Source organism: Carassius auratus, unplaced genomic scaffold (genome assembly GCF_003368295.1).
Source record: "Carassius auratus strain Wakin unplaced genomic scaffold, ASM336829v1 scaf_tig00018938, whole genome shotgun sequence".
NCBI lineage: Eukaryota > Metazoa > Chordata > Actinopteri > Cypriniformes > Cyprinidae > Carassius > Carassius auratus.
In genome coordinates, this window is record NW_020524914.1 from 1 (window position 1) to 70,361 (window position 70,361).

General features: G+C 38.1%; 1 protein-coding gene and 3 long non-coding RNA genes across 4 annotated transcripts; 1 reads left to right on the top strand and 3 right to left on the bottom strand.

Moving 5' to 3' along the window:
* Nucleotides 1-16,114: 16,114 nt before the first annotated feature.
* LOC113076119 (uncharacterized) lies at nucleotides 16,115-16,664 on the bottom strand. Its single transcript, XR_003281112.1, has 3 exons — nucleotides 16,563-16,664; nucleotides 16,325-16,405; nucleotides 16,115-16,131 (listed from the first exon to the last, which is right to left on the bottom strand). It is a non-coding gene; the product is annotated as an uncharacterized LOC113076119 (long non-coding RNA).
* A 43-nt stretch (nucleotides 16,665-16,707) lies between these two features.
* LOC113076122 (Fc receptor-like protein 5) lies at nucleotides 16,708-18,629 on the bottom strand. The gene is made up of 5 exons (XM_026248797.1): nucleotides 18,335-18,629; nucleotides 17,954-18,226; nucleotides 17,599-17,877; nucleotides 17,192-17,455; nucleotides 16,708-17,009 (listed from the first exon to the last, which is right to left on the bottom strand). The coding sequence occupies exons 1-5, from the start codon at nucleotides 18,627-18,629 to the stop codon at nucleotides 16,708-16,710; spliced, it is 1,413 nt and encodes a 470-aa protein (XP_026104582.1).
* Nucleotides 18,630-46,372: 27,743 nt separating this feature from the next.
* Nucleotides 46,373-47,916, top strand: LOC113076117 (uncharacterized). The gene is made up of 3 exons (XR_003281110.1): nucleotides 46,373-46,435; nucleotides 47,472-47,741; nucleotides 47,824-47,916. It is a non-coding gene; the product is annotated as an uncharacterized LOC113076117 (long non-coding RNA).
* A 19,518-nt stretch (nucleotides 47,917-67,434) lies between these two features.
* LOC113076120 (uncharacterized) lies at nucleotides 67,435-67,788 on the bottom strand. The gene is made up of 3 exons (XR_003281113.1): nucleotides 67,733-67,788; nucleotides 67,591-67,653; nucleotides 67,435-67,498 (listed from the first exon to the last, which is right to left on the bottom strand). It is a non-coding gene; the product is annotated as an uncharacterized LOC113076120 (long non-coding RNA).
* Nucleotides 67,789-70,361: the final 2,573 nt, after the last annotated feature.

Below are 70,361 nucleotides of genomic sequence, written 5' to 3' on the forward strand. Positions count from 1 at the left end.
GTTGAAGTAAGTATTAATTCAAGTGTTAGTACATTTATTATTCATGTATCTTTATTGTAGTGTTACCTAAAGAGAGTTCAGGAGGACAATAATATTCAAGCTCACCCTTCACAGAGAGATAAACAGCGTTTGATCGTGATGAGACTGATCCTCCATCTCTCCGTCCCTAACATGAGTAATAATCCTGATCAGACTCAGTATAGCTCCTCTATAGTGAGAGTGTCTCCGTTTACAGGTGTAACGATCAGACATTTTTAATTTACACTGTCTTTATACCACTCATATCTCGAACTCATGTCTCTGTCAGTCTTCCATCTCACACTTTCAGAGTGACTGTCTCTCCAGTGAATACTGTTCGTCTGGAGTCACAGTCAGTGAAGATCTGGAGGAATCTTGGGAACAGAAAGAAAACAAACTCTGAACTGAAAATCTGACATAATGTAGCTGATAGTGATGCCATTTGACTAAAAATAGATATGTTATAATAAAAGTTGAAATAAATGTAAAATGTTTTATTCATTTCTTGTGAAATGAGAAAGTTATTAAAACATTATTGAACAGTTCTTGTTCTGGCCGTAGGTGAGACTGTTTTCAGTCAGAGGTTTCAATAAAGCATGCATTTACATTTAATTATTTAACAGATGTTTTTGTCCAAAGCCAAGTACAAATTATATACAGTTGCATCTCAATAAATTAGAATGTCATGGAAAAAAGTTTAATTCAGTAATTGTGAAACTCATTTATTAAATAAATTCAGTTCACACAGACTGAAGTAGTTTAAGTCTTTTGATGATTTTGACTCACATTTAACAAAAATGCATCAATTCATTATCTCAACAAATGAGAATATTGATGACATGCCAATCAGCTAATTAACTCAAAACAAAGAAAAAAAAAGTTTTTGAGTTATTGACTAAACTTTCCTGAGTCTCCAAACACCAACCCTGGTCACTACCTTCCTTCCTTACTTTTTTATTTTTAGCAGCAGCAGCATGAGGAACATTGGAGAAGGTGAGTGACAAAATATAGACAGAAATCATCAGCAAAGAGACAAATGTAGGATCCTCATATGATTCATGAAGACAAATAATCTACTACAACACAATTCACATTAGTTTAATAAATCAGATGTAGTGCAGTACAGCACAGTACCTTGAGTGAGTCCAGCGTGGATGAAGGACATCAGCACTAAAAACAGAAGAAACACAGATATGAGCTTTCATTCAACACAATGCAGATCACTGAAACATGTCTAGAGTTTGAACTGAAAGTTTTTTTGTTTTTGAAGCTCATCATGAGAACTGATGCTGGAGATTCTCCATCATTTAACATCAACACACACAATGACGTCACAGGACTCATGAACCGATACGAGAGTCGATTCACTGATGATTCACTGCTGCCAGAGAAGCACTTTCAACCTCTGAGATTCACAACATACAACACATGAGCGTATTCTCATCCACCAGTGTGACGTCACAGAGTTCAAGCTCTAGAGAGAAACGACTGACCAGTAACAATGACTGTAAAGCAGTTTACAGAAGTGCTCGCCAAGTGTGCCAGCTCTCTGGACAAAAACTAGTCGCTCTAAAGTGTCTTCAGACCAGGTTGAGGATGTGTAGGGGATGTGTTAATTTTTTCCAAATTTTTTTTTTCCGTTAAAATTTTCCTGGATTCCATTTTTTTTTTCTGTTTCAATTTTTCTCAACTCCTTTTTAATAGTTACATTTAATTGTATTAATCAAAAAGCATGTCTAATTAATTAAAATCATAACATATGCATTTTAACAACAATCTATTACAAGTTTAACAAAAATGACATGTTTAGGGCCCTAAGAAATGTTTTATTTTTTTCTTCACCATGTTTTATTGTTACCAAGTTCTTTTTCAGCATGTCTAATTATTAAAATTCATAAAAACAACTTAATTTATTCTTAAAACATTTTAGTAGTAATAGTAGTAGGCTATGTAAATTCTGCTGAACAATATTAATACATTTCTGGCAAATTCTTATCTTTGAATTAAAGACTTTTATTTTGACGGCTTACCGTGAATACCTTTACAGTTCCATGTATTTGATGTGACGCTAGTTTTACTCGAATCAAAATAGTTCTGGAGATGTTGTTCATGTGTTTATGTCCTCATTTAGTGAGACAGCAGACGCTGAAATCACCGCGAGTGTCACGCGCTTCAGTGTGTGTAATAAACGACGACGCACTTCTGCTCCATTCATTAACAGAGACAGAACATGCAGGATCATATTTAAAATAGACTTTTCAGAATTAATATTTACAGATATTAGTCCATATCATGATTAGATGTAAGTGCAATGAACCCACTTTGATTAATTCATTAAAAACTTGGACAAATTCTGAAACATTCTGTGTTAAACTGTAAATTAATTTTAAAGAAAGCTCATCATACCCACTTGCTACTCGCTGGAACTCAACTCATGACGCCTTGTCTCTCATCACAGAAATCCCAATCAGAGATTTAAACACCATTTTTCTAGATGGAGTGTAAAGAGCATCACAGAGTGACAGTATCAGTTCCGAAGGAATATTGTGCCAGTGTTAAGTCCTCTTGCTGCTGCATTAGATATACTACATGGAGAAGATGATTGCTACTACGGCACCCCCCCTGCCAACCTTCGAGATTCTCATGTCAAAGTTGCTTGTGTTGATGGATGCTTGCCTTTCCCAGATGACAGCTGACATGCCTGGTGCTATTGTACAGGTAAACACAGGCCCACATGAAGAAAACATGAAGGAAAAAGTAAACTCTACTTAACTAAGTTAAATGAAAGTAACAAAGAAAATAAATAATTTTATCTTGGCTAGGAAAAGGCTTAATATCTATTTAGTTGAAGTTTTCTTTTCAAACGATTTCACTCAAACAAAATAACATTGAATGAAGAATTTACTAAAAGTATTTTTTGTATTCTTGCCTGATGAACTTTTTCATGTAAATTACTTTTTTTTTTTTTTCTCTCTGTAGTATTTACTTCCCCACAGAATAATTTTTATCAGTGCCGCCTTAAATAATAGCTTGCAGTGTAGGCTATAGTTCTGCAGTTTAATATAGCTGATGTTCTGTAACCCAAATTTATGAGGCTGTAAAAGCTGTTAAATGAACTATATATATATATATATGTTTGTCTAATGTAGCATACTATTTAATATCACAGGCAATCAAAGACAGTCTTGGACACTAAGGATGCTCTGATGGCTGCTGCCACAATGCCCAAATTAAAGGTCTGCTGGCTCAAAGATGAGAAGAGAAGAGATGCTGTTAAAACCATGCTAATTTCTGAGTGTCATGCCCTGATTCCTGAAGAGCCACTGATGAGACCAGCAGTTCAGATCCTGCAGAGACTGAAGTCATGGAGGACTTAAAAATGCCTGGATCTGATGGACTAGGATTAAGGAAATTGCAAAGCAGTAAAAAAAACACTCCAACACCGTCAAGTGCACCGGTCGAAAGGCTTTTCAGCCTGGACAGTATTGTTCTGACCCCAAGGAGGACTGGGCTGTCAGATAAAAGATTTGAAAGACTTTTGCTTATGTGATACAATCGTTTTTTCAAAGAATATAGAGAAAAATGAGTTGAAAATGATAAAGTTTAAAGTTTATGAGATATACTTTTTGTTGCACTTTCTGTTTTCACTGTAGCACTTTTGTTGCACTTTCATTTTGTGCATTGTGATAATTGCAGCAAACAATAATTCTGTAATAAGTTGAAGAGTTTGTGACTTGGTATGTTACCGCCTCTGGAAGCCACATCTCCAGGAGGCAGAGGAGAGTGAGCTAAGGGGAAAAACGGGGTCAGGGTTTTTGGGATGACGTGAATTTTCTGTTTAATTAATTTACTTTTCTATTTCCTTTATATGGGCTTCTTTTTTGTTGTTGCCATGAATCTAATAAAAAGCTGGTTTTGTTCTCAGGAGAAGAGTTTTGTTCTCATGTTTCCCAAAGCCTGTGTTTTGAGACGTGTGTTGACACCATTTTAAAATGAGCCCACCATAGCCTTCTTTATCCTGTTTTTTGAGGCATATTTCTTTGTGCAGATGGGGATATCGTTCTTTCATATGGTTCAATATTTATACAATAAACTCTATGCAGAAAGGTTAACTGACGATACGGCTATAATGTTTGTCCATCTATCTACACGTATCTAAAATGTATCTAAAGTAACAAGTAGTGAAGTTACTTTTCAAATGCAGTAACTAGTAAAGTAATCTCATTACAATTAACAGAAGTAACTAATTACATATTTTGAGTAACTACCCCAACACTGCTATTAGTACAGGCCTGAGATTTTTACAGGAAATGCAAGTCAGTCATATGATTGCACTGTGCATAAAAAAGCACTTTATGAATTACACAGACAGGAGCACGGCACAATAAAAATAACTCATGATGCCATACAAACTCTGTAAGCTCCACTTATGATTATGAGCTCGAATAATACCAACTTTCATATGCAGTTTTAACTCCCACATTACTATTTACAATCATTCTTGGAGTACGTGAAGGCAGCATCAGTTAAAACAGACAAACAATGGTAGCTTTAGCAACATTAGCCTTACAGAGTCTCAAGAAGCTCTTTCAGAAAGGCAATGGAGAAACTTTTGTGCAAAACCTGCTTCATACTGACCCTCATTGACAAAAGCAGTCTGGTGTAAAATGATTGGCGCAGACATAAACTTATTTTTTGTGGAATTGAGGGAGCATTTCCTCTGAAAACAAAACTAATGCACCTTGTCCTCAGCGGCTCAGTTTTTGGAAGTAAGGAGAGAGCTATGAGGATTCATACATCCAGCTACAGAACAGCTAAAACTCTTGGGAGACATTCTCGTCAGTGCAGCAATGGTGGACATCTCACTGTATCTCACTGTAAATTTGCTCAGGGCAGCTCTGAGTTAAAACGACAGTGTCTGTTAAAATCCATGAGCGGAGTCTGTGGCTAATGTGACATCACCCCATGAGTGGGTGGATTTTTAGCAATAAGTCCTCAGTTCTCCTTCAGTGTTGTTGGTTCTTTCTATATGTATGTGTGTTCCTGCCCACCTCCATGTTCCATAATCTTTTGTGAAGATTTTTGTAATATTTGTAATCTTGTGTTTAGATCTTTTGTAAAATGACAGTTTACCCTTCATCTTCCTGTGTGAACTCTCACCACCGACCTATGACAATATGTATGTATATATGTATATTTATCTATGTATGTATACAGTCATGGTCAAAAGGTTTGGCAGTGACATACATTCTGTTTTTTGCAAAGTTTGCTGCTTAAGATGTTTTGGTGTTCATTCACACTGTTCCTAGATTATTGTGTAGATTGTTCAGATGCAGTTTAAATAATCACTAAAATAATCATTAAATTATCATCTACAGCGATATCATTGACTTGATTGCAAATTAAAACAGACACTATTTCAACTGAACAGAGATGACATAACTGAATTCAATGATGAACTGCCTTTAACTATCATTTTGCATTATTGAGACACTGTTTTCCAAATGAATGTTGTTCAGTGCTTTGGCGCAATGTATTTTGTTTAAAGCACTATATAAATAAAGGTGATTGATTGATTGATTGATAAAAGTATCATTGGCCAAAAAAATAACATTTAACAAAAAAAAAAAAAAAGAAAAAAAAGAAACCATCACTGAAAATGACTGGGAGCAAGTTCCAGCTCAAATCGCTGCACACCGTTCTGCTAGGTTTTCAGAGTTGAACAACATGTTTCCAGTGTACAATGGGATTTGAGATAGTTCTCTCTTGTTTGGTGGGTGTGTGTTAGAAATGTCAGTCCAATCAGCAGCAACATATAAACAACACGGTATTAAAGAGACCGCTCACACAATGTTATTAACATCAAAATAAATTCACAAAGAGCAGGTATATTGTTTGCACATGATTATTTAGATTAAAGGAAAAATAACTGAAATAATAAGAGCACAAGTATAGATCTGGAACTTCTTTTCATCTGTCTAAATGTCATTTAGTAATTGCAGTGTCTTCTGGTCCATATCATTTCCTTAGGAATGTGTGCTAAATACTGATTAATGTAACAAAAATGCTATAAATATTTATATATTTTGCTGTTGTATTGTGGAGTGACACTTTCATAAATGTCCCTATACTCCTCTGATTATATAATAGTGAATAGTACAATATCATGGCACAACAACATTGTTTAGCAGTAATGATAAGCCAATACTCACAATAAAATAATAAGGTCATATAGATCCTAACACAGTCTCGAAGGAAATAAGTGGATTATCCTTCACCAAAAATGTTGGATTACAAAAATGTCCACAATCCTTCTGTGACGAGTGGTGCGGGGCCGAGGGCCGTGGGAACGAGGAGCGAGGCCGGTGGAGTGATTCGAGATGAGCGACACCTGCTCGACCCACCGGTCTCGAGTCCCACGGAGGAGATGGAGGGATATACAACTGGAGCGACGACCGTGAAGGACGAGAGAGGACCAGGCCTGGGCTTTTAGTTGTGTTTGCTTTTTATTTGTATGATCAGTCGTCTGTGAGGGGCTGATGCGCTGTTTTGTGTTTATTTTGAATTATTAAAGTTTAATTTTGATTGTCCGCTGGTTCCCGCCTCCTTTTTCCCGATGATTATGGAGTTTTTATTATTACACCGTAACTTGATTGTTCTCTTTTATTCTGGAGGGCAAGGGCAGTGACCGTAACATTGAGTCTATTTTGCAGTGTTAAACACATATTTATTCTGATTTCATCAGGCTCTGAAATTCTTGAGAAAGAACATAAAGAACGGCCTTAGCCTCAGCTGCTATAGTTCTAACTCTTGTGTCATTAGAACAGGGTGTTCAACAAACCACTGTTTCCATTTAAAAAACCTTTTGCACCGTTCTGCATTTTATTACATCTAAGCTATAATATATATATAAGTTTAATATATATATAAGAAAAGTTTTTCCCTTTTCACACCATTCTTTGTAAACCCTAGAAATGGTTGTGTCTGAAAATCCCAGTAACTGAGCAGATTGTGAAATACTCAGACCGGCCCGTCTGGCACCAACAACCATTGAACAGGTGTTCCTAATAATCCTTTAGGTGAGTGTATATATATATATATATATATATATATATATATATATATATATATATATATATATATATTTAATTGAAAATAGTCTTTTATCTCCAACCTTTGGAATCGACTCTCGATTCCCAACACCTTGGACTTGAAGCTCGGCTACAGACATCGATCACAGAAAGTAGCCGCTTGCAGTCGGGGGCAGAGTTGAAAACGGAGCAGTCAAGTCAGACACTTTCTGCTCCCGCGCACACGGTGTTTGCATACTTTTATCACAGATGAAGTGATTTAAATGCAATATTTGTCATATGCACAGACGTTTCAGAAGTGTTTTCATGAGCAACAGAAACTGCTTAATGCAGCGCCATCTTTTCAAGAATAAAGTTCAACATAATCATATGTACTATTTAAATACTAATACAGTGGGGCATACATGCTTTTCTCAGTGTTGTATGATAAACGGGACTCGATACAAAAGTGTGACTACAGTAAAAAGAGCTTTTACCGTTCTAAAAACACAGATTTGTGGCCATTATTGGAACTGAAAAGGTTCGACTAACCCGAAACACATGTGATCGTTGTCATACGGTGAATCTGGCCAATTGTGAAACAGCTGTGACGTTATCAAACAAACGTTTGGAAGATTATCCTTAACAGAGGGCGTTCAAAGCAACAGTGCGCAGGTAACAATCCAGCGTCCCGATACCGAAACCAATATAAAAGCCACAGCAAAGCAGCAGCTGGCAACTTCTGTAAAACAACAAATAAACATTTTTTTCTTCTCACTTCTCGCTTTTCTCATTTAAATGACAAGACACTTTCATACTCATAAACAATGCCTGGACGCATCCAACTAATCTACAATTTCATAAAACAACAATCACATTAATCCAAATATGAGTTCATCCAAATTAAGTAAATTTCCCCAAAACTCCCACATTCTTAGTTTATAATTTAATTTTAAACTTTAAAAATGACAAATACTTTACTAGAGGAGTGAAGAAGATACATGACCCACACAAACAGGTCAAATCATTGTAATGCTATGAGGAAACTAATCTCTCAATTGTGTCTATAATTACGTGATTACCTGACGAAACAAACCACCACAAACTCAGTGCATTGTAAAGATGACATGAAGGACAACAGGATATGATGACAGTAAAGACTACTTCTTCTGCAACATGAACACAAGCACGTAGTCCGTCATCGGGTGCGTTCGACTTGAAGCATGGCTACATATGACGGTCCACGAGAATGGCTTTGTTCTACATGTATATAGCTAATTTTACCCTTCATGACAACTGTGAGGGGGGTGATTTTTTTTTTTTAACTCATCCATTTAAATTATATTAAGCCTTAAAGTTCTGCATAATTAAGGGCGTGGTCACTAGAGTGACAGGTGGATTGCCGCTGCCGACACGTCGTCGCGCTAGGTGGGTGTGGCTTCAGCAACTAACTGAACTTTTGAAAATAAACAGTGTAACTTTTATGTTTGGTGGACTGCATTTCAGTTTGATGATGGATTGCTGAAATGTCAGGTTACACTTGAACGAATGTTGTTTGTGTGTACATGAGGCGTCTGTGCGATCAGATGGATTAAATCAAATAAATCTAAAGTAAAGAATTAAAATGCATTAAGAGTGTCACAAAAACAAGCGTAGTCTATAATTGTTGCAAAGTGTGTTTTTTTTTTTGTGATGTGAGGATTGAATCTTGATGATCTGTGGTTTAAGCTGCTATTCGCCTCCTGTTAAAGCCCTGTCACAACATGAGGGTTAAGTCGATGTTGTGAGCGCCAGACAGGAAGTGAGGCTGTGTGTTTCTCAAACATATATTGTTATTCATAATTTATAGTCTGTTCTCTGTTTGTTTTTATTACCTTAAATTTTATATGTATGTCTGCACTATGTCTTTACTTTCTGTAGTGGAAGCTCCTGACACCAAGACAGATTCCTTGTGTGTGTAAACATACTTGGAAATAAAACTCTTTCTGATTCTAATATTAACATTTGTGATGATTTTTTTTTCACACCACAGATTCTTCACTTTAACAGAAGTAAAAACCACATTAGGTCAAAGTGTTCGAGAAACAACAGCCTCACTTCCTGTCTGACACTGACGACATCCACTTAACCCTCATGTTGTGTTCAGGTCATTTTGAACTGGAAAGAATTTTATTTTTTTCCTAAACATGCAAATTAATGTTATGCAATTGAACTAAAACTTACTGATTTTGCTCAGACAGGGTTTACCAAAAGCGATTCCCTTCACCATCCACATTTTGATTTCGACAGATCAGTTTGAGCGACTGCAAACCACATAATTGTTGATCAGGAGCACAAGCACAACATCCTAGGCAAGAAAATATATGCAGTCTATTAAAATTAAAATTAGACCCTGCAAGGCAGGAAAATTCGGACCACATGCTTGGTAAGATAAACAAATGATTTATGATATATATATATATATATATATATATATATATATTTTTTTTTTTTTTTTTTTTTTTTTAAATAGTAACTTCTAGCATTTATTGAAGCACAAATTCAAGCACCAAAAGCAGCCCACATTCTCTAAGTTCTCTTTAATTAAAATATTAATAGGCAGTTACAGGCGCTATTAAAGGTAGTGACTGTTGTTCTGTTTTATATAGTTTTATGGTTATGTGGTGAGCCTGAGTCTATTCTGTAACGTTAGTGATACGCAGAGTAAGGGTTTTTCGCACATTAATCTGTCCTTTTCTGGCGTCGTTAGTGCAGGCCATGAACAGAATTTGAACACAAAGAGTATTTTTTACATGAAATATATTTGAAATGAATCAACCCCAGTTCAGTTAAAGTGAGCCAGAAAGTGAATTTAGTGGCAAGTATGTATATTAAGTATATTAACAAATAATAAATAGGTTGTTCAAAATGAAAACAGAAAACAGAAGTTGCGGACAATTTATTTTCAAGAATAGGACCAGAAAGAATTTCAAGTTATATAGTAACTTGTGTTTGGTCACTGTTCTCAAACTCTGATGGAAAATCTATTACAAGATACAATATCATACAATATCAAACTCATAATAACACAAATACATCTGATTGAACTGAACCAAACAAAACCAAGAAAAAGCACAATCCACACAGCCTCCATCTTTCACAAGCAGCTCAGATAAATACATGTTCTCTGAAACTCTGTATCTGATCCACTATCAATACATCATCACATTAATCTGAACGATAAAGAATTCATAGAGCCTCCTACACACAATCATTGATTTATCTTCAGCTGAACACTGTTAATAACAGAAAAACTGAAGATAGAGTAGAATATAGTGAAATACTCACAGATGCTGAGAGGCAGTGCACTGGAGCCCATACTGACACATTAACAGACTGTTTTAACAGTGATGCGTCTCTAAATCAGACACTTCCTGCATTTCACAGTTCAAGAAGAGATGAGGGAGGAGACACAACTCTACACAGAAACACAAAACAGGAAGAAAAAGAGATTGATTGTAAGATATTTAGCTGCTCTTTCAGTGCAAGCAAGTTGTTAAATCTGTTTTTGTTCTTGAAAAGACTGTTTCACAGAGAATGTCTCCAGTAATTGTTCTCAAACTTCTTTATTTTGTTGTTCACACAGTAAGAGCTGCACAAATTACCACACAACCATCAGCTCAACCTTTATTAGGCCTCTATAAACTACTACAAGCAGCTTCCAAAGTTAGCAATGCGCAAATAGCGTCTTTTTTTTTTTTACTAACTACGGCCTCGGTAACTATGGTTAACTTTGACTGTCAACACTGAGGAATGTTTCCAGTTTTATTAGAGATCGGATGTTTGACACTGAGGCTCTGAAGCCTGTATTTCTCTATTACAACAGACAGGTTCGAAAGACAGTATCAAGGATTGTATAAATTTCTGTGATCACGTGACCAATGAGGTTTGAGTCTTCATGCGTCACAATGAAAGTGAAAGCGAAAGTGAAATACAGCCAGCTATAGTGACCCATACTCAGAATTCGTGCTCTGCATTTAACCCATCTAAAGTGCACACACACACACACACACACACACACACACACACGGCCGGAGCAGTAGGCATCATTTATGCTGCGGTGCCCGGGGAGCAGTAGTAATAATGATCTAGCTGAGTGTACATTGGAGACCATGTCATGACTATACCAAACTATTATCATAGACAGTAATGTTAATTGTTATTGTACATGCCAGGTTTGGATTGATGTCTTAAACTTCTATAAACAGTGATCAGACAAGATTTTGTACATTCGTTGCCAACCGACTTTCTGTTATCAGAGATTTAACAAATAAAGATCAATGACAGTACGTAAGTTCAGAGAACAATCCGGATGATAAACCATCGAGAGGCATGCATGTAGATGCATTCTTGAGATCAAAACTGTGGTTTAATGGTCCAGATTTCCTTTATACAGATAAAAGCCAGTGACCACACGTTACCAAAGGGTTTCTCTCCAAAAATCTGAATGGCCTGGAAGTCAAAAAGGTTACACAGGCAAATGTTGTAACAATAATGGAGAGTCCCATAAGTAAATTTATTGAACAATTCTCACAGTGGAATTACTTGGAAAAAGAGTAGTTGCATGACTATTAAAACTTAAAGATGTCCTAAAAACAAAGCTGAAGAGAAAAGAGGTCAAAATGGTGGCTAAAAGCATGTGAAAACTAACCATCTTTCTGTAAAAGATTTAGCTAGAGCAGAACAAGCACTTGTACATTAATACTCAGAATGTAGGTCATTTCAGTTACAGCATCAGAGAAGAACCAGAAAAACACTTTTGACATGCACTGAACTGTCCAAAATATGCTTGTTTATTTATTATTTTTTCATAACAAAAACAACAATCTAAGACTCAACATTCTTAACATTCAAAGCAGAAAGCCTGATGTGTTTAGTTCTGCTACTCTGATCTATGGTTAAAATGACTCTTAAAGTTAAGAAATGTGAAAAAGTCCAGCAAACAAAACAGAAAAGTTGGTTTTCATGTGTATATTTATTAAATCTAAATCTCACACTTCATTAACTGCAGCAAAAAAAAGAAAAAAAAAAGAAAAACGCATCATGAAATGTCTTAAAAAGTGAATAAATGTAAAAAGCAGTATATGAGAAAGTACATGAAATCAAGAAAAGTCTCATTGTCTTGACAAAATCATAGCACAATTTTATAACACACTGTATTTACATCGACTCTATTATTAATCAAACACTTTATTATTCTGTTGGTTCTGTTGGCAGCACAGTGATTATATAATAATATAATAATAACTTCAGATCAGTTTCTCCCAGAGTTGTGTTGAACATAAGAGATCATCTGTGAAGAATCTGAGGATCATCAAACTGTGTGTGTTTTGATTCGAGAAAGCAATCGTACATTTGTGTTGTGCTTTACTTTCTTTCTTTTATATAGTGATTTATCATTTAATAATTTTATCATTCAGTTTAATCATCTACTCATTTATAATAATCATTCTAGTCATTAAATACCCATTCCATTGATTTATTAATTGATAAGTCATGTATATTATATTTTTGTTTTATAATATTGTTCTTGTGGTGTTTATTCTCATGACTGTGTGGTTTTAAGGGCTGTTTGTCTTCATGAATCAGAGATCAGAGGGAAAGGAAACTCAAGGTTTGTGGGATGTTGTTGTGGATCAGTTTGGTGTAACAGAACTTGTTGAATTTGTTCTGGTCAGATGAAGTCTGAGAATTAAATCATATTCTTCAATAAACTCTGCTTCTTTATCATCACTTCATCTGCTGCTTCTGCTCTTCTCTGGGTTTTTCTTCAGTCACTTTCTTCTCTGATAGAAGACTGTTAATACCGTTTTGGGTATTTTGGGCACCAGACCAGACTTCTGTGAACAGGTTTTGTGTTTTAGACTTTACAAAACCAACTTTACTGAAGAGTTGTTCTGTTACGAGACAAACTGATATTTTCTGATGAGATCTAGCATCTGGGGCTGGATCTTAATAATCTGGGGATCTAACTAATGAATATACTAGAGAGACATTTGTTTAGCTTGTGTAATATGTGTAGAGATAACAGTGCATATGTATTTCTAAAGTAACTGAATCAAGCACGTGTGTAAGCAGTTCACTCATTATCATTTCTGAAGCGATGCAAGCGTCACTGTGTCTGCTGCTGTGAATCTCTTTTAGCCGTCTGTTGTCTTCACTGCACTCAGAGACCTTTAACAGATAAAACAGATACAAGATGATGCATTATGATCTGAATCATGAGCTCATTCTGTTGAAGATTTACAGTTTTAAGATCACAATAAACCTCTGATCATCACAAAAACTGAAAATTTCAGTTATTGTATAAATGATTGTACGATTGTAACATAATTCTTACGTGTTTTATTCTTCTTCCTCAAAGGTTAAACATATGTTTCATCACCAGCATCAGCACCTGAAGAACACAAATGATGATAAAACACATGATTGTCCTCCATGAGTCACGTGACTTCAGGAATCAGAGTGATGCGTGGCAGAAACATATTTCAGGTGTGTGGTTTGACTGTAATAGTGAAGCTGAAGCTTGTCTTGTGTTTCTCTCACCTCTGTCTGTGTTGTGCTTCAGTTCAGAGTACAAAGTGTCTCCAGACTCACTGCTCTTCCCTGAAACACATCAACAGACGTCTGAACAACACTAAAAACTGATCAGATGAGCACGCAGCGATGGACCAGACCTCAAAGAAACCACAGATTTATTGATTAATAAGTGTGAATATCATTTCCAGTAAACAGAATGACAATCAATCGTTATTATTTTAATAATTATTGAATTTTATTAGCAGGTTTTGAAAAACAAAAACAAATGTAGGCTATATTATTAGTTTAAACATTTTCACATGATCTGTAATCAGAATATTAGTAAGTCCAGCAGCTGTCATGAAAGAGGTTGGTTATCTGACTCTCTGACTATAAACCTATTTTATTTCTGATCTAAATTCAGGAAAGCAGAACCAGTGAAAACAGACAGATGTGAACGTTGCGTGCTTCTGTGTTTCTAAACAAGTGAATTGTTTCTCTCAGTCTTTATGATTGTAAAGGGTTTATTTTTCTGATAAAATGATTCTATAAGATTTAAATGTGATGAATCATTGTGTTCAGATGCAGTTTGTTGTGTGTCTACCTTTGACCTTGGTCTTCTTTTTGTCCTGTAAATCAATCTGAGCATAAACCAGATCACTGGGTCCTGCAGTATAAATATTAATATTAATACAGAACAGAGGATCAATTAAAGTGTTCAGAACATGCTGGAAATATTGTACTTTAGGAAAAAAAGCATTTCACCTTTACTTTTGGATTTCTTCACTTTGCTTCTGACTTCTGCGTATGTCACATCATTTAACCCTGTCCTGGTATCATCTAAAAAATATATATTAATATTAGAAAGAAATATGCATTTTTATTTAATTACAACCCCGATTCCAAAAAAAAGTTGGGACACTGTCCAAATTGTGAGCAAAAAAGGAATGGAATAATTTACAAATCTCATAAACTTATATTTTATTCACAATAGAATATAGATAACATAATAAATGTTGAAAGTGAGACATTTTGAAATGTCATCCCAAATATTGGCTCATTTTGGATTTCATGAGAGCTACACATTCCAAAAAAGTTGGGACAGGTAGCAATAAGAGGCCGGAAAAGGAACAGCTGGAGGACTGGAACAATCTCTGTGTGTAAGGGTCAAGGCAGGAAAACCATACTGGATGCCCGTGATCTTCAGCTCTTAGACAGCACTGCATCACATACAGGAATGATACTGTAATGGAGATCACAACACGGGCTCAGGAATACTTCCAGAAAACATTGTCATTGAACACAATCCACCGTGCCAGTCACTGTTGTCAGAGAAAACTCTATAGATCCAGAAGTGCAGGCGTTTTCTCTGGGCCAAGGCTCATTTAAAATGGACTGTGGCAAAGTGGAAAACTGTTCCGTGGTCAGACTAATCAAAATTTGAAGTTATTTTTGGAAAACTGGGGCTTTATGTGATCCGGACTAAAGAGGACAAGGACAACCCAAGTTGTTATCAGCGCTCAGTTCAGAAGCCTACATCTCTGATGGTTTGGGGTTGCATGAGTGTGTGTGGCATGGACAGCTTACACATCTGGAAAGGCACCATCAATGCTGAAAGATATATCCAAATTCTAGAACAACATATGCTCCCATCCAGACATCGTCTCTTTCAGGGAAGACCTTGCATTTTCCAGCAAGACAATGCCAGACAACATACTGCATCAATTACAAGATCATGGCTGTGTAGAAGAAGGATCTGGGTACTGAAATGGCCAGCCTGCAGTCCAGATCTTTCACCCGAAGAAAACATTTGGCAAAGAGGAAGATGCGACAAAGAAGACCTAAGACAGTTGAGCAACTAGAAGCCTGTATTAGACAAGAATGGGACAACATTCCTATTCCTAAACTTGAGCAACTTGTCTCCTCAGTCCCCAGACGTTTGCAGACTGTTATAAAAAGAAGAGAAGATGCCACACAGTGGTAAACATGGACTTGTTCCAACTTTTTTGAGATGTATCGATGCCATGAAATTTAAAATTAACTTATTTTCCCCTAAAAATTATACATTTTCTCAGTTTAAACATTTGATATGTCATCTATGTTGTATTCTGAATAAAATATTGAAATTTGAAACTTCCACATCATTGCATTCTGTTTTTATTCACAATTTGTACAGTGTCCCAACTTTTTTTGGAATCAGGTTTGTAATAAAAAAAAGTATTAATATTTCTGATGATGATCATATTGTTCAGGTGAAGTTAAGAGAATTTATTTTAACCTTTGTTCATCTTTTTCTTTTTTTTCTTGACTGTGATCTCTGAATATGTGACATCTGCCAATGGCTCTGGATCACCTTTAAAAAGTGTATATGATTTAATGAATGATATTTGTTGATTTTAAATGATATGTGTTTAATTAAGGTTTATGAATCAACCTTTGTCTCTCTCCTTCACTTCAGTCACAACATCACAAATCTGATCAGAATCTGCTGGACAGAAAACAACCATTTGAGGATAAAAAAAATGAAAAGTAAAATAGTAAAACAAAAAATAGTAAAAAAAAGTCTGAAGAATACTGTGTGCATACACATTATGGCCCCACTGACATTAATTATATGGAAAAATAAAGCAACTGAGACAATACTGAAAATATCCACATGATTAGTTCATGAGGCTGACCAGACTGTAGAGGAGAGTTTTCTGGTTGAGATTCTGCAGATTGATTTGGGACTGATGTCTGGTTAATGTTACGCTGCTGATCTAGAATAGAAACAAAGAGCATTATGGTCACTCAAGAGTATCTGCAGTGATTACACTGACTCTTTCTGCTGATATTTAGATCTTCTCATGAGCCTTTATTCATAAACGGTATCTTTCATGTGTTTCTGTTCAGTTGTATTAATCATGTCATGAACACCTTTGTTCTTCTTGTATCTCCACAGCAGCAGCAGAGAGATGAAGATCAGCAAGAAAACACTCGATCCCACAACCACAGCAGTGACCAGAAGAGAAGATGAAGAGTCTGAAACTGGAGAACATACACATTCAGATCTGATCGTAAGTCACATACTGTATGATATTATTATAAAGGTACATAAATCACTGATTATTCCCAGACCTCTGACTGAGATCCAGCTGTGGAGTGACTCTCCTCTCTCTGTTTTACAGTAGTAGAAACCCTCATCTGACTCTGAGACAGTCGTGATGCTCATCTCTCCTGTCGTCTGACTCTGGACGAGGGATCCGTCTTTATAGAAATCAGCTCTGAGGATCGAGGAGTTTGTAGATCGATGTAAACAGTGTAGAGTCAGAGTATCTCCCTCAATCACAGGATCAACAGAACTCTCCAGAATCACATCACCATCTACACAACACAACACATACATGCATGGAGGACGATGATGGTTATATAATATTCTACAGACATAAAAACAATACATCAGGAATTGTTGTTAATTGATTTGGGGTGTCAGACAAATCTCTGCAGACTGGGTTTTAGTAGTTTTAGAAAATTATGATGTAAAGACTTGATCTAACTGGACTCACCGTGTACAGTGATGTTGAGAGGATGACGTTTCTCTCCAGATTCAGACTGACACCAGTAAACTCCAGAGTCAGTTGTGCTGAGAGAGACGAGTCGACATGTAGATCCTGTTTGTTTTGAACAGTCTTCTGTGTTTCTGTCTGTGTATCTTCTCACTGTCCATCCAGCAGAGTTCATCTGATCCTCACAGCTCAGAGAGAGAGAGTCAGACGAGAAGTGTTGACTTCTGCTGGGACGGACCACCAGAGAGACCGGCGACCCCTGACCTAAGAAGAAAACCACTCAGAATCAACAGCATGTTGTGTATTTGATAGTGCTTTTGATCTGATCTAGACTGAGAAATAGAGGGAAGTGTTTGGTGAAGCACAAATACAGATGAACACAATCATAAATGCTGACACAGACTCACCAGTGATCCACAGTGTCTGTGTGTTACTGTAGTTTGTGTAATAGGCCGGTCGTCCTCTCTCTGCTCTGCACGTATAAACTCCTGTGTGCTGTAGAGCAGCAGGACTTAGAGTGTAAGAGCCTCCAGCTCCTCTGCTGCTGTCTGACAGACGATCATCATCTCTGAACCAGCTGAACGTCCAGCCTGTAGAGGAGCCTGTAACCTCACAGATCAGAGTCACTGAGTCTCCTTCAGTCAGCCACGGCTGTGGAGACACTCGCACTGCTGCCTGAGCTTCAGCTGAACAAAACATGAGATGAGTTATATAGAGAGAAGCTGTTCACACTGATGATAATGAACACACACACAAACTCACCTGATACAGTCAGTGTAACAGCATCACTGCGCTGAGAGTGTTGTGTTCCCATCTCTCCTCTACAGCTGTATTTACCGCTGTGAGAGTCTTTAACACTGCTGATGTTCAGCTCTTGTGTTGAGATTGAGTTATATTGGTAGCTTGTTCCCTCTGTTTCCCATCTGTACGTCCACTCAGTGTCTCCTCTCCACTTTATATCACATCTGAGAGCGACTGTTTCTCCTCTGAACACTTGTTCATCAGGTCGAACCGTCACCACAGCTTTAGGACTCACTGCACAAACACAGATTATTGAATTAGTTTTAGACTCAAAAGTTTAAGGCGTTCTGTAGATATTGTCTGTGATCTGTGTGTTGTGTCAGATACTATGTGCTCTCTCACCTGTAACATTTACCCACAGTGCATCACTGTATTGTGTGTAGTAGACTGGTTTTCCTCTTCCAGCTCTACACCAGTACTGGCCTCCAGCAGACACTGAATCAATCTTCACTCTGTAGGAGTTTGTTTGTGTCTTCGTCTCTGAGTGCAGTGTGTGTTTGTACCAGTAAAAGTCCCATCCAGTGGCTGGATTCATGTGACAGATCAAAGTCACTGTGTTTCCTGTCAGTGCAGCTCCTGCAGGATCTGATGTGAGTTCAGGCTTTGGCTTCAGATCTGCAGGAGAACAAGAACACATTCAGATCCTGAAGAGACGTGTATCGGTGAGTAGAGCACATGGTTACAGAGATGCTTTTTGGATCTTCTAGGTTCTGGATTCCTGGACTTTTAATGGAGGAACAGAAACCTCTCAGGTTTTATTTAGGTTTCTTAATTTGTGTTTCAAAGACTAACCAAAGTTTTCTGGGTTTGGAAGCATATGAGGCAGAGTAAATGATCAGTGTGTAATAATAACTGCATTCTGCTCTAAAACAATCCCTGATCACAGCATCTGTCCTGTAAAGAAACATCTGACACAGTTCTGCATCTGAACAGAATCACGAAAAAAAATGAGTTGAATGAATTGATTCAGTCCTCTTATAAAAACAGACAGATGTGACTCTTACAGAGGAGTGTGAGGAAAGATCTGAGCTATAAACATACACTGCTGTTCTAACGTTTGGGATCAGTAAGAATTATTTATTTTTTATTCTTTATTTTTACAGCTTATTGGTCCAATATCTGTTACAAACTCTTAACTAGATCATAATATAATCTGACTGTGAGCATGAAAGGAGAGTCAAACTATGATCAGATTTATCTGGTTATTGACTCAATCTGTTTTTGAGATGATGTAATGAGAAATGAACAGCCTCACCTGATACTGTCAGTGTAACTCCGTCACTCATCTGTGTGTGTGTTGGTGCTTGTGTCTGAGTTCCTCTACAGCTGTACACACCACTATGAGACGGATCCACAGATGGGATTTTATAGTTCTGGTCTCGTCCTGTGATATAATCTTGTTTGTTGTCTTTATACCAGCTGTACTGCCAGACTCCTGTCTGCTGTATGTCACATGTGAGAGTGACTGTCTCTCCTCTGAACACACGTCTATCAGGATCAACACCAACTACAGGTTTGGGTCTCACTGTGAAACGAGCAAAAAACACACTTCACACGTCTGAAAACATTTCAGATGATCTGTGATACCACAATTATTATTATTATTATTATTATTATATTTGACATATTATTTTATATTTTAGTTTAACTGACATTGCTAATATATGACAGTATTTATCATGTTTTATAATAAACACATCAAGTTGTCTTCCACAGAATAAGTAAGAGAGCACTGACCTGTTACTGTAATCGTAACTGTATTACTGTACTCGCTGTAGTAGTTTCCTCGTCGTGGTCTGCACCAGTAATTTCCTTCATCAGAGTCTCTCACAGACTTGATTGTTTTAGTTGCATCAGTCGTGGATTCAGGGTTTGAGTCTTTTCTCCAGTGAATTGTCCATCCAGTTAACTGTCCCACATCACAGCTCAGAGTAACTGTGTCTCCAGTGAACACTGAACTCTGGGGTTTTACAGTCAGAGTCGGCTTCGGCTTATCTGTGAGTGTACAGTGATGCAGTCTTGAGTTCACTTATAGGTGTTATAAGTTATAAAAAAAAAAATATTGGTCATATTATAGTCTTCTGTCTTCACCTCATGTATATATAATTTATATATATATATATATATATATATGTATATATATATATATATATATATATATGTATATATATATATATATATATATATATATATATATATATATATATATATATATATATATATATATATATATATTGTCATTGCTGGCTATAGATTGTCAGTTAATTGAAAAAAAAAAAAAAAAATATATATATATATATATATATATATATATATATATATATATATATAGGTCAAACCAGTCACATTTCAGTTTGAAGATGAATGCTAAAAATGATAATCAGATCAGATGCAAGCGGTAATCATTTTAAACGCTGAAGTACATGTGAGTTTCTTTCAGCCTTGAGAACCTTACATTCATTGTAAAACACTTCTGAAAATTATTACACATCAAGTCTGAAAGTATTAGTAAAAGAGTAAGCAGTTGTTCTGGAGCTTCAGCGTGATCATTAACAGGGCTGGGGATAAATGAAATACATGTAACATTGTTACTTATTTAAAATACAAAGATGACCAAATTAGATGACCAAAGTTATTACTTTTAATTTTAATATTTTTTCTTAATTTAATATTTAACCCTCTGGAGTCTAAGGGTATTTTGGGGGCCTGGAGAAGTTTTGTCATGCCCTGACATTTGTGCTTTTTTCAGTTTCTTATAAATATCTAAATGGGTAAAGTCTAATCTCACTGTAATCAGCACAAACTGGGCTATAAACAGTTCGGGGATTTTAACCAATAGGCTACGGAAAAATAATTATCCGTTGAAAATAATAAATAAACGAAAAAATTAGCAGTCTGTTCATTTGGAAACTCGTAGTAAGCGATTCATGCTCATCTTCACAACATTCTCCTAGAATTCACACTTTACCTTGAAATAAATGTTTATCAAGTCAAACGATAGCTTTATTTGCTTTACAGGTGAACTTGAAGTCATTATTTATTCAAAATGTTCAATAATAGATAATCTTTGGCTCGGTAATGCAAGTTGAACTGATTTGTGAACAGCTTATTATTTCGAGTTAATCTTTTAAAATAATAATTTCTTTTGTTTAATGAAACCAATGTGGAAACTAATGGTTCACAACAAACTGTACAGATCTGAGGTGCAAGGCTCGCATAATCACTATCCCGAGACCCAAGGCTATTGTGTTTTCCAGTCGGGCTCCAAAATATATCACCGCCTGCCCGACGGTTATCTTGAATAGTGATGTACAATTCCTAACTTAATTTGCATTGTTCACTCGCTTGTAGGGGTGAAACGGATCATAGTTGACTGTTTGCACTTGTTTCTAAATCTTTCAGACTCAAACATTTTAAACCATTTGCGTGTATTTGGAGCTGGCACACACTCATTCAAAGCAATCATTTCAGACAATGCGCTTACACTGAATTGATTCCTCTTTCACGTATCCTTGCTTCTGAATGTACACATACACACAAAATCATCTCAAAATAATTGTCTCTGTAAGTATTCTCATAAATACAGTCGGTTATGTCTTAAGTGAACGTATACAATGGAGAAAGAAATCCTCTGTGCATTATTATGTTGGATTTGTGCACTCGGTCTTAAAGGGGCAGCAGCCTTTAAATACCTGTTGTCCATTAGTGGCACCTGCTGTCAGACAGACGTTTGCGTCTCATTCACAAAGGTAAAATCGGACCATTGTGTTATACTTAATTTTTTTTTTTTTGTTTTTTTATTATTATACAATCCAAATAACATGTATTTAGCATTTGTTTTGTTTTTTGGATAGTAATTCAAAAGGTTTCCTCTGATTGAAAAAAGAGCACAAACAAAGTCACTCATGACTGCGGGTGACGCTGTTGGACAGTGTTTTCTCTGCTTACTGCTGGCCTTGCTGCTGCTGATCGTAGCTCCTTGTAGCTGTTTTTTTTCTTTATAATCTTTATCTTACTACTCACTCTCTGTTGTTTAAAGTGATCAAATATAACTTCATTCCCACTATATTTCTGATATTATCGATCAAACTTATCAGATTAATTTTGATCGTTCACTTTTATTTTAAATCCGTGAGTGCAGTGCACCTGCATTGCATTAGCACTCGTTAGCTTGTCATTAGCATTTTCATTCCTACCTATCACTGTTTTCTTTTCTCTCTCTCGCTCCAGTTTTTAACAAGTTCATCAAACAGCTGTGGTAAGAATATTTAATCAAGCACGGTGAGTATAGGCTTCTCCTGCTATTGTTATTTGCACCTCTTTCCACATGTACAGTTTATCTATCTCTGTTGCTGATGAGGGATTCACATGTAATCAATGCAGGGAAATAGTTAGGCTGACAGAGAAGATGTCAGAATAAGAGACATCCATCCAAACTTTAATTGAGGACAGTAAGAATGTGAGGGCTCTAGATACGGCTTTGGATGTGTCTAGCTCAGGGATTCCTGTACATTGTTCGGTTCCCACAATAGAGCTCTCACATCAGGGAAACTGGGTGACAGTGAGGCAGCGTAGTCGTGGGTCAAAACACAGATCTTCTGTTCCGATCAAAACATTAAACATGTTGTCCCCACTCAGTGATGCACCCACTGTGTCACGAATACTGACACACATGCATCCATTCATTCATTACACTGACGACACTACATTTCCCATCAGCCCCGTCCTTGGACTCTGATCACCGGCACAGGTGCATATCATTAAGACTGTGTATTTAAGCTGGACTTCCACCATAGTTCAAACGCGAAGTCTTGATTTGCTGTGTCTGTCATTTCTGAGCGTTATTACCCGTGTTTGATTTCCTGTTGACGATCCTGTTTGATATCTCTTACGTACCTTTGCTGCCTGCCTACGACCCCTTGCTTGTTACTGGATTTTGATTCTCTGTTCTTCCCACGCTGTTGATATTGCTGGTTCCGACCATTGCCTGTACGATTACGAGCCTTTACAATAAAGCCTGCATTATGGATCCCATGTCGAGTTCTGGATCATTACAGAAGACTTCGCCACAACGAGATCCAGCGGCTTTTGAAGGTCTTCATACCACCATGGCGGCCCAAGCCAGTCAGATTGCGGCCAATCAGTTCCAGCTGAATCGACTGACATCGATCACAGAAGAGCTCGTCAAGGCCGTTCAGAACAGTTCCGGGCAGTCTTCGATCATCCTAAGGAGGGGAAAGGAGCTGGAGATCGCTTATTGGAGTTGTCACAAGGCAGAATGTCGGCGGCGGATTATGCTCTACGATTTCGCACTCTGGCGGCACAAAGTAACTGGGTGAGCGACACATTAAAAGTGCTCTTCCGCAAGGGGCTAAATTATGATCTGCAAACGGAACTAGCATGCAGAGACGAGGGCAGCGATCTCAACAGCTTCATCGAACTGACCATATCCATTGATAATCTGCAACGCGCCCGGCAATCCAACTCCCGTCGCACTGAGCATTCAGCACCATGCCATCTCAGGAATCTACTGAACCCATGCAGGTCAACATGTACCACCTATCTACGGAGGAAAGAGATCCACGTATTTCCAATAGGTTATGCATGTACTGTGGACTATCTGGCCATCAACGCAACGACAGCCCCACTCGTACAGCTACCTTCTCCCAACGCTCGGTGAGTACTCCTCTCACTTCCATGTGTGATACCCAGAGTGTAAGCATTCCCGTTGAGTTTTGGATTAGCGACAGACAAGTTATCACCTCTGCCTTACTCGATTCCGGGGCTGCAGGCAATTTCATTTCTGAAGAGTTCGCTCGTAGGTGTAACATTCAACTTATTCCATGCTCTACCTCTCTCTCAGTGGAGACAATAGATGGTCGACCACTGGGTTCAGGATCCATCACTCACCTCACCCGCAAAGTCGTAATGGCGGCTGGATTATTGCACAAGGAGAGGATCCAATTCTACATCCTCCCCACATCTCACACACCCGTGATTCTTGGATTACCCTGGCTACGTCTGCATAACCCCCAGATCTCATGGAGAGAGGGTCAAGTGGTGAGGTGGAGCAATTACTGCCAACAGAACTGTCATTCTTTGGTCAAACCTATTCCTGTCTGTTCCGTTTCACTTACCTCCGTTCAAGAGTCCATTCCCGATCTGCCAGAGGAATACGCAGACCTTCTGGAAGCCTTCAGTTAGAGAAAAGGCAACACCTTACCTCCTCACCGCAAATATGACTGTGCCATCGATCTTCTGCCCGGGCATTCTCCTCCAAAGGGTCGCATCTTCCCGTTGTCTCAACCTGAGTCAGACGCCATGAAGGATTACATCAAGGAGGAGCTCCAAAAAGGGTTCATCAGACCATCCACATCCCCTGCTTCATCCGGGTTCTACTTCGTCAAAAAGAAGGATGGTGGCCTCTGTCCCTGCATCGATTATCGCGGACTAAATGAGATGACGGTAAAATTCCTTCGCACCGCCCAATACTACACAAAACTGGACCTGAGGTGCGCCTATAATCTCATTCGCATTAGGGAGGGAGATGAATGGAATGGCCTTCTCCACTACCACTGGACACCCGTGTTTGATTTCCTGTTGCCGATCCTGTTTGATATCTCTTACGTACCTTTGCTGCCTGCCTATCGACACCTTACTTGTTACTGGATTTTGATTAACTGTTCTTCCCACGCTGTTGATATTGCTGGTTCCGACTATTCCGATATTCTGGATCATTACACACTGAGAAACCTGATGAAAGTGCTCTAGTTATTGGCGATTCTATTGTACGGAACGTGAATATAGAGACACCAGCCACCATAGTCAAATGTTTACCGGAAGCCAGAGCGCAAATTGAAAAGTGTTGGCTAATGCTAAACGTAAATACAGTAAGATTGTTATTCATGTCGGCGCTAATGATGTTTGACTTCGCCAGTTGGATATAACTAAAAATAACATTAAAGAGGTGTGTGAACTTGAAAGCACGATGTCAGACACTGTAATATGCTCTGGTCCCCTCGCTGCTTACCGTGGTGACGAGATGCATAGCAGGTTGTCATCACTCAATGGCTGGATGTCTAAGTGGTACCTGCAGAATAACATAAGTTTCATAGACAATTGGACAAGCTTTTGGGGTAGACCTGACCTGTTGAAAAGAGATGGTCTTCATCCCTCCTGGGGTGGCGCCAATCTTCTCTCTAGAAATATTGCATATAGTCTTAGAGTTTATACTTGAGTAACTGGGGCCCAGGTCAGGAAGCAGACAAACTGGCTAAACCAACCGTCTGCTAGCTGTCTCATGTCACAGAGGTCAGTTAATTCTCAGCACATAGAGACTCTTTCACCTACATATCACACTATAGAGACTGTGTCTGTTCCCCCAACTAGAAAATACAAAAAAACGTCCAAACCAATTTAAGAGTAACAATTTAATTGAGGTTTAACAAATAAAAAACAGATGCAATATGGATAAACAAATGATAAAGCTTGACTTATTGAATAGCAGATCCCTTTCTATGAAAACACTTTTTGTAAACAATATGATTACTGGTCATAATCTAGATTTGCTCTGTTTGACAGAAACCTGGCTAAAACCTGATGATTACATTATTTTAAATGAGTCCACTCTGATTAGTGTTTATAAACAAGATTACTGTTATAAACAGATTACTGTTAGGGGGACGAGTTGCTTCAATTTATAACAATGTTTTCAGGATTTTTTCAGAGGGGCAGGCTTCAAGTATAAATCGTTTGAAGTAATGGTGCTTCATATAACATTATCTTGAGAAACAAATTTTAATAATTAATGCCCTGTGATGTTTGTACTGGTAACTGTATACAGTCCACCAGGGCACCATACAGACTTTATTAAAGAGTTTGGTGATTTTACATCCGAGTTAGTTCTGGCTGCAGATAAAGTTTGAATAGTTGGTGTTTTTAATTTCCATGTTGATGATGAAAAAGATGCATTGGGATCAGCATTTATATACATTCTGAACTCTATTGGGGTTAGATAACCCGTTTCAGGACCTACTCATTGTCGAAATCATACTCTAGATTTAATACTGTCACATGGAATTAATGTTGATGGTGTTGAAATTATGCAGCCAAGTGATGATATCTCAGATCATTATTAAGTTTTGTGCAAACTTCATATAGCCAAAATTGTAAATTCTACGTCTTGTTACAAGGATGTCAGAACCATCAATTCTAACACAAAAGACTGCTTTGTAAGTTATCTTCCTGATGTATCGGAATTCCTTAGCATATCCAAAACCTCAGAACAACTTGATGATGTAGCAAAAACTATGGACTCTCTCTTTTCTAGCATTTTAAATACAGTTGCTCCTTTACACTTAAGGACGGTTAAGGAAAATGTCCCAAGGTTACGTATGTTACAATAGTTCATCGAAGGAACAAGACACTGTGTTGAATCTTTTGGGGAATGCCTTTGGCAAGATTGACTCTGAATATAGTTTGCAATCTGTCCAATGGACGGACGTGACGTCACAGGCGGGGTGACGTAGCAACCAGAAAGCTATAAAAGCACGTGCCGCGCAGCTGGCTTCAGCTTCGAGTAGCAAGCGCCGGCAGGGTTCCCTGGAGTATGGTGATATGATGCAGCATCTCGTAACCTTAGGACGTTCCTCTTCTGGAACTCGAGCTGCGTCAAAATCTTTGGGGTACGATGTGCCCACACTGCCAGACTTCCAAATCCCTGCCTAGGGTGTATCCGAAGAGCACAGCTAAGGCGAGAGAACAGAAGAGCCAGGAGTGGCTCGCATATCTATATTGTAAAATCTGATGAAAGTGGAGGCGCGGACTATCCCGCAGCGTTGCAGATGTCCAAGATGGACACACCTGCTGAGAAGGCCTTAGAGGCTGACATACCCTGTGTAGAGCGAGCCTTGGCTCCCAATGGCGGGGGAAGACCAGAGGACCCATAGGTAACGTTGATAGCTTTAACTATGCAATGAATAAGGTTCTGCTTGGTTGCAGGAAATATCCCACTCTGGCGGGACCATGGCACACAGGCCGTCAGTCCGACTTTTTCCACAGGGCAGCTCTGTGGACATATGTGTCCAGCGCTCGAGCTGGATAGATACAATTAGCTTCTTCTGGACTCAAAGAAGGGAGGAGGAGAGCAAAAGGCCTGCAGTACTATTGATTGTGGTGTGACAGAGGGAACTTTTGTAACATAACCTGCTCAAGGATATAAGAGTGCTTTGGCCATGCCAGGCGCAAAGTCTAGGTAGGTAGGGGCCACCGAAGGGGCCTACAGTTTAAAGGATCAGATGTCTATCTGAAATATTTTGAAATGGCTCGAATGGAGCTTACACCTCTAAAACAACAATCAAGCCCCAGGGGGGAAACGGGACTGCACTGGAGGGCTCAGCCTCATTGCACCGTGAAGGAAACGTGTCACTATGGGGTATCTATCCACAGATTGATCACCGTAAGGGACATGGTAAGCTACAATGGCCACCACGTCGGCCTTTAAGGTGGAGTGGGTTAACCCTGCAGAGAGCCTGCCTTCTAGAAACTCCAGAACTGTACCAACTGGGCAGTTAACAGGGTCAAGCTGGCGATCTCTGCACCAAGAGGTGAAGAGTTTCCACATCAGGGCATACAGTTTCCTCATTGAGGGAGCTCTGGATTGGAGGAGGGACTTAATAACCTTGGTTGAGAGACTGGATGCTATGAGTTGTGCCCCCTCAGGGGCCACATCTGCAGTTTCCACAACACCGGGCGAGGGTGAATTATGTTTCCCTGCGCCTGAGAGAGTAGATCTGTCCTGATCGGAATCTCCCATGGAGACCAATCGAGGAGAGAGATCAGCTCTGAGAGCCATACTCGGCACGGCCAGAAAAGGGCTACTAATAGAAGACAGACCCCTTCCTGGCGTACTCTCGTCAGAACTCCCGGGAGCAGAGCAATAGGGGGAAAGGCGTACAGATGAAGCCTCAGCTTGGTCTGTACCATAGCGTCCAGTCCCAGAGGAGCTGGATGAACTAGAGAGAACCAGAGGGTACATTGCAATATCTCTTTAGTCGCAAAAAGGTCCAAAAACTCTTCATATCTACTTCACCACCTCAGGGTGGGGGGACAGTATGTCTGCTCCCACAGTCAATCTCCCATGAATATACATTGCTCCGAATGAGAGGAGTTTGTCCTGGGACCACAGAAGGATCTGGTGTGCCAGCTTGTACAAGGGGTGCGAACGCAGATCTCTCTGGTGACTGATATAAGAGACCGCCGATTTGTTGTTGGTGCGCACCAACACATGGTGACCTCTCAAATATTTCAATGCTCGATGCACAGCTACCATCTCTAGACAACTGGTATGCCATGTCAGATGGCGACCGCTCCACAGACTGCGGGCAGGGTGGCCAATCATGATGTACCTCAATCGTTGAGGGACGTGTCTGTCGCTAGCGCTACATGGCGACAAAGAGCTCCCATTACCGGGCCCTGATTCAAGAAACCAATATTTCTTGATAGTTCACGTGACATACCGCGTGACCTTGATAGTTCGAAGTGGGTTCCCCCCTCGGGGAAAAACCCTTGGTCTTGAGCCACCACTGTAGGGATCTCATGAACAGCAGGCCAAAAGGTATCACATTGGACGCAGCTGCCATCAGACCTAAAAATTGTTTGACAGTGAGTGACTGGACTTATTTGACTCTCTTAAACCGCCATGTGCTTTGATTGTGCTAGAATCAACCAATTGGCGATATAATTCAGAATGCAGATGCTCAGAGCGTTGCTTCAGCCTCTGGTCCCTACACAGGGAACACGGGCGGCAATGCTCTGTTTGTAAGCGGAGGGGGCTGCTCACAACCAGCAGTCCCTCCAGTACATTTAACTTCCCAAGTTAAATAAAATGTCATTATATTCCTCAGAATTTAACCCCTTTGCTTTCAATAATCGCCGACGGCCCCAGTTTATTATTGTTTCACTTTCACAGCAAGTTAAACATCACTCTCTTACTTGATCTTGACAAACAATGCATCAATTGAAATTTTTATGACTCTAGCTTCGATATTTGATCAATGGTTTGATAAAACATTGTTTCAGTGACAGTTATTTAGTAATTTATGTCAGGAGTGCAAAATAATAAATCCGTATTATGCCACATTTTTAATAGAAATTCCCCACTCATTCATATTCAGTCTCGTCAGCAGCGGTTTATTTGTGTTCACATAGACTCACTGAACAGCGTCAATAAGGATTTATAGACCAAAGATGCATATCTGTGGAGATATATGGATATATTTACTGATGTTTACTTCATATTTCTTCAGACAGAATAATCATTTATATTCATTTTTCACTGATTTACGCGATCTGATGATAAACAGCCTCTCCGAGCGATCTGTGTGTGTGTGTGTGTGTGTGTGTGTGCAGACCCGTGTGCTCATGGCTCTGATTGGTCCTTGTCGCCTTGTCAATCTTTAGAGTGTCATAACCAGACACCGCCACATCATGTCACATGCTTCTTGTACACTTCCTGGATGATATCTGCCCACAACGACACTGTTATACCTCTGTACACACGAAATATCAGAATAATAAACCAGCGATTACGATAGTAAAGGTTGGTATGAGATTTGTACATCTGTACATCTATGTACATCTATGAGAAATGTACATCTGAAATGCTAACTTGTGCAGCGATGAAATATGCTATAAATAGCATATTTTTAGAACAGTAAACGACCCAATTCCACCCGTGATCGTAAAAGGAACTTATTACAAACACTCAATCTGTGTTTAAAGTGAGTTTTGAGTAAAAGTGTACTATTAATTTCATAAATTGTCTGATGTAGCTTGATGCTAACGTGAGCTCTAATGCTACTAATGGCAGGTGAATTTCTTCTTCATAATGCATTTCTGTCACAATAATTCACGTAAGGTCGTAAGAAAATGTTTTGTTGTATTTTTATAGCAAGACTTTTGATAAATAAGGGCTAAATGCATAATGAGACTGAAGTGAGATAGCAGCTTAGTGGATTGTAAAGTCTGAAATACCACAATAAAGGCTAATAAAGGTGTAATAAAAACAAAAGAATAATGATAAAAGAATAATGCAGATAATGCATCACACCTGGTGGAGGTGTGAAAGACTCGTTTGGGTGAGAACAATAGAACCATGAATCGGGGAGTTTTGATTATGAAATTTGTAATGAAGTTTTGGAAGACTTGTGGCTTTAGCTACACTGTGTTTTTAAACTCATATCCTACATCAACAATTTTTTAAATACATTTAAAAAATATATTTTTAATATTTTTATTTTTATGTTTGAGCTTATATATCTCTATTATCATAATAGTCTGAGTAAGTCTGATTCCTGAACAGTAAACTTTGAAGTGTCAGCTTTGTAAACAAATGTTGAATATTCTATCTTCTATAAGAATCATGAGCAGAAACCTTTTTATTTTGGGTATGTAATTTCTGTCTCCATGCCAAAAAGGGGCGGGGGTGACTGGTAAGGGGTTAATGCAATCAAACAATCAGAAAAGTAAACATGGTTTGGATTGTGATACAATACACATTGAAGTGATATATTTAACTTCTCAAAGTTATATAACGGTCATTATATTCCTCAGAATCTAATGCAATCCAACAATCAGACAAGTAAACACGGTCTAGATTGTGATAAAGTACACATTGAAGTGATATATTAACGTCTCAAAGTTAGATAACTGTCATTATATTCCTCAGAATTTAATGTAATCAAACAATCAGACAAGTAAACACGGTCTGGCTTGTGATACAATTCACATCGAAGTGATATATCTAACTCCTCCTTAATAAATGGAGCTTAACCCTTTAGGCGCCAGAGGTTTTTTCCTAAAACGTTCGATTTTGACATCTTAATTTCAAAAGGCTATATCTTAAAATTTATAAAAGATAGAGACTTTCTGTCAATTATAAAAATATTAAGGATGACCCAATGTTTATGTAGGGATTTTATTTTCCCATCTAATTTGCATATTATGACGTCATATGTGGGTGGTCATCTTGAATTATAGAATTTTCATGAAAAGTCACATGTTTAAATAATAAAATGCAGCACTTCTTTCCCCCAAAAAATGTCCCTCACCTTCTGTGTGCTATATTGCACAATAGTGAATGCTCAGGTAAATAGTAAGTAGTAAACAAACAGTGTAAATCATTACTAATAAATGGTAGAAACAAACCGAATGCATGTAGCGGTTGGGATTTTCAATACAGCATGCACTCTGATTCCATGTATGGGGCACATATATATTATTCATATGACACACAAACACAAGTAGACAAGACCTGTTTAGTTCAAAAGCTATGCCCCGAGTCACATCGCCTCTGCTTCTGCTATGAGCAGTGCGGCCTGCCTCACGCACGCGCCGAGTGTCCACAGCTCAGACTACTGTCAGTGTCATTGCGACTCCTCACCTTGCCTCCTAACTTTCCTATGAATACTTCGACCTCGTCTAACATACCCAGTGGCATTAGACAAAGTCTCCACTACAATACTGTCGCCGCGATCGCAGAGAGGTGCGGTCAGAAGACAAATATACATGTCTAGCGCGGTAAAAATCTCCCGCCTCGTCCCGCAACAATAACACGCCTGCTAATTTCGCGATGAACACTCTGACCCCGGCAAACATTGTTCACACCTCTGACATTTGGCAAAGGACCATTTATATTGGGCTAAGGATTCACCGTTTGTGCTTGGTGTAGGGCTATACTTTCACTTTCAGTATCACCGTCATCTTCTGAATGCAGATATTCCCCTTCAGAATCAGTGTCCGCGAATAAAAGTCCCAACACCTCATTGCGGATTTATTGAAGCTTTATTGATGCCATAAGATAATAATAATAATGATAATAATAATAATCTAATGACAATACTCGCTGACGTTGACAATATTGCTCTGATAAAATGGCTCACTCTAACACTAGTTCCGTTTTTTTCCGCACTGATTCAATGCGCTCTAGCTCGAAGATTTTGTATAGGAGCATGACGTTTTTTTGAGTCAGAGATGAAGTATAATATGTCTGCTATCTGGTGCAGGGGAGGTCGCATGAAATTTGACACCCTATTTGACAAAATCGGCTGTTTTATTCAGTGCCGCATCTTGTCGAGTAAACTCGACCGTGGCGCCAAGAGGGTTAAACAACCAGTCAAGCGGTCAGGTGTGGAAAGATTCACATCAAAACTGAAAATGATGTAATACATGCGTTGCCTCAGCAGCGCGCGAATAGCTTAGTCACACAAACAATATTTATCCCCTCAGAGATTAAATAGCTGCCACAGCAAGTTCACAGTCAGAGGAGGAAGAACCTCAGGCTTCCGAGCCTCAAGAGTGAGCTCTAGATCTATGAAACATGGGTGGAGATAAGAAGAACCATCTCCAGCCCGTCCGCCAGAAATTGGGAGAAGCACATTCAACCCCCTTATTTTCTTAAGAGCCAACTGCACGAGCATACTGCTCATTAATGCTGCCCATATAATGTTTAGGCATTATATTGTTTGTTGTATACTGGTGCTTATGCAACTTTATGTTTGTGCAACTGCAAGCTTGTGGACGCCCTCCGTGTCAATCTCCTCGGAGAAAGAAAGGCAGAGCATCGAGCCCGATGCTCGGGGGAAGAACCGAAGCTCGGGCTTCTGAACCCAGGAATCGGGCAGATCTGATGGGTAAGGTAGGAGATAAGGATGTGCCCGTCTCCATTCCCTCCAGCAGATCTATCTGCGAACCCAACGAATGCCGGCGCCACTCCACTTAGGCGAAAGCAGGACCAGTACCATGAGGAATGCTGGCAAAGGCTCACTTTTTGAAGAGAGCCCTCCGGGATCGAAGCGTCCGCATGTGAAATCATACGCAGTGTGCTTTGATCCCAGGCAGACCACGCACAGACCGTGTGTATCCCCGCCTCTGATGTTTTGCTTTAAGAGCAGGGAGGAACACACAATCTGAAATGCGGTCTGGATTCACCCTTCAGATGCCTAGTCTTAGCTTTGCTCTTTGACATACTTAAAGAAGCTAATAATGACAAACGACAGTAAATAAGACTGACAAGACAGAATGACATGCACACACAGAGCACTTGCTGAAAGACAAGAAGCTGAAGCCAGCTGCGCGGCACGTGCTTTTATATCTTCCAGTTCGCTACGTCACCCCTTTCCATTGGAAAGATTCCACACGATATTCAGAGTCGGTCTGGCCAAAGGCGTTCCCCAAAGTGTTTGACACTGCTCGAGTTCCTGAAGAGGAACAGTCTGAGACCATGGTATAATGAGCATACTTGCACCCTAAAGAGAGCAACCCGAAAAATGGAGCGCAGCTGGAGGAAAACAAAACTAGAGGTATTTTCGTATTGCTTGGCGGGAAAGTAACCTATCCTACAGAAAAGCATTAAAAACTGCTAGATCTGATTACTTTTCTTCTCTTTTAGAAGACAACAAACATAACCCCAGGTATTTATTAATTAAGCCTCAACAAGTGTTGACATTTCCCAACATCACATCAGTAATGACTTCATGAACTACTTCTAAAATCGATACTAATAGAGATAAAATTGTAACAATTCAGCAGTCAACTACAGTATCACATCAGACAGTGCACTTAAGAAACCCCTCAGGAACAGTTCCACTCATTCTCTACTATAGGAGAGGAAGAATTGTATATTTGTTAAATCATCTAAACCAACAACATGTATGTTAGACCATATTCAATCTAAGCTCCTAAAAGAGGTGCTTCCAGAAGTCATAGATTCTCTTCTGACTATTATTAATTCCTCATTGTTATTAGGATATGTCCCCAAAACCTTTAAGCCTCTCATCAAAAATACACAACTTGACCCCAAAGAACTAGTTAATTATTTCCCTTTTCTGTCCAAGATACTAGAAAAGGTAGTATCCTGACAATTTTATTCCTTCTTAGAGAAAAATGGTATCTGTGAGGATTTCCAGTCAGGATTTAGACCTAATCATAGTACTGAGACTTCTCTCCTTATAGTTACAAATGACCTGCTCTTATTATCTTATGGTGGTTGTATCTCTCTATTAGTGCTATTGGATCTTAGTGCTGCGTTTGACACTATTGACCACAACATTCTTTTGCATAGACTTGAACACTTTGTTGGCATTAGTGGAAGTGCATTAGCATGATTTAAATTGTACTTAAATGACCGCCATCAATTTGTAGCAGTGAATGAAAAGGTATCATATCGATCACAAGTGCAGTATGGAGTACCTCAAGGCTCAGTACTAGGGCTGCTACTCTTCATGCTTTACATGTTACCCTTGGGATATATCATCAGGAAACATGGTGTTAGCTTTCCCTGTTATTCTGATGATATTCAGATATTCATATGGCATCTACGCTAATATTAGTTTGTTTCTCTCTTATTCCGAGGTCACCCGTAGCCACCAGATCACCAGATCGTCTGGTCAGAGGAGAACTTGGCCCCCCAACTGAGCCTGGTTTCTCCCAAGGTTTTTTCTCCATTCTGTCACCGATGGATTTTTGGTTCCTTGCCTATGTCGCCTCTGGCTTGCTTAGTTGGGGTCACTTCATTTACAGCGATATCGTTGACTTTGATTGCACATGATTGCACAGACACTATTTAAACTGAACAGAGATGACGTCAATTCAATGATGAACGGCCCTTAACTGTCATTTTGCATTATTGACACACTGTTTTCCTAATGAATGTTTTTCAGTTGCTTTGACGCAATGTATTTTGTTTAAAGCGCTATATAAATAAAGGTCACTTGACTTGACAAAGCCTTTTTTTATATGAAGAGATTTCTATTAGTTGTATATATATTTTTTTTTACTTGACTTAGGATTTGTTTTAAAATTTCAAGTTAATTTTATAATTTAACATTTCAATTTCACAAAGAAATATGCAGCATTTTGTCTGAGAAAAAATAAAATGACACATTTTCATTTATAATTTACCTTAAATCTCATTTTGTAAAAATAAATAAATAAATAAATGTATAAATAAATAGCAAGAAAATTGTATGGTGTAATCTGTAATGCAAATTTTATTGTTAGTGTGAGTTTATTGAATTGTTATGCTACCAATATGCTACTAGTTTTTGCTGATAAAGCTGATTTGTCCAAAGTAAAGTTCAGCTGAGGTTTATTATAATTATTATTATTATTATTATTAATTGTTTTGGCTACTTTTATTATGTGTTTGGTTTGTCTGGATTCGTTTTGAATCTTGGAATACAGCCTGAAACAGCACAAAATTCCATTCATTGAATTCAAATAGAATTTATATTGATCGTTTTTTTTATTTTTTAGTTGTAAAACGTAAAAACAAGACATCAAGATACAGTAATATGTTCCTGAGTGATACAAAGCTTAAGTATTTCAAAGTATTCTAAAGTATTTAGATTGAGTTACTTAACCTGAGTAATCTAACAAAATACATTACCGATTACTTTTTAAAGGGTTTAATTTTACAATCTGTAGTAAAAAACATTTTAAAAGTAACCTTCCCAGCCCTGATCATTAATGACAACAAAACATCTCTTTTCTATGTAGCACACATCTCATTTAATACTTAAACTAGATCACTTTTTATGTTTCTCTGTCTGCATGTTTGTAACACTGTAGTCTATTTGAAAAACATATTCTGCACATTTAGAGTCAATGTTGAGACTGAAGCTCTCACCTGATACTGTCAGTGTAACTCCGTCACTCATCTGTGTGTGTGTTGCTGCTTGTGTCTGAGTTCCTCTACAGCTGTACACACCACTATGAGACGGATCCACAGATGGGATTTTATAGTTCTGGTCTCGTCCTATGATATAATCTTGTTTGTTGTCTTTATACCAGCTGAACTGCCAGACTCCTGTCTGCTGTATGTCACATGTGAGAGTGACCGTCTCTCCTCTGAACACACGTCTATCAGGATCAACATCAACTACAGGTTTGGGTCTCACTGTGAAACGAGCAAAAAACACACTTCACACGTCTGAAAACATTTCAGATTATCTGTGATACCACAATTATTATTATTTTATTTGACATGTAGTTTAACTGAAAACACATTGTGAACATATGACAGTATTTATCATGTTTTATAATAAACTCATCAAGTTGCCTTCCACATAAAAAGTAAGCGAGCACTGACCTGTTACTGTAATCTTAACTGTATTACTGAACTCGCTGTAGTAGTTTCCTCGTCGTGCTCTGCACCTGTATTCTCCTTCATCAGAGTCTCTCACAGACTTGATTGTTTTAGTTGCATAAGCCGTGGATTCAGGGTTTGACTCTTTTGTCCAGTGAATTGTCCATCCAGTTAACTGTCCCACATCACAGCTCAGAGTAACTGTGTCTCCAGTGAACACTGAACTCTGGGGTTTTACAGTCAGAGTCGGCTTCGGTTTATCTGTGAGTGTACAGTAATGCTGTGTTGAGTTCATTTTATTGGTAAATCTATTTATGTATGTCCATTAAAAAAAAAAAAAAAAAAAGAACAGTCCACTTACACTGTAAGTTGCTTTAAACCACTTAAGCTTAAGTTTTAAACTAATATTCACATTAATATTTACATCTCATTATTACCGTGAACATTTTCCATTTTAGTTCACACAAATTATACTTAATATAAAATTCAAATAAATGCTGCTCAAATACTTTTTGTATCTGGAACTGAATTAATAGAAACTATATAAAAAAAGTTTCATTAAGTTGATTTGAGAAAGCCGTACCAGAAAGTTTATTTTTATTTTTTTTATAAATTAAAAGTTAAAGAAGTTTAAGTGTAAACTGTTTTTGTGGTGTGATCATTTTTCTGATTGAGTGTTTTATATTTAAATATATTTAAACGTTTGGTTAATCTATAAATGACACACGTTGTAGTTATCATGATTCTGTCATGATTTTAGTCTTTTGTTTAAGGACTTTTATGTTGAAGTATTTTTCTGTCCCCATTGTTTCTTTGTTCACTTCCTGTTTCTTTTGTTGCCTTGCCTACCTCATCTGTTTCCATAGTAACCCTCCTCTGTTACCATGGCTACTCATTGTCTACACCTGTCTCTTATTGTCTGTATGATCTCCAGTGTTTATCTTCTTTATTGTCTGCTCTTATACGGATGAATCGTGAGCATTTGTTTCAGTTCCTGTATTAGTTTGTCTTGTTCATTGCTGGATTAACTTTTGTTGTCTTGTTTAAAGAAGCTTTAAACTGCACTTGGATCCAACACTGTGTTTCACTGAAACAGAACAACAGACACTCACAGATCCAGCAGTCACATTAATTCAGCTTCACCAAGAAACTCATTCACTCGAGGACCATCGAAGACTTGCTGGACGTTTCTGATCTAACTGACCTGACTGACTTTGCTCTCAGGGGCGTCGCACCCGTGGGGGATGTGGGTGTTTTAACACCCACACTTTTCCTGGTGAGAGGGTTCAACACCCACACGTTTTCTGCAGTTTTTCTGCAGTTTTGCACAAACGCCTTACCAGGGGCGGTGTTAGGGTTGGGCTAAGGGGGCTGGAGCCCCGAATGTTTTCAGTAAAGCCCCGAATGTTTTTATTACCACCATGCCGTCAATGAGTTTTCATGCCCAGTAAAGTAATTTATATTAGAATTTAAATAAATAAATAAATATCTCTTGACTCTCACGTCTACAGTGTCTGTCAATTTACGCATTTGTCATTCACACCCGACAAAAACCGCCCACTGAGTCTAGTGTTTCTGACTGACATGTAAACTGGCCAACCATCGATGAGCATCTGTACGATCCAGCCAATGAAATTAGATCTTTTGGAGGCAGGCGGTTTGTTTGCGTGTAGTATTATACTATATCAATTTATTTTAAAATTAAAATGGATATTTCCAAATTCTTCAAAAAAAGGAAGTAAAACCACCCCAGCCAACACTTGAAAGACAAGTTACAACAGCTTCAGGTATCTGTAACTTTTAATCATAGTATTATATTTCTTTTTCGGTTTTAAATTGTGTCTGATTTAACGTTACATTTTGAACATCTAACAGTTAACGGTTGCGCAGCACAATCTTTAGGACACACACACACACACACACACACACACACACACACACACACACAGAGCGGTTATAATTTTTTTGGTTAGCACGGTCTATGGCAAACTTTTCGTGTCAGGGCAACAAGATAATAAAAAAAGACATATTCCGCAAAGGAAATGGTTCCAAACAAAGCATGTTGTTGTGCTCTGTAGCAACACACAGCGGTGTTAACTGAATAAATTTGCGTGAGTAAATGATTCACTGACCCATTCATAAAAACTGTTGCTTACTTTTTTCTGAATGAATCATCTGTCTCAAACGAATCCATTGATTAAATGACTGACCGACTCACTCATTTGGCATGCCGCCACCTAGTGGCAGAGTACCATTCAATATTTTCATAATTTCATATTTCTGTATTCCAAATTTTATATTTGATACATTAGCCTCATAAGATTATTTATGCAATTTGTAAGTGCTGTGTAAGTGCTCCTTCAAAAATATAAGTGTATAGAGCCCTGCATTTATAATTATACTTGTCTTTAAGTGTTTGTGTGTGTTTTATGTGAGTGTATGTATAAAGTAAGAATAAGGTAGCCTATAAAATGTAATATGTGCAGGAAGAATGGGCATAGTTATTTATTTATTTTTTTATTATAGATTCTTTATTCACATTTTTTTATCTATTCTCACAAAAATCATGCCCTTAAGTGAAGACTATTAAAACGATAATAGAGCAGAGTTTGCTATTTTACCATGTCTTAGATGAGTCAGCAAGGAAAGAAGAGGCTTTAGAAGGTGAAAGGGATGATCTAGGAACACTGCAGACAGGCCCAAAACACGTGAAGCTTCAGCAGTATCCCTTTACCCAATTTGGAACACAGCAGAGAGCTTTTAATAAGAATTGGCTAGATGCATTTCAGTGGCTTGAGTATTCCGTATCCAGAAATTCTGCATTCTGCTTTTCTTGTCGCCTCTTTGGCAAGCATCATATCCGAAACAGCAAAGACACATTAACAAGTGCAGGTTTCTCCAACTGGAAAAGGGCTTTAGAATCATTCAGAGAGCATGAACAAAGTAGCCTTCATAAGGCTTCCATGACATGCTGGAAGAGCTACAAAACAACTGAAACACATGGAGATATAACAGAACAGCTTCATAGAGCCAGTGTAGGAGAAATAACTGAGAGACGTGAATTTCTCCATCGTGTTGTTGCTGTGACGTCATTTCTGGGGAAGCAGGGGATTGCATTCCGTGGACATGATGAACAGAGTAGGGAAACTTCCTTGAGTGCATGAAACTTCTCACACAGTTTGACCCATTTCTACAACAGTACAATGCTCCATCCCATGCTACCTACCTGTCTCACTCATCGCAAAATGAAATGATTGCATGTATTTCAGAAGAGGTCACAGAAAGCATCATAAAAGAAATGAGAAATTCAAAGATGTATGCTCTGATGGCAGATGAGGCAAGGGACAGGCACTCTGAACAACTGGCAGTATGTGTGCGTTACGTTACGTCTGAGGGCAGAATCAAGGAAAATTTCCTTGGTTTCAGCAAACTGGTTGGTTTTGATGCACAATCCATCACTGATGCAATAGAGCAAACATTGAAATCACATAAAATTGAGCATCTTCTGTGTGTTGCACAAGCATATGATGGAGCTGCAGTTATGAGTGGAGCTGTGAGGGGAGTACAGGCCCGTTTCAGAGAACGTCATCCAGAAGCAGTGTACCTTCACTGCTATGCACATGAATTAAATCTTGTGCTGTGCCATGCATGCAAGGCAATACCAGAAGCCACTAACTTTTTTGATTTACTGGAGAGCCTTCATTCATTTTTCAGTGCATCTCTAGTTAATCACCAAAAGTTTACTGATGTTCAAAAACAGCTTGGGCTACAATCATCTGAGCTGGTACAGCTGTCAACAACACGTTGGGCATGTCAGGTGAAGTCTGTGAGTGCTGTAATTGACAATTTCTGTGCTATTCTGCAATGTCTTGACAAAATTTCAACACCAATGGCTGTAGGCCTCAGGTCCAAACTCAGCAACTTTAACACTGTCTACATGCTGCTGATGTTTCATAGACTTCTATCCATCACTGAAGGCCTCCACAAATTCCTGCAGAGGGAAACCGTAGACCTGAGACAAGCAGTTCAATACAAAACAGCGGTCTACGACTCTCTTAAAGAACAACGCACAGCTCAGAGTGCTACAGAGTTATTTTCAAAAACAAAGGCCTTGTGTGAGGTAAATCACATTCCAGAACCTTCTGCAGGTTTTAGACGGAAACAAAAGAGGCTTGATGATTATGTGGTGGAAACATCATGTGGGACAACCTCAGAAATCAGCTCTTCACATGACCACATGTGTACATTGTACTACCCTTGCCTTGACCGAATGATGCAAGAGTTTGACAACCGTTTCTCAGGAGTAGGAGTAGATCTTATGATGGGCATTCAAGCCTGCCATCCAGCATCAGACAGCTTACTTGATGAAGAATCTCTCAAGAATCTTGCCAAACATTATAAAATAGAGTTGCAGTCAGAGGAGCTCCTGGTGGCAAAAAAATTATTGAACAGAATGAAGGAGAAAGAAGTAATTCCTGACATAGTCAGTGTGTTCAAGATGCTAAATACTGACATGTTCCCCACACTGAATTCAGTATTTCAAGTAGCACTGACAATCCCAGTCAGTAGCTGCAGCTGTGAACGTTCCTTTAGTGCCTTGCGTCGACTGCATACATGGTTAAGAAACACAATGGAACAAGACCGGCTTAACCACCTGGCAGTGATGTCCATAGAGAAGGAGAACTTGACTGCTGTTGACCATGACATGGTGATAGACAGATTTGCCCAAATGAAATCAAGACGATACACTCTTAAACTACCACCATCAACGCAATAAAGAAAACATGTTCAGACCGAAACGGGATGGAGGGAGGCAGATAAAACCACTTTACAGTAAAGTTTTATTTGTTATCATTAGTTGCTTCATTACCAATAAACTAAGAATTGTTTTTTATTGCATTCATTAATATTTGTAAATCTTTTATTTTTTTATGTTTATTTTTTTTACCAAAATTGTTCATTACAAATAATTTATAATTTTCAGACCATATGGACATAGTAATTAATATAAAATGTTAACTATTACACTAACTAATTTTAACAAACACAATTTTACTGTAAAGCACTATAACAAAAAGAAAATTCAAAGCAAATGACAAAGGCAAATACGCAAAGCAGAGAAGTGGGCACACTTTAAGAGGAGACTAGTGTAAAAGGGTATGGGGGGAAAAATAGTGGGTAGAGAGTGGAGCGAGGAAAAATGAGAAATGAGTGGACAAGATGTATGGAGAAGAGAAAGGGAGGACATTAAAAACAAATGGAACTTAGAAGAGGAATGAAGACAGTAGATTAAATGAGAAGATGAGAGGTGTGGATAGAAGAAGAGAAAGGAGTGAAGAGAGGCAAGGAGAGCCCAAAAGGAGAGCTGTTATTATGAGAAGAAAAACAATTGAGAAAAGAGGAAAGCAGGCAACAGAAAAGTTAGATGGCAAAACTTTATGAGGCAGCCACAGCAGATGAATGATGCACAGACTTCAGTAGAGGGTAAGGTTTATCTGCTACTTCAACTTGAATCTGTGTACTGTAATGCATAATAAAGTCCTTTGACCGGTATATCTTTGTAGAGTAAGAGTATGTCAGTGCTCTGCTTAATGTTTGCTTCTTATCCCTGTTCTAAAAGGACGAGTGTAGCCAGTCAGGCTTGATTGGAAAAGAAAAGAAAACTGCAGACAGAGACAAAAAAAAGTGAGATAGAGCATATGTGTCAGGATACAAGGGATAAACTTTAAATAAAATGTTTTACATTTGTTTTTTGTGTTTATTGTTTTTGTATATTTTAACCAATAAGAACGCGTGGTGACGTGGGTGTCACAAACACTGGTGATTATCTGGAAAGGTCTTTTTAAAGCATTATCCCTTACTTTCCAGGAAGTCCCTAAGTGACATTTAAGGAACATCCAGGTTCAGTCATGTGACAATCTGTGCATTTTTGTTGCCATGGTAACATTTCCAAAATGGTGGCCTGCCTGGTGTGCACATGTTGCAGTGTCAGCAATTTTTAAAAACGCTTGTTTTTGTTACTAAAGGTATGTTTCATCCCATGCAACAATTCTAATGTTTTAATTACATATCCTAGATTACACTTGACCTGATTTTAAAACATGTCTTGTACAAATTGATATAAAACAAGTTATGAAAATGTTGTGGTGACATATGTGTCACATCGGGCTGTTAACCTTAAAACAGTAGGTGGAATTTTGATGTGACGTATGTGTCACATTAAGCAAAATGGTAATGAGCTGCTCAAATAATTTAGCTGATTCAATAATTTTAGTGTTATATATATTCTGCTGCTCAATTAAAAGCATATTTTAACATATGTAAACAAAATAAATGTAAGAATAATAACATTGTTAATGAAATTTATTTTAGACATTTTTTTTTTGCATACCTGTAACTAAAGTTTTGGAAGTTGTGGAATCCCAAGACTAAGCATGTGTGTGTGTGCAGTCGTCATTCATCACAGACAGGCTACGTTAACATTGTGTTCATTATTAACGCTATCAAAACTGTGTAAGGTTGTTTCAGAAAGTGGCATGTATATATAATTAGCCTTATCATTCTACCTTAAGCAAAACTATGTAACGTTAGCCTAGTGTCGAACATAATCTCGTTTACCCACTTAAAAAAGCCTGTGGACACTTAACAACTTAGTTTTGTGTCAGAACTTTTACACTTTAATTCATAAATTCACCCCGTCTGTGTTTGCAAAACGATTGAATCGCGGAATCCACTCAAAAATAGAACTTGCTGTATAAAGCAGAACATCACGGGATTTGGCTATTTTTGAATGAATACATCTATATTAGGGCTGTAAAATCAATCAAATATCGATACTTGTGTCTATGAATATTAAAGTTAAAAAAGACTAAAATTGTTCTACGCTTCTCTGGGAATGAGCGCTCAATATGTGCATTTTGTCATTCAGATACACACGATGTTCGCAGTGTTTTCCCCCACACCGACTCCGCCCTCGCCACGACCCCAGCTATGACTAGATGCAGCCTGTATGTATGGTTATTTACATCTCCATTTTCCAGGTACTTTGAATGAGTGTTTATGCTTTCAAGGTTTTTAAATAAGCTTGATATGTGTTTGGGAAGATGTTCTGTTATCGTTTTGTTGACATGTCGAGTGTTTTCGGTATTATATTTCGTTTTTAGACTAATGCTAATTGCTATTATTGGGATATTGTTCAGCAGCTAACGTTACCTGTTGAGGAGAAAAAAGTGAGAAATTATGAAATTGTTTGCATACCTGTTGAACTATGAAAGAAAAGTGTATATTATTTTAATGTTTAAAAACAGTAAATTGTTACATTATTTATACCACCAGAGAAAAAGCTTTGTGTGGGCGTTTTTTTTTTTTTCCCCCTTTTCTGATTTTTTTTATTTTTTATGTAGGATTATTTTTTTCCCAACCAAACGCTGCAAGCCGGAAATCCGGCATGGTGCCGGAGAACTTCAAGCCCTGCATTTTGTACCCCTCTGTCACTTTATTCATCCTTTTTAATTGTTTATAAACATACCACATCCATCCCCCGCACTTTTGAAAAGCTTGCTACATCCGTTAGCTCTCACTGATTTCTTCTGTCATGAAATCAACAGCCGTTACAATCCACACTGATCTGTGATGATCCTCGAGGATCTCGGAGTGAGTTTCTACATTATTACACTCTTACACTCTTTGTGTGACACTGATGTTAAAGAGGAGAGATGTGGAGAGGAGAGTGATGCTCTCTCTTTCGTCTGATTCACTACAGGTTTAATGTGATTCAACATCAGATCATCTCAAACAATCATCAGACGAACAGTGAACAAGTGATATTGTATGTTTTATATGTTATGATGAGAATTGCAGCAGCTTGTAGATTCATGTAATAGAGTGAGAGTAACTAAATTAATTAATTGTACATTTATAATGCATCTTTTTTGTACGTTGATTGATATTTTAGTTCATTGTTTGTAAGTGCATCATTGTATCATGACTTTAATGCGCTCATCATTAACTCATTAATAACTCAAACACTAATAGCAACTCATGTCTTGTTCATGTGTTATTTTGTCATGACTTTACTTCAGGTATATTATCATTAATTCACTGTTAACTACTTACTAAATCCAGCTCATGATTTATTATAAACTTACTCTCAAATACACATGTATAGTCCAACAGAGAAAGAGAATAACACAAAACAGATTCTGATTGTTTAAGATCAGTCATTAGCGTATTTAATATTTTCTACATTTGATACGGAGGATCAGTGAAAATAATGACAAACTAACCCTGTGTCGACCTAATGACGTATTGGCTATCTTTGATACAGTGTTGGCGTTCGTATTTTTGCTCTTTCTCTCTACCGGTGTGTTTCTGCTTGATAGCTAATGATGATCAGCTGCACTCATCTAGCTGAGGGAGTTGTCCTGATTGGTGCCTGTTTGCTGGCCTCCAGTATAAAATAGAGAGAGAGCATTGAGGAAGGAGAGAGACATCGCAGTGTTTGAGGTTGTCCCGCTTCCCAGGCCCCTGAGCACTTATTGTGCTTGTGTTAGGTATTGTTACAATGTTTGAATTGATGATTTGCTTAAGTGAGTTAGGCTTATGGGTAAGTTAGGGTGGAGAAAACCCCTTTATGTTTTCTCCTGTTTAAAGGTTAGTTAGGGAGTGAGGGAAGTTATATGTATTTTGTTTATTTTCTTTAATGTATAGGTAATTTGGTATTTGCCCTTTTTAGTTAAATGTGTTTCTTTTTTTTTTTTGGGATTTTCTTTGTTTGGGCCCTCCTCTTAAGGTAATGTTTCTTTGTTTCTAATTAGTTATTTGTGTATTAATGTCATCTTTTCTTTTGAACCCCCATTAATGAGTCAATTAAAAGTCCTCCAAGCCATTTTCAAACTTAAAGTCTGGTTGGTTGTGATTTATTGGGACCGGCAGAGCTGGAAATCCTCAGTCTCTCCATTATTATTCGTCGTTCCCATTTACCCCTGGACTAAAGGGGAGGACGTAACACAATATTAAATTGTTGAAATGTATTTAGTCAAAATATTTCCTATTCCTTTTAGTTCACCCCTAAACATTGATGCATTAATTATCAAACATGTACTAACATGTAGTTAAGACTGTGTTCTTCATGAATCCATATGATTTCAGTCAAAGATGCTCTTGATTGATTAATAATTTGCTCTTGTCTGCATTTAATCATGAGTTCATGTTGAAGTAAGTATTAATTCAAGTGTTGGTACATTATTATTCATGTACCTTTACTGTAGTGTTACCTAGAGAGAGTTCAGGAGGACAATGATATTCAACTCACCCAACACAGAGAGAGAAACAGCAGAGCTTGATACTGATGAGATTGTTCCTCCATCTCTCTGTCCTCTACACCAGTACTGATCCTGATCAGATCTAGTAGCTCCTCTGATAGTGAGAGTGTCTCTGTTTACAGTGTAATGATCAGATGTGTTTAATATTACATTGCCTTTAAACCACTCATATCTCCACTCATATCCCCAGTTACTGTAGTAAGGTTTTTTCTCCCACTTCAGAGTGACTGTCTCTCCAGTGAATACAGTTCTGTCTGGAGTCACAGTCAGTGTAAAACTGCTGGAATCTGTGAACAGAAGAAAACAGACTCTGAACTGAACATCTGACTTCATGTTGCTGATAGTGATATCATTATGATTAAAAACAGATATGTTAAGATAAAAGTTCAAATGAATGTAAAATGTTTTATTCATTTATTATTGTGTCATTTGTATTTTGAAATGAGAAAGTTATTAAAGCAATATTGATCAGTTCCTGTTGTGTCTGGTAGATGAGACTGTTTTCAGTCAGAGGTTTCAATAAAGCATCTGCCGTATTGACCCGAATATAAGACGACCCACTCATCTCTCTCCCTCTCTCTGTCTCTGTAAAAACTTTTTATTAACAGTAGAAGTAAAATCTCATTGTAGTCTTCAAATCTGGGTACTGTCTAATTTTTTAAAATTAATTACAGATAAAGTTTGGTCCCATCTTGCCGCTGTAAGTATTTTCTTTTATTTTGTTTTCACTCACGATTTTTACAACACATTAATATTATTAATTATTTCATGGCAGACTCGTTTATGTGTTTTTGGCGCCACCTGTTGTCGTGGGTGTATTATTGACATGTCAAAGTCTAGACCTGAATATAAAGCGAGAAGGGTCTGGCTGCAGACCATGGGCGAGTGGAGCTCCACTCTCAAACCGGAAATACGTCACCTCCACTTGAAAACATCAAGATGGCGTCGCCGGGAGTACTTCAAACTTAAAATCAGGTAATTTTATCTCTGCATCGCTAAAATGGTGAACTGACGCTGTTGTAACGTGCAGTGTAATAAAAACGCACAGGGCTTACGTGAAATTACTCACAAAAGGAATAATAAACACTGTGGATTTATCGATTTATATCGCGAGCAATGTCAATCCTGTAATGAAGAGACTTTGCAAATATCTTTAGTTCATTCTTCCATCCGCTGAAGTGAGGTTTAACCTTTAAAAAACTTACATCTATGAATCTAGTATTTGCACAAAGTAATTAAGTTATTTATCAAAAAGTCTAGGATCTTTTCCTTCAACAATACTCCAACCTTAACTGAGATCACAGTCAAAGGGTGTATTGATATCTGTTTGAAATGAAGCCAGTTTTGAAATTCCAGCCAAAAAGTCTGTACAGATTCACATTTCAAAAACATATGATCAACAGTTTCAATATCTTTCTCACAGAACCTGCATGACTTGTTCTCCCTATTAAATCTTTCTTGTAGGAAGTTATTAGATGGATAAATGTCCTTTAGGATTTTAAATGTTACTTCTTTGGCTTTAGGAAGAACTGGATAAGTAAAATAACACTTCCTTATTTTCTTTGCCTCTTCTTCACTAAATTCTTGAAGAACATACTTTCTTTTCAGTTGACTGGGGAAGTACAGTTTGGATAATACATTTCTGATAAACTTATTTGTTAATTGTTTGCTCTTTAAATTTTTACCTTCAGTACATGATGGATAGCATAGGTGTAACTTAGTTTTTGGTGGCTTGTGGTAAAATAATGTAGTGAATAATGAAAGGACACGATTGTTTTGTATGTGTATGCCTTTAGCATTTGTTATATAATGTTAAAAAGGTCATATGAGGTGGTTGTTTTCATATTTAATTTTTCATTCACTTCCAGGGATAAGATTGGCATGGAAGATGCAGCACTCTTTACATTTTAAATGTATGTCTTTTTACATGTGACATTAACATGTACATATTTATTTTTCTCTATTTTGTTGTTCTGTTATTCTATTGTTTGACTTTTTTTTTTTGTTTCAGATCAAATGTATATCAAGTGTTATCCATCCTGATAACACCTCCACAAATAGAGACTGGAACTTCTGAGCACCATCACCTTGTCTGCTTTGGGACTGTCATAGGAGAATGATGCAGTACTTTTCTGTGTTGAATTTACAAAACGTCAGTACACAGACATAGTTTTGTTCCAGTTTTGCTGTGCTCATGTCTTCTTTGTGTCCCCAGCCCAGCAATCAGATGCATCAGAACAACAAAGCACAACTGTGGTGGCCCAGGCACCTTCAGCAACAAGTAAATTGCTTTAACATTAATGATAATGAAATGTCAGCATTGTAATTAAACTTGACCCATCTGACGTAATTGTTCATGCCAGAGATTTAACATCATTGTCAGTCAGGAGCATATTTAACAGGAGGCACACTTCAGCTGGCTTGATGGTGACTTCAGTAAGTGTGGTTGACCCTCTTGTTTTTGTGGTTATAACAATTAGACTAAGTAATCTCACTCTCTTCCATTTCCCTAACATGAAACTTTTGACTGAAACATGAAAATGATTCTTAACCGGTGCAGTGAAGATATTTAAAGATATGCTGTCACTATCTAAAGTACAGAAAGCCTTACATCATCTCTAGGTGCAGTCACCTACAGCGCAGCCAGCTTCACAAAGACTGTGGGGCTGGTCACCAGGAAAATGGACAACAGGGAGTGCTTTTGGGGTTTTACTCCTCAAATGATCACCCTGGCTACTGTAGCTGGGATTGCTTCACAGACGATGGAGGTTTTGAAGAGTAAAGTGTGCGTGCGTGCGCACACATTGTGTTTTTACTGTAACAATTATGGTCAATTGCAGTTCATGTGATTTCAGTGTAGTGTAAGATGTGTTAATTATTATTATTACTCAAAAACCATTAAAACTTCTAAATTGTGGAAGTTATTCTTCATTATGTTACTGTGGTTATTTTGTATATGTTATTATTTTGATTAAAATACAAAATTCGACACACAAATTCTGGTTGAGGTATTATTTTAATAATTTATTTAATATTTCATTATTTTTTCACTGCTAAATATTAAAAACAAGGTTAACTTTCTAAAATGCATGGAATGTTACATTGTCAGTTGTACATTGGTAAAACAAACATGAAAAAAAGGCAGAAGCCCTACAAATATGGATTGTGGATGTCTGTAGTGCAAATTGCTGAGGGGAAATAAAAAAAAATTGCTGTCGTGTCATAAACCGTGAAAGATTAGTATATTATTATTTTTATTATTTCTACTAGGTAAAAGTAACAACGATAAAAGTACAGAACATATTAACATTACGTACAAAGAGGTGACATAACTTGCAAAGCACCCCTTATACATGTATATAACAAGTAATAATATAAAACGAAAGTTTGGTGGAGTTGACGTATTTTCGCTCTTGAATGGAGCTCCACTCGCCGCCATGGAGGTGACGTAATTCTACGGAAAGTGTTGCCCGGTCCAACATGGCGGCCGCGTCATTAGTGGAGGCGACGTAATTCCACGGAAAGTGTGGCCCGGTCCAACATGGCGGCGGCGTCGCAAGTGGAGGTGACGTATTTCCGCTCTTGAGTGGAGCTCCACTCGCCCATATGTCTGCAGCCAGACCCTCTTGTATAAAGCCCGAGACACAGCAAAATGACCGTGTTTGTTCAGATGAATTTCCAACTGTAATGTGTTCATTTAGGTGTCAACTACAATGCACACATACCTTTTTAAATATATATTAGAGGTCCCGTTCTTCGTGATCCCATGTTTTAAACTTTAGTTAGTGTGTAATGTTGTTGTTAGAGTATAAATAATATCTGTAAAATTCTAAAGCTCAAAGTTCAATGCGAAGTGAGATATTTTATTTAACAGAATTTGCCTACAAAAAACGACCCGTTTGGACTACATCCCTCTAGTTCCTGCAGTAATGACATCACTAAAACAGTTTTTTAACTAACCTCCGCCCACATGAATTCACAAAAAGGGGGGAGTGGTTTTGTTGCGCTCCGACGGAGAAGAAGGAAGAGCTGCGTTCATATTTCCCATGTCGTTGAAATGCTGTTATTTTCATCTCGGAGTCCAATCATCTTTGTTTGGGCTTCCCAGGGACGCTGTACTTGAAGATTAATGGTTACAATTAATGTTTAACTCGGTTCCCGAAAATTATAATCCACATGTAAAACTATGTGCAGCTCATTTTGCTGAGGACAGCGAGCTTCCTCAGTCTCAATCAGTTTAATGCCGAATTCACACAAAGATGATTCTTGAAAGATGGAGCAGTTCCCTCTTTGTCTGGAGAAGGTGTTGTTTATGGACCACAACCGGTAAGTGTATTTTATTATTTAAGTTGTTGCGTTTAACAGTTTCTGTAACTTATTACACAAAGGGCAACGCTGTTTAGCTTTGTTAACTAGATGTTAGGGCTGTGCAAAAAAACGAATGCGATTTTCATGCGCATCTCGTCAGTAAAAACGCTCCTGTGATTATAAATACATCTCCAGCACGTGTGTTCTAGCCCAATCACGTTTCCAGGAGGGCAGCCTGCTCTCAGCTGCTAAATCACAACACAGGAACCGCTGGCCCAATCAGAACCCGTTACGTATTTCTGAAGGAGAGGCTTCATAGAACAAGGAAGTCATCAGCCCGTTTTTGTGACAGTGAAAACAGCAGTATACAGATAGGTGAATTGTGTGAAAAATACTGTGTTTTTTTACACGCGAAACATGAACACGTTATATTGCACACTGTAAACACAATCAAAGCTTCAAAAAAGCGCGTAAAACGGGACCTTTAAAATAAATTGTAAAAATGAGGCCCGTTTACCACTTTTTTTTTTTGGTTGATGTTAATAATGAGTTTTAATGTCGAAATTGTTTCATCACCAACGCATATTTTCAACCCTATAGGTGTCTTTTTTTATCCTCATATTTGTGGAAGGGTGGCACAACAATACAATCTTGCTTAGGACACCCATTTGGCCAGCAGCGGTCCTGTACATAATAATGTATAATATACTTGATATACTTGATATATTTATATATTATGTTCGGTAAAAAAATGTTAGTCTGAATGCACTGTAAGTCGCTTTGTATAAAAGTGTCTACTAAATGCATACATTTATTTAAATGTATTTATTTATATACAGTATAGAAAGAGAGAGAGAGCGAGACGTTATTTCCGGGTCCAATACACAGCTGGTTTTTGTGTACTTCAGCAAGTCATTGACATGTTTTATCTTTTATTCATTTTTTTTCAGTCATTTAATTTAAATGTGTATTTCAATTTTTGTCTGACCTTTTTAATTATTTAATTTATATATTTAATTCAAAAATAAAGAAAACAAGTCATAAAGTGTACAATAAGGCACAATTAAATCCTTATATTATAATCACATTGCACTTGAATCAAATTAAAGGTTTAATCTGCAGCTGTCTGCGTAAATCTGTCTTTTTACGATGCACTTAGGGCTTTACGATTACTCCAGAGCACTCGTAGATCTACGATGATTTTCAAGTGCTACTTAAGTTACGATACTTTTAGGAAACAGACCGTAATATTAAGATCAGTCGTACGATCAATTTTACGAACTTCTTAGGCTTACGAAGCTTTTGGGAAACTCAGCCCTGGTTAGTCTAACAAGACAAGTCCAACTAGAAAATGTGACAGAAAATATCTGTTTATCTTTTGATGTACATTCTATCTTTCATTCATGGAGATAACATGAGACAATGAGTCTGTGGTTTAGTGGTAGATTGCTGCCATTAAATAAAATAACATGAGATTTCAACTATAGCCACTAGATGACTGCAATGATCACTTGATGACTCATTTAGCTTTATGTTGAGACAGTATTCAAAATCATTTTTATAATAAGAAAAACAAAATGAATCTGTCAAAGTTTGTATGTATTTATTTTAATTGTACTAAAGTACCCTTTTTGCAATTGTGTTACAATATTACTCTTGTGGATGTGTAATGACGTCACTGCATCTCTTTGTTCGCCATTGTAGGTTTTTATTTTTTAGTTTCAGATCACTTGTGCTCTACATTGAGAATGTTTTGTAGTTTTAACTGGATTGGAGCAAGTTTTCCTCATGGACTTTTATGTGGTTTTGTTTCGTTTGCTGTTGTCTGTTGTTGTTGTTTGCTTTAAAGTGTACACTGTTACATAGCCTTAAAACAACAACAACAGCAAACAACAACAACAACAACAACAACAAAACCTTGTGTTGGAACCTTGAGACTGTGACAAAGAGGAACTGTATTTATTTATTTGTTTGTTTATCCACCCATCATTTAGCATCTAAAATGACCCTGAACTGAACATTATCTTCAATTACACACAGTGATTAATTAACATTTTAACCTTCTATTTTTATTTTTTAGTGTTTTAGCAACATGAGGAACTACACAGACAAATGATTCTTGAAGAAGATGAATGACAGCAAAAAATAGACAAATCATCAGCAAAGAGACAAATGTGGGACCATCATATGATCCATGTAGACAAATAAAGTACTAAAACACAATTCACATTAGTTTAGTAAATCAGATGTAGTGCAGTACAGCACAGTACCTTGAGTGAGTCCAGCGTGGATGAAGGACATCAGCACTAAAAACAGAAGAAACACAGATATGAAGCATTTCCATTCATTCAACACAATGCAGATCACTGAAACATGTCTAGAGTTTGAACTGAAAGTGTTTTTCTGTGTTTTGAAGCTCATCATGAGAACTGATGCTGGAGATTCTCCATCATTTAACATCAACACACACAATGACGTCACAGGACTCATGAACCGATACGAGAGTCGATTCACTGATGATTCACTGCTGCCCAGAGAAGCACTTTCAACCTCTGAGATTCACAACATACAACACATGAGCATATTCTCATCAACCAATGTGACGTCAGACAGTAAAGCTCTGTCTCTAAGCGTTTCTGCTTGTTTTGAGTTTTCTTTAGAAATGATACCTGAGCAATTTTCAGTCTGGTTTCTGACCGCATCACAGCTCAGAGACAGCGCTCATGAAGATAATCAATGATATTCAGTTAAATACTGATTCTGGTAAAATATCAGTGCTGGTAAACTCAATCTCAGTGCTGTGTTAGAGCCGATCCTAGACTTCTGGGGCCCAAGCTCCTCAATTTCTTAACCTAATCTTTCAGAGCAGATTCACGGCAAAAAAATATATATGTATATAAACATGTCAGTCAGTTCTCAATTGTATTTTACTTTCTTCTCTGTGACCTGGTTTTGTCTGTGTTCTGATTAGTTAATTAATTCCTCCTGTTGTTTCATTTATCCTCATTTGTGTCTGTAACTTAAAGGGATCATCAGATGCCCATTTTCCACAAGTTGATATGATTCTTCAGGCTCTTAATGAGAAGTCTATTACATTCTTTGGTTAAAATTTCTCAATGGTAGTGTAAAAAACACCCTTTCTACCCTGTCAATATCAGCAGTTTTCAGCACTCTGTTCAAGTCCATGTTGCTTTAAATGCTAATGAGCTCTGCTGACCCCGCCCCTCTCTTCTGTGGGGTGACAAGCAGACTGTAAACTTCAGTCTGAAACTTGCTAACTAGCATATATTAGGAAAGGTGATTTGCAAAGATTCATTAAGAAACACTTATACTCACTTCTACTGTACTGTGGGCATATATCAACACAAGGAAAGTGTATTTGTGTGTGTGTGTGTGTGTGTGTGTGTGTGTGTGTAGAAGTAAGTTTCATTTCTAGGTCCTTTGCAGGTCCGAGATCATTTGAAGTGTTACTCATATAAACTTTCAAAATTCAAAACATTATACAAAATAAAGTTATAAATCAATAAATATGTTTTGATAATGGATGCCAAGAGTGTCACACATTAGTGCACTGAAAAAATATTTTCAAGCAGTAATAATTTGTCTTTCGATTCAATTTACCATTATTTGTTTTATTTTTCAAGTAATATTTTTTTTTTCGTTCAAAACATGATAAATATAAAGATTTTTCATGAAGAGCTCAACTAAGACATATTTGTTTTTATGAATGTAAAATATCAAGGTTAAGATAAATTAAGTTTATCTCCTAAAACTTAATTCTACACTTCATATAATAGGAAAACCCAGCACTGGATTATGTGAAACATGTCAAGTAAAGGAAACAGTTGATCATGTGTTGTTACTCTGTCCTAGGTGTGAACAGGAAAGGAATGAACTTAGAATCACAGAACTTAGGATACATATTAAACACAAAACAAGTCAGACAGACTAACAATGAGGCTTGATGACTGCAGCTCCTAGCGTCAGTCGCTAGTGCGTCTCTTGAGATCAGGGGAGAGAGGTTTACCTGCACATCAACTACTCGCTGGCCTCCGTTACAAACAGAATATAGTTATCATAATATATACCTAGACTGAAATCACTTCACAATTATCTCAAAGAAAAAAAAAGAAAGAAAAATATATATATAATAAATAATAGTAATAATAATACCTCATTAAGAAACAGTATTATAGTTGCATATGTGCAAAACCACACATACATATACTATACGTATTCATAATATAGAGATATTACCTCAGGTAACAATGATTATCAAATACCAACAATGGTAGATGGAATAGCACAAGTTAAATACACATGGATATAACAACTAATCCAACACTCCACACATTAATACAATCAAACCTCATTATCATCGTAATGGGACCAGACCTTTTGTTTGTAAAGACGTTTGAAAAGGTGAATGCTTTGACATTGCTTTAATTAATCCATTTTGCTGGGGATCTTTTGCTCTTGTGATAGTATTTTAAGGTTTATGAAACTATAGATGCAGAATAAGAATAACTATCTTCCCTGCTCTGGTTAAAACTATAGAGTAGAAATAGAGCAGATGTGAAACCACAATCATCAGCTCAACCTTTATTAGGCCTCTTAACACTTCTGTCATTTTCTCTCTACACACAGTTTCTAAAGTTAGAAATGCACAAATAACAATGTGTCTTCAGCGGTGAGCTGAAAGAAGCAAGTGCTGCATATTGCTGTTTGTTTTGTTTTTTTACAGGAAAAAAAATAATCAATGTAAAATAAACTTTTACAAATGTTTAACATAACATAACTGAACATTAAACATTAATAGATGCTTCCCTTCACTCAAAAACATAACATAGCATTTAATTTCAAAATGTACTCTCCATATCCAGCCGTATGCAAAGCATGCTGGGAACTAACAATCACCTCTAAAATAAAACTGCAAAATTGAGCTAATTCACTTAAAATAAATAGGCAGCCTTCTTTCCTTAATTATTTTAGTTTAATCAGTTCCCCAATTCAATCACCAAAACTGCTTAAAACATGAGGAAAACACATCTCTTGGTTTTATTAGTAAAAAGTCCTCATTATTCTCTATACAACACTGAATCACAATTTATTTAATGAAATCCATATATTATTTTTTTATTATTTATGAAATTTACAAGACCCATGATTGTTTTACAGTGCACTTTTATGAAGCAAAATATTAATGTAATTAAATCTTTTTAAAAGCACATTTCTGAATAAAATTGTGTATTTGTTAGCCAAGGTATTTATTTATGCATGCACACAGACACCAGAATAATCTAAGTCCTTTGACAGTATCTCGAGGATGCTTTTAATAAGGTACACACAGTTTTGTACCTTTCTTTCTGAGAGTGTATGGACACTCTTTTCTGTTATTTACCTTTTGTCTCTCTTTCTTTTGCTCGAGAGACTGTTTGTGATCGGTGAAAATTGTTGATTGTCTAAACGTCAGGACATTTCTCATCCGTTAGCCAACGTTAGCAGCGGACAAACCACACTTGAACCAGCGTGCTCTAATGACATTTCATTAATCTCTTCCTATTTCTTTTTCTTTCGATGTTGTTTGTGAAGAGTGTAAGTTAGTATAAGTTAGTTTTACTGATACAGGAGCCGTGATTCCAGCGGAGGAGAGACGATGGTGGCACTAATATGATGAGTGCAATAATTTAATGACCATGATTAATAGACATGGCTGTTGTTTGGAAGAGTAAGTTTAAATTAATTAAAGGGATAGTTCACCCAAAAATGAAAATCTGATGTCTATCTGCTTACCCCCAGGACATCCAAGATGTAGATGACTTTGTTTCTTCAGTAGAACACAAACAAAGATTTTTAACTCTGTGCAAGAAACTGAACAGTATTTATATAATATTTACCTCTGGTTCAGCACAATGTCCGAACTGTCGCAGACTTATAACTGCATTACTGCCACCTATCTCTCAAATGAACCATTGACACTCCATCTACAATCTCAATTAGGAGTATCAATAGTCCACTTGAGAGATAGGTGGCTGTAATGCACTTATAAGTCTGCGATCTGCGAATGTAAAGTATGTAGGTTAAGTTCAATTAACTCATATTATTAGGTTTATCTCCTAAAACTTAATTCATCACGTCACCTCTACACTTCGTATAATAGGAAAACACTGGATTATGTGAAACGTCAAGTAAATGAAACAGTTGATCATGTGTTGTTTCTCTGTCTTAGGTGTGAACAGGAAAAGAATGAACTATGAATCACAGAATTTAGGATGCAATCAATTTTCAATCTGAAACACATTAAACACAAAACAAGTCAGACGCACTAACAAGGAGGCTAAATGACTGCAGGGAATCATGACTTTGAGAGTCAAAAAAAAAAAAAAAACACCTTAAACACCTTTTTCTTCTTTTTTTGGCAGCTGTGACTTGTTTGATATATTGTGTTTAATGCTATTAAATTAAATAATTTTTGGACTGCTATAGGGATAATTCATTTTCAATAATAGGGACAGAAAAGAATGAAAAGTGATCGGTTTCACCGCTCTTCTCAAATCTCTAACAGAGAAACTATTTAAAGGTACAATACCATACAACACCAAACTCAGATTACCACAAACACATCTGACTGAACTGAACTGCTGAAAATAAGAAGAAAGAGTATCACATTGTAAACAGCAAGAGCACGTCGCAGAGCCTCCATCTTTCACAAGCAGCTCAACTCTGTATCTGATCCACACGCAACACATCATCACATTAATCTGAACGATAAAGAATTCATAGAGCCTCCTACACACAATCATTCATTTATCTTCAGCTGAACACTGTTAATAACTGAAAAACTGAAGATAGAGTAGAATATAGTGAAATACTCACAGATCATAAGAGGCAGTGCACTGGAGCCCATACTGACACATTAACAGACTGTTTTAACAGTGATGCGTCGCTAAATCAGACACTTCCTGCATTTCACAGTTCAAGAAGAGATGAGGGAGGAGACACAACTCTACACAGAGACACAAAACAGGAAGAAAAAGAGATTGATTGTAAGATATTTACCTGCTCTTTCAGTGCAAGTTGTTAAAGCTGTTTTTGTACTTGAAAAGACCAGTAATTGTTCTCACACTGCATTATTTTGTTGTTCACAGTCAGAGCTGCACACATTACAGACAGACCAGTGAATGAAGTAAAACCATGAAGTGAATAATGTAGGTCTGTTCATGTAAGTTCTGCTCTTATTTGAGTTATCCTCACGTCAACAATAGCAGCGGCCCGGTTAATGACAACTAATCTACTTTTACACAATGATTGAGATAATCAACAATAATCCAATGTATCTGGTATTAAATTCTGGTAATATCTGCATATTTCCCTTCTATTTGTAGCTTATGAAAACACAATTTCTGTAATACGATCAGACAAAAATCTGCAACCACTTTGTGTTCATTAAATTATTTTTGCATAAAACACCATATTTCACATAGGGCCTATGTAGACTTTGCAGCAACAATAACCCAGAATCAAAACCCAGTGTGATTGATGATATAGAAAAATATGAAGAAACTAAACCAATAGATTAAGTTTAAGATATTTCACTTCTCTTTTGGTACGGTAACTGATTTAAACTGTTGTTATTAGGAGCCTGACCGGTTTTATGTTCCCCAATCCAAACAGCATAACTTTACCAGATACAGTTACAAAGTAATATGTTGTGTTCTTTTGTGCATATTGGCCAGTAGGTGGAAATAGAGGTTCATGATATACGTTTAGTTGAATAGAGAAGAAGGAGAGAGTCCGAAGCATCTCCACCTGCTACTGCGTGTGCTGTACCACTCTGCTATTTAATTTGGTTAAATAAAGGATCTTGATGTTCGAATGCCTCCTCATTGCTTCTTACAAAGGATATAACAATTGGCGACGAGGTATTTTTTTTACTTGAGGATGGCAGCTGTTTCTACTTTTCCCACGCCATTTTTACCATGTCCCGGAGAACCAACTATTCCGTTTGACACGTGGCTGCGGATGTTCCAGAACTATTTGTTCGTTGTTGGTGCTTCTGGAGATGCATGGCCGGGACGGAACATAGTGGCTGAGCGTCATGCTTTCAGGAAACGTATTCAGGTACCAGGAGAAACCATACTTCAGTACGTAGCTGCTCTAAGGGACTTAGCGGCTACTTGTGACTTTGCAGCTACTTTGGATGACATGTTGCGTGATCAGCTGGTGGAGAATGTGTCCAGTCATCGCATTCGTGAGAGATTGCTTTTGGAATCTGAATTGACTCTTGAAAAGGCCATTACTATTGCAACTCAAACAGAAGCTGCGGGTGAACAAGCCAAATTATTATCGAGTAATCGCTCAGTTCCTGTGCAAGTGATAAATGCAAAGTCTCCACCTGCAGCTGCACGTCACCGTCGGAGACCACCTTCAAAGCCAGCGTCTACAGTGCGTTCTTCAAAGCCATAATTTACGGCACCTGTTTCGTCGTCCCGTGAATGTTATCGGTGTGGATCTAGGAAACACCTCGCGAATGACCGTAGTTGTCCTGATGCATCGGCACAGTGTAATAACTGTCAAAAAATGGGACATTATTCACGAGTCTGTCGCTCGGGACAAGCTCGCTCAGTGCGTGAAATTGACTTACCTGAGATTCAGATCCTTTATATGCATGACTCGTTAACTGATAAAATTCAGTGCACGGCTGTCATAGCGACCGCAACTACGTCTGTGCCTATCGAGCTGACCGTGGATTCTGGATCATCTGTTTCGATTTTTGCCGAAAATTGTGTATGATACACACTTCAGGAAAGACGCTTTGCAGCCTCCTTCTGTAAGACTGGTGACATATTCTCGTGCTCCGATTCCTGTACTTGGATGCTTACCTGTGACTGTCTCTAAGGACGACATTACCATTACATCGTTCTTCGTGGTTGAATCTGGCACAGCTCTGCTTGGAATGGATCTGATCAATGGGCTACATCTTCGTTTCAAAGGCAATTCAATTTTGCCAGAGCGCACGTCAGCTCCGGTCTTGCGATTGTCTGCTTCGATATCTTCACCTGCTTTGGGATGCGCAAAAGGTTTTGTGCACAAGGTAAAAATTTTGTCTGCTGTGACTCCTGTGCGCCAGAAACTCCGCCGCTTACCTTTGTCTGTTAGAGATACAGTCAGTGAAGAAATTCATCGCCTTCTTGAGTTGGGCGTAATTGAGAGAGTGGATGCTTCGCCGTGGGTCTCCCCGATAGTAGTAATACAGAAAAAGTCGGGTGCTATTCGTATGTGCGTGGACCTGCGAGAGCCCAACAAGGCTGTAGTTACGGATAGCTACCCTCTACCACACATAGAATAAATGTTGTCTGTGTTAAGAGACGCGACTGTATTTTCCACTATCGATTTGGAGAGTGCTTACTTTCAGTTACCGTTACATGAGGAGAGCCGCGATCTGACTGCCTTCATTATTCACGAAGGACTTTTCAGATTTTGTCGGGTCCCGTTTGGCCTTGCTTCAGCACCCTCCGCTTTTCAGAAAATGTTGGCAACAGTTTTACGAGGACTTCAGAATGTGGCCAATTACCTGGATGATATTATTCTTTGGGGACGTACACAAAAAGAACATGATCACACGCTCAAAGCTGTCGTTCAGCGTTTACAGGATGCTGGGCTGAAGTTGAATCATTCAAATTGCCAGTTCAACAAAACCAGTCTGCGCTTCCTGGGACATACAGTGAACGCGCAAGGAATTCAACCGGATGAGGATCATCTTTCCGCTATTCTTCATGCACCTGCTCCGGAAGATGTGACCCAACTTCGGTCGTTCATTGGGCTACTGTCGTGGTACAACAAGTTTATTCCTAATTTTGCCACGGTAGTTGAACCTCTGCGTGCTTGTATCAGAAAGGGTTCAGATTTTGCCTGGTATGAAGACGCACAGCAATGCTTTAATGCTGTAAAAGAATTGCTCATCCGTAGCCCTGCACTTTCATTATTCGATCCAAATTTGCCTACAGTGGTATCTACAGATGCCTCTAACTACGGTCTGGGTGCTGTTCTTGCTCAAGTTCACGAGGATAAAACGGAACGCATTGTCGCTTTTTCCATCGCGGACCTTGTCAGCGGCTGAACGCAAGTACTCGACCATTGAAAAGGAAGCGCTTGCTTGTGTCTGGGCCGTTGAAAAGTGGCGATCGTACTTGTGAGGCCGCAAATTCTTCCTGCGCACGGACCACCAAGCCCTAACTGTGCTTCTCTCATCCAAAGGAACTGATCGCGCCGGGATGTGCATTGCGCGCTGGGCAGCGCGGTTACTGTGCTTCAATTATGACATGATTTACAGGCCTGGGGCTCTGAATAAAACAGCCGACTGTCTTTCTCGCCTGTCGTTGCCTGTTTCGGAAGAATACTGTTTGGAACCTGAACCTGAGTTTGTAGTGTTTCTGTCTCCTGCGATGTCAGCTTTGTCGCCAGCTGAGTTTGCGTCTGCCTCCGCGTCATGCTCTGAACTGAATGCATTACGCGCACAAATAGCTCGTGGTTGGCCTTCTTCTTCAACTTCTGTGGATATTATTCTACGTCCCTACTTTCAACTACGTAACGAACTGAGTGTGCAGCAAGATTATGTGTTCAGAGGGTCACGTCTTGTTGTACCTGTTGTGCTACGGCACACATTGGTGAAGTTAGCTCACAAAGGTCATCAGGGAATTGTGTGCACAAAACAGCGGCTTCACGAACTGTACTGGTGGCCTGGCATTGATGGTTTGGTTAAAGAGCACATCCAAACCTGTCAAATGTGTCTGTCTTCTGACAAAACTGCTAACACCTTCGCTGCGCCACTGTAGCCAGTGCCTTTTCCATCTGTACCGTGGGAAAAGGTAGCTATTGATGTGGTGGGCCCATTCGAAACCGTTATGCGCTGACATTGATCGACTATCACAGTAAATGGCCTGAAGTCGCTTTCACTGCTTCCATCACTACTCAAAGTGTGATCACCTTCTTGTCATCTGTGTTTAGCAGATACGGAAATCCACGTACGGTCGTGTCTGATAACGGGGCTCAATTCACATCAGTAGAGTTTTCAAAATTTCTGGAAAAGAGAGACATTCAACACATACGTACTTCGTTGTACCACCCTGCTGCAAATGGAGCTGTAGAACGTTTCCATCGTGTGTTGAAAAGCTGTATTCAGTCTGCTGTTCTGGAAGCGAAGCCGTGGAAATCTACAGTCAGGGAATTTCTCCAAGGGTATCGTGCGACTCCCCATTCTGCTACTGGACTTTCCCCGTTTGAGCTGCTTCATGGCAGAAAGATGCGAACGCGTCTCAATATTCTTCCTCCTCCCACCACACGTCAGGATGCTCCAGCGCTTCTTCAGCGAGTTTCTTTGAAGCAAAAGAAAATTAAAGCATACACTGACTCCAGACGTGCAGCTCGCACCCCGGATTTTAAAGTGGGGGATTGGGTGCGTGTGCGTATTCCGACTCATGTTCCGAAAGCACATCCAAAGTTTACCAACCCTCGTCAAATTGTGCATAAAATTGGGTGCGTGTACTGTTATCTGACGGGAAGAACTGGCATGCTTCTCACCTGGCTCGTTCTATTGCACCTGTTTCGGAGGCAATTGACACAGGGGCTATGGACTTGTCATTTCAGCATCTTTCTTCGTCTCCTCCTCCGGAGATCCAAACTCCTGAAGCTCTTCAAAGGGTGTCTTCCCGGTTGAGACGACCTCCTCGTTGGCTGGAAGACTATGTCACTTAGTCACCTTGCATTGCGTGATTATCACGGATGAGTAATTCATTACGTCAGTTACGATTAATTTTAAATGAATGCTACGTCTAAAAAAAAAAAAAAAAAAAAAAAACTTGTAAAGCTTAATTTTGTTCTTTGATCTGGTTACAAGTAAGTGTTATATAACAAGTGAATGCTTTAGTAACTTGTGGTTGTGTTCTTTTTTTTGTGTTGTTGTTCGTAAATATAGGGGTAAGTAGGTTGCTTTAAGTGATGGGGGAATATGTTGTGTTCTTTTGTGCATATTGGCCAGTAGGTGGAAATAGAGGTTCATGATATACGTTTAGTTGAATAGAGAAGAAGGAGAGAGTCCGAAGCATCTTCACCTGCTACTGCGTGTGCTGTACCACTCTGCTATTTAATTTGGTTAAATAAAGGATCTTGATGTTCGAATGCATCCTCATTGCTTCTTACAAAGGATATAACATAATTCACTTCATAGAAGTTTAGTCATAAACACTTGCCACAACTTCACAGACTGGAGCAGGGACACTAAAAGCCATTAAAAGGTGATCGCCTCAGGTAATGTGCTTATTTAACTATCAATATAGAGAACAGGAACTATCAGAAGCCTCTCACTAGAAGTTTGCCTTCAGTTTTGCTTTACTGTCAGATAAATTATAAGAAAACAGAGACTCTTAAATATGTAAATGAAAATAACATGCATGTTGCTGTGACTCTTTTGCTTTTGTGATAGTATTTTGAGGTTTATGAAACTAACGATGCAGAACAAGAATAACTATCTTCCCCACTCTGGTTAAAACTATAGAGCAGAAATAGAGTAGACGTCAAACCACAACCAATTATTTAGGCCTCTTAACACTTCTGTCATTTTCTTAAAAAAAAAAAAAATGCTTCTAAAGTGAGCAATGCACAAATGTGTCCTCAGTGATGAGCTAAAGAAGCCAGTGCCAAAATGTGAGACGTATTGCTGTTTTTTTTTTTATTTATTTATTTTTTTATACCCATGGCGTGAGAAAAATGAGGCACACTACACAAAAACAACGAACAAAATGCTGTGGCTTCCACTACAACTTATGTCTACAAACCACTCCACTGACAGAAACATCTGCAGAACTCACTTTAACTGTGATCACTGGGGAATCCCCAAAATCACTATTAATAATAGGATTGGGACAGGAAAATTTGTCAGCGGGAGTGGGCAGGACCAGAAATCATAATAACACTTTGATCACCAGATCTATACACAAATATATCCTAACTTTTAATTAAATAACTGTAGGCTTATATTTTAATTTTGAACTCAATTCCACTTGCCCTGTCTCTTAATGCTCTCCTCCTGTTAGCTTTGGTGTGGCTGGTTAAGTCGACGGATTTCTCATCTGGGGTCTGTCCACCACTGCCGCATAGGCATCTTTCTTCCTACACTGGCTAGGTTCACATTGACTATACTTGATTAGAAAGCATCGTATCAATAAATAAGCGGTGCTCTTAATCCACACTAAATCCACACTCCAGAGCAGTAGTCAAGGCTTAGTGTGTCCCATCGTGCATCATCTTGTGGAAATAAATCAAAATACTTTTTTTCCAAGATCGCGAGAGGTCATGAAAATCTTTCCAATGTAAGTTAAAGGGTTAGTTCACCCAAAAATGTAAATTATGTCATTAATAACTCACCATCATGTTGTTCCAAACCCATAAGACCTCCGTTCATCTTCGGAACACAGTTGAAGATATTTTAGATTTAGTCCGAGAGCTTTCTGTTCCTCCATTGAAAACGTATTTACGGTCTACTGTCCATGTCCTGAAAGGTAAGAAAAACATCTTCAAAGTAGTCCATGTGACATCAGAGGGTCAGTTAGAATTTGAAGAAACATCGTAAATACATTTTGGTGCAAAAATAACAAAAATTACTTTATTCTGTTGTGAGCATGTTCACAAAACTGCAGTTTAGTGATGTCTGGTTCATGATTGAATTATTCGATTTAACTGGTTCTTCTTGAACCAGTTCACCAAATCGAACTGAATCATTTGAAACGGTTCATGTCTCCAATAAGCATTAATCCACAAATGACTTAAGCTGTTAACTTTTTAACGTGGCGATGTTTCTCGAGTCGCAAAGAGGTCCACCTGAGCTTTGCCAAAAATTCTCCATATCTGCTTCACCACCTCGGGCTGAAGCTTCCATTCCCCGGCCTTCGACCCCTACCTCAACAGTATGTCTGCTCCCACATTTAACTTCTCATAAATATACACTGCTCTGAATGAGAGAAGTTTACCACAAGGATCTGATGTGCCAGCTTGTACAAGGGGCCCAAATGCAGACCTCTGTGGTGGTTGATATAAGAGACCACCGATGTGTTGTCGATGTGCACCAACACATGGTGACCCCTCAGGTCTGGGAGGAGGTATTTTAGTGTTTGATAGATGGCTAGCATCTCTAGACAATTGATATGCCATGTCAGATGGCGACCGCTCCACAGACCACGAGCAGGGTGGTCACTCATGACCGCACCCCAACCAGTGAGGGACGCTTCAGTCACTAGTGTTACACGGCGATAAGGAGCTCCCAGCACCGGACCCTGATTCAAGAACCAAAGTTTCTTCCACATGTCTAAGGCACGGAGGCATTGCAGCGTGACCTTGATAGTTCAAAGTTGATTGCCCCTCGGGGAAAATCCCTTGGTCTTGAGCCACCACTGTAGGGGTCTCATGTACAGCAGGCCAAGAGGTATCATGATGGACTCGGCTGCCATCAGACCCAACAATCTCTGAAATTACTTAAACAGTGAGTGACTGGCCTTCTTTGACTCTCTTGACTGACGTGAGGATCGACTCGATATGAGCAGGGGAAAGACGTGCCTGCATCGTGGTCGAATCCCACACTATGCCTAGATAGGTGGTTCTCTAAACTGGAGAAAGTACACTTTTCTGGCGTTTAGTCTCAAACCCCACTCCCCCGTGTGAGGGAGAACGACATCTCGATGTCGAACCGCTATGTGCTCTGATTGAGCTAGAATCAACCAATCGTTGATATAATTTCGATTGCAGGGTGAGAGTGCAAGGCCGAATGGAAGAACTCGATATAGGTATGTTTCGCCCCGAAAGCGAACCTCAGAAACTTCCTGTATTGTGGAAGGATGGAGACATAATTGCAGTGATTATTCCTAGAATTAATTATTATATATTCCTAATAATTATTATTATATACAGTATGTTTATATATTGCTTGCATACACTATAAAGGAATCATCTCATTTATCTTCTGTCCTTTCATTTAAAAATACTTTTTCTATTATATTTCTATGTTTGTTTTCTTGTGTTTAAGTTTGAACTCCTCTAAACTTTTACACTTTTTTATGCTTGTATATGCTTGAATAATATCAATAATTAATTTCTGTAGCTTGTGTGATTTTTCTATGTGGTGAATATCATCACTTTAAAACAGACCAGAGCTGATCGTATTCCTCTGGTGTGCTTTGGTTTGTATATCATGCATCTTAATTTAAGAATTTGAATCTCAAAGTCTGTTTTAAAAATAATTTTATAGCTTCTAGCTCTTTTTTGTAGGAAGATGCTGATCATCTCTACTTCGGGGCGGCAGTGGCTCAGTGGTTCATGTTGGCTGTCTACAAACCGGAAGGTTGGTGGTTCAATCCCCGGCTCCACCTGACCAAGTGTCGAGGTGTCCTTGAGCAAGACACCTAACCCCAGCTGCTCCCGACGAGCTGAATGGAGCCTTGAATTGCAGACACCGCAGTCGGTGTGTGTGGGTGAATGTGAGGCAACTTGTAAAGTGCTTTGGATGGCCATGTGGTCTGTTGAAAGCGCTATATAAATGCAGTCCATTTACCATTTTGTCATGAAGATATAAGTCAGGTGTCTCTTCAGGAATCATAATGCTGGACTGTGACTGACTCCACGAGGTAACCTCACATAAGTGTTACTTCATGGTTTCCTCATCAGGATCTGATCTGCGTGGCTCATATCTGCTGAAGGATGCTAAAGACACAAACATGTCCTCCAGCTCAGGAAACAGACATTACTCTAACTAATAATGATGAACTGCCCACCATATGGTGGTTCATTTTGTGCATAACAATAACTGCATAATCAACCCGAATCCTAAAAAATAAATATGAATAATAAAATAAAATAAAATAAATGAATAAAATAATTAATTAAAAAAGCAAAGTCAAATCAAATAAGCTGACTTGTTGCTAAACTCATGCAAAGAAAACATACTGTTTTTGATTTTGTTATTTTTATTTATTAAATATAAAACTCACACTTCATAACTGCAAAAAAAATATAAACAAAAATACATGAATGTAAAAAGCAGTATGTGGATATATATATATATATAACTTCTTCCGTCTTAATGGCAAAACACAAGCATTAATTTGTAACTATCAACAAAGTGCTAGTTACACTTTATCATTTTATACTATTTATTCTTTATTTTGAACAATTTAATTGCTGTGATAACTTTAAGTTCTGAGTTGTGTTAAACAACAGTGCTCACTGGTAAAAGTGTTTTACTATATATTATTGATAGATTTGTTTGCTCTCATGCGTACAGATAATACAGTGTATATGTATCTCTAAAGTAACTGAATCAAGCATGCGTGTAAGCAGTTCACTCAGATTCATTTCTGAAGCAATGCAAGCGTCACTGTGTCTGCTGCTGTGAATCTCTTTTAGCCGTCTGTTGTCTTCACTGCACTCAGAGACCTTTAACAGATAAAACAGATACAAGATGATGTATTATGATGTGAATACTTCAGATCTTTGATTTGAGCTCTTTCCGACAATGATCTACAGTTTTGAGATCATAATGAACTTCAAAAATAATTGAATCACTTAAAGCAGATTTATAATTTAAAATAACCAATATATTCCACAATCTCCGAATGTTACAGGGCCAACAGAACAGGAAACGTGCAGATCCAAATGCAACGCTTTATTAGACCACATGGTAATACAAGCTAAGATCAGACACTGGAAAACAGGAACAGAGGATACAAGATGAAGAGTGATGCATAGGCAAGCGTGGATCTGCGATCTGTGAACAATATCCAATTGGGTGGTCCATTGGGGTCATCCGTATACAGGCGATGATCAATCAAGGGGAAGACAATCTCTAATAGGGGCAAGACTAGAGAGGTAAAACTAATACAGACAGAAGGTCGAGGCACGGGACGAAACTAGAATGATTAAACTAAAGCTCAGACAAGAGATAACTAGAATAGTAGAACTAAGACTAGGAACTAAGAACTAAGTCAGGATCTAGAACGATAGAACTAAAGCTAAGAAACAGAATGAAACTCAGAAAGGTAAACGGCCCTGCAGAGTAGCTAATGCTCTCAAGCGCTAAACGCTAACAACACTCGGCCCAGATGAGCAAGAGAGTGAGCCTTTTGTACAGCATGTGAATTGGCCTCAGATGTACATCAGTGAGATGCATTCTGGGAGCTGTAGTCCAGGGTGATCTGTGACAGTCTGTGTGGTGCAAGAGTCAATGTAAAGCACAGGCAAATTCTGGTGGTGATCGAACAGAAGACTACAAACCCGGTTCGTTAAAGCGACAACAAGTGCAAATTGTGAGTTTGCTGGCAGTTATTATAAAACTATTGTACCATTGTAACATAATTATTGTTTCATTTAATTTTTTGGTTACCCTTCTTCCTCATAGGTTGAGCATAAATTGCATCACCAACTCCAGCATTAGCATCTGAAGAATACAAATCATCAGTAATAAAATAATGATAAAATATAAGATTTATGTATTTCCTCAATGAGCCACTTGACTTTAGGAGACATTCTGATCTGTAGCAAAAATGGTGCATGATGTTTAATACTAAAAGAGACAGTACACCCTCCAAAATTAAAATGTTCATAATTTTGCACACCTTTGTATATGCATTTCTATTTTTGTTATGACTTCTGAGTATGTCCCATCATTTGACTCTGCCATGGAATCATCTGCAAAAAACACAAAATAAAAACATTGATTTTGACTGAAGACTCTATTGTCCAGGTGTAGGGAAGAGTTGGAATTATTTTTTTTTTTTTACCTTTATCCACATATGACCATGAGACCTCTGTATATGTGACCTCCGAATATGACTCTGGATCATCTAAAACAAACATGTCAACATTAATGAATGATATTTACTGATAGTGAATGGTATGTGTTAAGAAGGTTTAAAACTCAACCTTTGTGCCTCTTTTTTACTTCAGTCATGTAGTCATAATCATGATCAGCATCTGCTGGACAACAAACATACATTTGAAGATGAAAGATGAAAAGTAAAACAGTCCTGAAGGTAAAAAAAATATATATATATATATATGAAGCTTAAAGGGATGGTTCAAAAATATATTTTGAAAAATATTGGAGTCCAAACTGAACCCAACTGAATTTCATTATTTGTTATATGATGTAATATAATATATATTTTAATATTATATTTTATATTTATAAGTCATATACATTTGAAATGACATAAGTAATTATGGGTAAGTTGAGATTCTGCAGATTGATTTGGGACTGATCTCTGGTTAATGTTACGCTGCTGATCTAGAATAGAAACAAAGAGCATTATGGTCACTCAAGAGTATCTGCAGTGATTACACTGACTCTTTCTGCTGATATTTAGATCTTCTCATGAGCCTTTATTCATAAACTGTATCTTTCATGTGTTTCTGTTCAGTTGTATTAATCATGTCATGAACACCTTTGTTCTTCTTGTATCTCTGAACAAAACATGAGATGAGTTCTAGAGAGAGAAGCTGTTCACACTGATGATAATGAACACACACACAAACTCACCTGATACAGTCAGTGTAACAGCATCACTGCGCTGAGAGCGTTGTGTTCCCATCTCTCCTCTACAGATGTATTTACCGCTGTGAGAGTCTTTAACACTGCTGATGTTCAGCTCTTGTGTTGAGATTGAGTTATTTTGGTAGTTTGTTCCCTCTGTTTCCCATCTGTACGTCCACTCAGTGTCTCCTCCCCACTTTATATCACATCTGAGAGCGACTGTTTCTCCTCTGAACACTTGGTCATCAGGTCGAACCGTCACCACAGCTTTAGGACTCACTTCACAAACACAAATTATTGCATTAGTTTTAGACTAAAAATTTAGGACGTCCTGTAGATATTGTCTGTGATCTGTATCTTGTGTCAGATACTATGTGCTCTCTCACCTGTACCATTTACCCACAGTGCATCAGTGTATTGTGTGTAGTAGACTGGTTTTCCTCTTCCAGCTCTACACCAGTACTGGCCTCCAGCAGACACTGAATCAATCTTCACTCTGTAGGAGTTTGTTTGTGTCTTTGTCTCTGAGTGCAGTGTGTGTTTTTACCAGTAAAAGTCCCATCCAGTGGCTGGATTCATGTGACAGATCAAAGTCAGAAAAATGAGGCCCACTGTATAGAAACAACCACAAAATGCTGTGACTTCCATTACAAGGTACATCTATAAACCACACCACTGACAGAAACATCTGCAGAACTCACTTTGACTGTGAACGCTGAGGGATGTTTACATTTTTATTAGAGATGGGACGTTTGACAGTATCGAGGGGTGTATAAATCTCTGTGATCATGTGACTGATGAGGTTTGAGTTCATACGTCACAATGAAACACCTGAAGCGAGGTGACTGATTCAAGTTTTTGGCATGGTTTAATTGGTTATAAGCAGGCGTGAAATGCTTGGTGTTCCCTCCCTGCTTCATCGTAACAGAAACACTTTCATGTGTGAACAATGATTCTCAGAATGAAGACAGATGCTTTCTCTGAGTATTGCTTTTGTGTCAAAACTGGAATCAACGAGATGTGTGAAATCATTTGAAAGTGGCTGCTATAACTGCAGCTGACCACTAGATGTCACTGGTAGGGTCTGTCTTTGTGGCTTTGAAGGTTTTTTTTTTGTTTTGGGCTACACTGTTGCCGTGGGTTGTTTTTCATGTCCGCAGGTTTGAAGGGACTCCAATAACATCATTATCCCCTGGAATCCGAATTTTAGCAAGTTTGACCACAGCAAAAATGGTGTATTTTACCCCTTGAATGTGATTTCTAACTGGAGACCCCCTCGAAACCTGATTGGACTAGTTTTGAGTAATGATTGCGTGGGTTTTCTTGTTTTCTTTCTGGGAACCCTGCTCAAAAGCGTCACAAGTCTTCACCTGCCCATCTCTAATGTTTATGGTTATCAAATCTCTACAAACATAAACAACTGATAATAATTCAGACACGTAATGATTCCATATTTATAAGGTTGGAAAAAAAACTCCTGAGATATGAACAATACAATCAGAGTGAATGAACATCTGTTTCTGTTTCCACATCTCACTGAGAGAAGATGCAGGAAAGCTTCTTTCTAACTTCATATTTGTTCCTTCTCCACACTACTGTACTTAGACTGTAAAGACCAAAAGGGAATTTCTGTTTACATCAACAGGATGTTGTTCAACCAACCTAAATTGTGGTGAGCCTGTTTATTATAATAATAATCTAGCTAAGTGCACATGGGAGACCATGTCATGACTATACCAAACTATTATCATAGACAGTAATGTTAATTGTTATATATATATATATATATATATATATATATATATATGGTGGTCATGACCTCTGACTACAGATTCACTGTTTGTCGTGATCAACGCTGTGCCATCATTTCCACATGGCATGGCACTGTCCGTAGTTTATTAATTTAACTTTGAATAATTTTGCTAAAATTTAAAAGTAAAGGTAAAAGAGGAAAGAAGCACAAGTGATCATGTGAATCGTTTCCTGTCCCCTATATAGTGTACTTCCATTCACCGTACA

Excerpts from the sequence above, each read along its gene's own strand:
- LOC113076122 (XM_026248797.1), bottom strand. The coding sequence starts at position 18,629 with ATGTGTTCTTGTTCTCCTGCAGATCTGAAGCCAAAGCCTGAACTCACA. Across the intron at positions 18,227-18,334 it reads ACTGTGGGTAAATGTTACAG|TGAGTCCTAAAGCTGTGGTG; the intron begins GTGAGAGAGCAC and ends GTGTTTGTGCAG. Across the intron at positions 17,456-17,598 it reads ACAGACACTGTGGATCACTG|GTCAGGGGTCGCCGGTCTCT; the intron begins GTGAGTCTGTGT and ends TTTTCTTCTTAG.